The sequence below is a fragment of the Halichoerus grypus genome, chromosome X (assembly GCF_964656455.1).
Source record: "Halichoerus grypus chromosome X, mHalGry1.hap1.1, whole genome shotgun sequence".
In the NCBI taxonomy this organism is placed as follows: Eukaryota; Metazoa; Chordata; class Mammalia; order Carnivora; family Phocidae; genus Halichoerus; species Halichoerus grypus.
The window spans coordinates 35,898,547-35,970,635 of record NC_135727.1 but is presented as its reverse complement, the minus strand read 5'-3'; the positions used below and the strand labels follow the sequence as shown (position 1 = coordinate 35,970,635).

Genomic DNA, 72,089 nt, shown 5'->3' with positions numbered 1-72,089 from the left:
TTTTGTCTCTGTAGATTTGCATTTTCTGGACATTTCATATAAATGGAATCATACAATATGTGGTCTTTTGCATCTGGCTTTTTTCACTTAACATAATGTTTTTGATGTCCATCCATATTATATCATGTATGGGTATTTTGTTTCTTTTTTAAGGATGAAAAATATTCATTGTATGGCTATTCCACATTCAAAATTAAGACTTGACCTGCCACCCATGTAAGGCAAGACAGAATATATGGTCTAAACCTAATGGGGTGATTACCTGATAAAACAAACAAAAAAATCAACATTCTCCAAAAACCCCAGAAATTTCAGGACCTTGAGTCTAAACAACTTAATAGTAAAAATATCTAAGTGACTATGTATACTAGACATATTAAGAGCCTGGAAAATATGACCAATCCTCAAAGGAAAAGACAATCAGCAAATGCGAACCTTGAGAAAACCCAGATGTTGGAATTATCAGACCAAGTATTTAAAACATCAATTATACCTCTGATCCATGAAGTTAAGGAAAAAACACTTGAAACGAATGGATAGATATTCTCAGCAGAGAAATAAAAAGTATATAAAAAAGAACCATATGGAAAATTTAGAACTAAAAACTACAACATTTGAAATGAAAAAATTACCATCTGGGCTCAATAGTAGACTAGAGATGACAGAGGATAGAACCAGTAACTAGAAAATAGGTCAATAAAAGAAATACTGTATGATTTCATTTACTTTTTTTTTTAAAGATTTTATTTATGGGGCACCTGGGTGGCTCAGTCGGTTAAGTGTCTGCCTTCCGTGTAGGTCATGATCCCGGGGTCCCAGGGTAGAGCCTGGCATTGGGCTCCTGCTCAGCGGGGAGCCTTCTTCTCCCTCTGCCCCTCACCCCACTTGTGGTCTGTCTCTCTCGTTCTCTCTCTCTCAAATAAATAAATAAATAAAATTTAAGAAAAAATAAATTGGTAAAATATTAACTCTAACTAGATTGTGAAAGTTGTGTATATATATTCATAATTTCTACTGAAATTATGAAAAATATAATTCAAAGAAAAACAGCCAAAAAGCCAATATATTCATCGAAATAGAATAGTAAAAAAAATATCCAGCTAACCCAAAAGGAAGCAGGAAAAGGGTTAGAGAAGAGCAAAACCAGTGGGGACAAGCAGCAACAAATAATGTCATATCTTAATCAAATCATGCCAACAATTACATTGAATGTTAAAACTCTAAACACACAAATTGAAAGGCAGAAATTGAAATGAAATGATAAAAAACAAGACCCAATTACATGCCATTTGTAAGAAGTACACTTTAAATATAAAGGCATATGTGGGTTAAAAGTAAAATGATGGAGCCACCTCGCTGTGAGACAGCAGCAGCGGGGGGCCAAGTGATCGTGTGCTGGGGACCAGGCCCAGACCTGGCGATGGAGCCTTGCAGTAACCTGCGCCCTTTGCAGCTCTGCTTCTCACCCTATGCTTTCAATGGTAATCACTGGAGGAGATGTTTCAGTTGTTGCTTCTGACACTCAATTGAGGGGAGGGTTTTTAATTTGCCCCAAGTGTTACAAATTAACAGACAAAACAGCCATTGGATGCAGTGGTTTTCATGGAGACTGTCTTACCCTGACCGAGATTACTGAAGCAAGACTAAAGATGTTTAAGCATTCTAGTAACAAGACCATGAATGACTCCAGGGGCGATTGCTGCAATGCTCTCGACAATCCTCTGTTCAAGGCACTTCTTTCCATACTATGTTTACAACATCATCCAGGGGCTGGATGAAGAAGGGAAAGGAGCTGTGCGTACAACTTTGACCTGGTCGGGTTCTACTGCAGAGACTCTTTCAAGGCTGGAGGCTCAGCAGGGGCCATGTTACAGGTTGGTTTTAAGAACATGCAGAATATGGACCATGGCCCACTGTTCTTGGACAGAGTCATGCATCTTGTGAAAGATGTCTTCATTTCTGCAGTGGAGGGGGACAGTTTCACTGGGGATGCACTCAGATCTGCATCATGACCAAGGAGGGCATCAGGGAGGAGACTGTTCCCCTGAGGAAGGATCAGTTTGTGTGCTGTTATCATTAATCACTTCAAAACTGGTTAATTTTGTACCTTGGAACTATTGGACTCATTTCTTTTATTAAAAAGTAAAGCCTGGGGCGCCTGGGTGGCTCAGATGGTTAAGCGTCTGCCTTCAGCTCAGGTCATGATCCCAGGGTCCTGGGATCGAGCCCCGCATCGGGCTCCCTGCTAGGCGGGGAGCCTGCTTCTCCCTCTGCCTCTGCCTCTCTCTCTCTCTCTGACTCTCATGAATAAATAAATAAAACATTTAAAAAATAAATAATTAATTAATTAAAAAAGTAAAGCCTGAAGTAATAAAGAAAGTAAAATGATGGAAACAATATACAGTGCAGATAATAATTGAAAGAATGCTGTAGTGGCTATATTAATATCAAAGTAAACTTCAGAGCAATAAATATGACCAGGAATAAAGAAGGAACTAATTATGAAAGAATTAGTTCACCAAGAAGACATAACAATCCTAAATGCATATGCAGCTAACAACAGATCTTCAAACTATACCTGATAGAAAGTAATACAAATGAAAGAGGAAATAGACAAATCCACAAGGAAATAGACAAATCCACCACCATATGGTGACTTCAATACAGGTTTTCAGTAATTGATAGAAAAAGTAGAAAGGAGATGAATATGAATATAGAAAGCCTAAACAACACTGTCACCAGCTTGAATTAATCTTCTTATCAAGTACACATGGGACATATTCTGGTCCATAAACAAACCTTAAAGTTGTTAATGGAAGTCCTACAAAGCATGTTTGCTGACCATAATGATATTAAACTAGATAGTAATAACAGAGACATAAAATATCTGGAAAATCCTCCAATATTTGGAAAAAATTACTAAATAACCAGTGAATTAAAGGGAAGGCCCAATGGAAATTAGAACATATTTTGACTTAAATTAAATTTAAATTGTAACATTTGTGAGACTCATCTAATGTAGTTGTTCAAGGGAAGTGTGTAGCACTAAATGCATGTTTTAGAAAAGAAAAAGATTTCAAAGTGAGGGTCTAAGCATCCACCTTAAGAAACTAGTAAAGCAAATTAAATCCAAAGAAAACAGAAGGAAGGAAATGGTGAAGAGCAGAAATCAATGAACGTGAAAACAAAAACAATTGAGAAAATCAATGATACTAAAAGCTATCTCTTGGAAAACTTCAGTAAAATTGATGAATCTGTAGCAACACTAACAAAAAAATGAGTGAAGACGCAGATTGCCAACGTCAAGAATGAAAGAGAGGTTATCACTATAGAACATACAGGCATAAAAGAATCTGAAGAGAATACTAAAGACAATTATATGCATATAAATCTGAAAACTTAAATTGAACCAATTCCTAAAAGACACAAACTACTAAAGCTCGCGCAAGAGGAAATAAGTAACTAGATAGTCCTGTATCTATTAAAGAATTTGAATTCATAGTTAAATAAACTTCCAAAAAGAAGACTCGAGGTCCAGATGGCTCCACTGGAGGATCCTATCAATCATTTAAGAAAGGACTGGTACTAAATCTATACAAGATTTAGTACCAACATAACCCTGATATCAAAATCAGAAAAAAAAATCAAAGAAAATTAGAAGTCCAGTATCCACCATAAATAGAGTTGCAAAACCCTAAGCAAAATATTAGCAAATAAAAATCAATAATATATGAAAATGATAATACATCAGAACCAAATGAAATTTATCTCAGGAATGTAAAGATGATTTATCACTGAAAATCAATAAATTTAATTTATCATAACAGATTAAAGAAGAAAAAATATACAATCATATAAAAAAGGCAGGAAGAAAAGTTTGACAAAATTCAACATCAATTCATGATTTTAAGAATTATCCACAAACAAGAAATCAGAGGGGAACTTACTCAACCTGATGAGAATTTGTTAAAAAAAAAAAAAAGAAAAGACACTTAAAAACAAAACAAGAAATAATCCCTCAGGTAATAACATACTTAATGGTGAAAGACTGAATACATTTTACTTAAGATCGGGAAACAGGGAACGATGTCCACTTTAATCTCTTATTTAACTTCATGCTTGATGTCCTCTTGAGGGAAATGAGGCAAGAAAAAGAAATAAAATGTATACAAATTGGAAAAGAAGAAATAAATTTGCCTTTATCCATAGATGTCATGATTTTCTGAATAGAAAATACCAAGGAATCTACAAACAAGGTCAATATACAAAAATCAGTTATTTTTTCAAATGCTGACAGTGAACAATTGGAAGACAAAATTTAAAAGTCCATGCCATTTATAATAGTACACACAGCATGAAATACGTATGTATAAATTTAACAAAGTATACATATCTGTTTGCTGAAAATTACTGAACACGGATAAAAAGATTCAATATTGTTACATTTCAGTTCTCTCCAAACCGATCTATAGATTCAATTCAATCACAATAAAATCATAGCAGGATATTTGTAGATATAGAAAGCTGGCTCAAAAATATATGTAGAAATGCAAAGAAACTTAAATAGACAAAACAACTTGGAAAAAGAAGAAAAAGTTGGAGGACTCACATGAGCCGATTTCAAGACTTACTATAAAGCTATAGTAATCAAGACATGATGGTATTGGTGAAAGGATAAACACACAGATTATTGGTACAGAATCTAAAGTACAGAAATAGAGCCATAAAGATATAGACAATCAATTTTTTGTTACATCTACTTTATTTCTTTGTTAGTTCATGCATTTTTAAAAATATTTTTATCGTGGTAAAAATGTATAACATAAAATTTACCATCTTAACCAAGTCTAAGTATATAGTTCAGTAGTATTAGGTATATTCACATTGTTGTGCAACTAATCTCCAGTACTTTTTCATCTTACAAAACTGAAACTCTGTACCCATTAAACAACTGCTGATTTTCTTCTCACTCCAGCCCCTGGAAAACTGCTCTCCTACTTTCTGTTCCTATAAATCTGACTACTTTAGATACCTCATATAAGTGAAATCATATAGTATATGTCTTTTTGTGAACTGCCTTATTTTAAGTAGCATAATGTCAAGATTCTTCCATGTTGTTGCCTGTGTCAGGATTTCCTTCCTTTTGGCAAACTGAAGTTTGACAAGGTTCCAAAGGCAATTAAATGGAAAAAAATAGTCTTTTCAAAAATCATGGCTGAAAAATTGAACAGTGTGCAAAAAGAAAAAAATGAGTATATCCAGTGCCCACATCTTGGTTACTATTACCATTCTCCAATGAAAGGAACACCAGACTCTTGGAAAAATGACTAACTGTAGGGCCAGGGAAGAAATATACAATATGAGCCTGGAACATTTTGTACTGCTTCAAAGCAAGGAAGCAAGCAAGCAACATCAAGAAAAACCCCTTGGTGGGCGCCTGGGTGGCTCAGTCGTTGAGCGTCTGCCTTCGGCTCAGGTCATGATCCCAGAGTCCTGGGGTCGAGCCCCGCATCGGGCTCCCTGCTCAGCAGAGAGCCTGCTTCTCCCTCTCCCACTCTCCCTGCTTGTGTTGTCTCTCTCTCTCTGTCTCGAAAAATAAATAAAATCTTTAAAAAAAAGATTAAAAAAAAAGAAAAAAAAAGAAAAACCCCTTGGTGATGGGGAAATGTCAAAGAGGCACAGGACCTAACTGAGAGGTCCCAGTGGCCAAAGCTGGAATAATTTAAGCAACAAAATAAATGAAATAGTGTCAGATTATAACCCAAAGTATGGAATAAATATCCATGAGTCCATACTATCATAAATGATGAACAATAAAGAGCAACAACCTACTGAGTTTTGAAATTTTTGAGTACCGATACTCAAAACAACATTGGTGGATTCAAAATCATCGCAATGAGTAGAATAAGTCAGACATCAAAGAGTACGTACTTTATGATTCCATTTACATAAAATTCTAAAAAATGCAACCCAATCTATAGTGACCGAAAAAGTAGGTCAGTAGTTGACGGGCAATGGAGGTGGACAGAAGGATGGAATGCTGCATGAATTATCTTTTTAGGGGGCGCCTGGGAGGCTCAGTCGGTTAGGTATCTGCTTTCGGCTCAGGTCATGATCTCGGGGTCCTGGGTTCGAACTCGTGTCAGGCTCCCTGCTTAGCAGGGGGTTTGCTTCTCTCTCTCCCTCTGCCCTCTCCTGTTCCTGTGCTCTCTCTCCTTCTCTTAAATAAATAAGTAAAATATTAAAATTATCTTTTTAGGATGATTGAAATGTTTCTTGTCTTAATTGTGCTGTGTTTTCATAGCTGTGCACATATGTCAAAACTAATCAAATTTTACACTTCAGCTATGTGCATTTTATTTTATTTCAGTTATGCCTCAATAAAGTTTTAAAAATTGTCTGCTTGACTCTGTCTAGAGCTCTTTCATTACAGCACAGTTGCATCTCTGGGTTGGGGATGGAACCTTTGAGGATGGTGGACAGAGAGAAAGAATCATTATTTATCAAGTAATCTATTAGAGTCTCCCAGATCTTGAAACATAGTATTAGGTCAGACTTCAAATAATAGATTGGACTATATGAAATTGCTCTTTTTATAGGCCAAAGGTGGTTGAATATCAGAATTTCATATGGTTCGATCTATAGTAATTTGTGTTTTTCCAGTGGGGGGTGTGTACATGGAAAGAGCATAATATATGCATTGCATTTAGACTTAGATGCAAATTCATAGAGTGGTAAAATCTGTGAGTTGATTCAAGGAAGGATATTGGCTTCTCACTTTCAGTACAAGTCATGAAGTCTCAATAGAGCATAGGAATTTTTTTCTTAAAATGGAAATAGCTTCAGACAATGTAGAAAACTTAAAGAAGTAAAAATCACCCAAAGAAATCACTGTTAATTTGGTGCGAATTCTTTAGGATTTTTTTCTGTACACATGTAAACTCACATAGATTATAGCTTATTTTTTAAAGTGGTATTGTGCTATAGAACCAATTTGATATGAACGCAACACATGTATTTTTATTTTGTTTTTTTATCTTAGACAGCCTTTCAAGGAAATATATGAAAGAACATTATTTTGCTTTTGAGCTTTCACATTGTTTGGTCATCATGTGGAGGAATTCTAATTATTGTTTTTAAAATGCTGTGTTGTTAACATTTTGGCAGTTTATAGTTGCATTACTCTACAGAAGAGTCTAATGAATATTCTTGTAGCCACATCCTTGTACACATACGTGAATATTTCTGCAGGATAATTTGCTAAGGGATGGTCAATGGGTAAACATTCTTGAGACTTTGGATATATAGTTGGCAGTTTGGTAAATCCCCAGAGCCAAGGGGATGCTATTATTCTCTTGGTTTTCCTTTTAATTCATTGGCTTTTCTTTTTAACCCAATTTCCTTTTAATCATTGGTTAATCCATTAACCATCCTGTTTCCTTTGCTGGATCCTCTTCCTCTTCCTAGTATCCAAATGCTCAGTCCTTGGAGCTCTTCTTTATCAAGAATGGCTTTCTACATGAGCTCAGCTGGTCTCATGACTTCCAAATTTCTATCTCCAGCTTTGACCTTTCCCTGAATTCCAGACTATCCACTTGGATAGCTAATAGGCATTTAAAACTTAAATATTGTCTCAGATCAGTGTTTTTATTCCTACTCCACCCCTCAGTCTGCTCATTTATTATTCTCCCCACCCTCAGTAGCTTAAGCCAAAAAATGAGAAATATCCTTGATTCTTTTCTTTCTCCCTTCATCCAAGTCTAATCCATCAGCAAATTCATTCAGGTCTACCTTCAAAATATATCCCCAAATCTGACAACCTCTCACCATCTCTGCCTCAACCATCCTAGCCCAAAACATCATCATATGTCAGCTGAACTGGCTCCTAAGTACTGTCCCCTTTGCCCCTCTATGATGTACTCTATGCACCATAGAATGAGTGATCCTTTAACAATGCAAACAAGACTATGCCAGGGACTTTTTCAAAATCCTCCAATGGCTTCCCAGTACACTTATGAAATTCATAGTTTTCTGTTCCATACACACTGGGCTCCTTGCCATCCCTGAGTGCCCCCTTTGCTCTTCTGGTCACCTTTGTTTTCTTACTTATTTCATTTTTTTTCCATTTAAGTGTTACCTATTCAGGAAGGATCTCTCTCTGACCACCCGATCTAAGATATCACCTCTTGCTACTCTTTTCCCCCTAATCCTGCTCAGTCTTTTTGTCATAACATTTATCAGTACCAGACACAATATATATTCATTTGTTAATTTATTTATTTTGTCTCATAAGAATGTAAGCTCTACTGGGGGCAGGGCCTTTTTTATTTTCTTGCTATGTACATAGTGGACATTTACTGAATACATGAATTAATGAGGTCATTTTTCAGTAAGCTTGTAATAATTTCCATTTCTACCAGCGGTATCTGAGAGAGTCTGTTTTCCCATACCCTTGCCAACAATGGATATTATAGATGTCTTTCATCTTTGCTAATCCGTAGATTACAAAACAATATATCATGGTGAGAAACTATGAAAAGATAGTAAAATAGAGCTTTTTCCTTTCCCAGTGGTATATAAAATAATGTGCATCTTACAGTTGATGACATCTAAGACTTGATGAAGCATGGCATTTGGACTGCCTGTCAATTTGCCTTGCATTGTACATACAGAATAGAGAACATTGTTCCTGCCTTTGAAAAGCTGAGAAACTAAGTGGTAAGTAAAATGTGCATAAATATTTTGAACAATGTGGGTCTAAATCAGGTAGGGATCATTTTACAATCATTAGATTGGTTAGTAGTTTTCTGGTTCTGTTTGGTGGGCCTGCCCCAGGGGTCTTCAGACAGTGGGTGAGGAGTGGATAGCCAGCTGAGCTCATATTCTACCATAAATGGAGCAGCTCTACTTTGACATATATGACATTTTGGAATTCCTTGGTCTTCCCATAATTTCACTTGAAGAAAGAGTGCCATTGATTAGAAATAAACACAAATATTTGAAAACTATTGTTTCCAATGTTTAGAGGAGGGCCAAAAGGGTATGTGCTAGAATTGTAGAAGAAGGCTTGCATTGAATAGATAGGAGGGAATTAAAGAATATTTCTTTATACTTTTATAGTACTTTATACTCTTCCAAATGCTTTTGCAAATATTATCTCATTTAAGCTTTATCACATCCCCATGAGTTAGGCGACTCAGCTAGCACTATCGTCATTTTAATAAGTGGAAAACATGAGTCTGTGCGTTGTTCAAGATTATACAGCAGGGCCAGAATTCACAAATCAGAAATCTTGGTATTCTGATTCTAACAGAACAGCATTAGGAAAACGTAGACTCTTTCATAAGTAAGAGAACCCAATTTCTTTCTAGGACTTTGATTCTCTTATAACAGTTTTATTTAAAAGTTTTCCCCCGAACCATATTTATCTAAAGTTCAAATCTAATCCTCATATTACATTTTTTTCTACACAAAGGATTTCTAGCTCAGTTTCGTCCTCTCTAATGCTCTGAACAAGGGGGAATGCAGTCTCATTGTAATATATGTGATTGGGTTGATTTTTTTTTTCAAAATGTAATCATTTAGTAGATGCTTCTATGAGATTGTAAAAAAAAAAAAAATGGCTTTTCATGTTCTTGTATTCCAGAATCATAGGGTAACTGATGAGGAGACCGGATATAGGTGACTGAATCTGGCAGCTTAACCATAATTGGTGTGCCAGACGTAATTACTCTGTGCCAGACACATTACCCAAATCATTTCATTTGGTTCCTCACAACCTTATTTAATGAGGTGATTGATAGATCATGAGTTGATTCCCCTCAGCACCACCATCCCCCTCCTCCCTAAAGACATTCCACAGGAGATCAACCCTGAAGAAAAATCGTTTTTTTTTTGTTTGTTTGTTTGTTTGTTTTGTAACTGGATTTCAATTTTTGGGGGACATTTGTATTCTTTAATATTACATTTTAGCTTTTGACTATTATTTAACCTTTAAAGTTAGACTTGAACAGCCAAGATTTAGAGAGCCTTCATCCAACAAGTAAAATACTTCAAGAAATGATAAATTTACCTGTAGGGTACAGGTTTAATGGAGTGAAATAAGATTAATCTACTCCAAAAGGCAAGTTCTTAGGGATGAAAAGAAAACCTCAGACTTGTAGCTCAATCTTACTGGTGCAAGAGTGGACTCATTTAGAGTAGGTGTGAAAAGTCTGCGACTTTCAGGCCTCTCAGGAGGTTGCTTCCCTAGGACAACATGGAGTAAGACAGATTTCATATAGGATCTGCCCAGAGTTGTTCTTCCTCATTCACCAATCCCCACAGCTGAGACTACTTTAACTTGCCTTGAATTCTGAGACCAGGGGCACCTGGCTGGCTCCATCCATAGAGCATGTGACTCTTGATCTCAGGGTTGTGAGTGCAAGCCCCACATTGGGTGTGGAGCCTACTTAAAAAAACTTTTTTGAGGGGCACCTGTGTGGCTCAGTCGGTTGAGCACCTGACTCCTGATTTAAGCTCAGGTCATGATCTCGGGGTCTTGGGATTGGGGCCCGCGTCAGGCTTCCCACTCATAGGGCGAGTCTGCTTATCTCCCTTTCTCTCTGCCCCGCCCCCGCTCGGGCTCTCTCTCTCTCTCTCTCTCTCTCTCTAAAATAAATAAATCTTTAAAAAAAATTTCTGAGACCAATTCCGCTTTTATACCAGAGAAATGGAAGGAAAATAATGACATCTATTGAGAACTTCCTTTGTGCTAGACACATTATCTGAATCATTTCGTTCAGTTCTTCACAATGACTCTAATTATTGCCAACTCACAGCAGCTAAGACAATAAACTCAATAAATACTTGTTGACTGAACAAACAGGCAACATAGTTTATATTCCCATTTTATAATTGAAGAAATTGATACTCAGGTGGGTTAAATATAGAGCCCAAAGTTACACAGGTGGTAAATTTCTTCTTCCCTTCCTCCTTCCCTTCCTCTTTTTCTTTTTTCAGTTTTAAAATGTTTTCAAAAGTCAGCAAAAACTAATGATGTAATGTATGGTGATTAACATAACATAATAAAATAAAAAAAATGTTTTCAAAAGTTATACATGCTTGGCCTTAAAAACCTAAACATTATAAAAGCATAAAGAGTTAACATGAAAGCCTCTTTCTCCACCTCCTCCCTGCTTTACTCTCCAGAGATCCTACCGGTAAGTAATTTGGTGTATCCATGTCCTTTTCATCATATCAAGCAAATCTTACAATTGCTGCCATGACTCTGGGTTGAACCTTATAACTCCTAGATTCATATGGCTGGGCTTTGTCATGATCTTTGGTTGCAAGCTCTCATCTTGTACCCCTGATTTTGCAACTGAGTGTTTTTATTATTATATCCTCATACTTTTGTTTCTGCCATGGTCAGCAAGAGTATACTGGCATTGTTCACGTTGTTTATAATAAAGGTATATTACTCTAGCTGAGTTTACCAAAATTAAAGATTTTCTATTTAACTTGCCAGTAGACGCTTGGAGGATGTGACAGACAGTTAAAATGTACTCTACAGCAACTGTTTTATGACTGTGGTAGCAATTGAAAGAGTAAGCATGGCAGCAGTATGCACTAAAACTGATAAATGGATTGTAAAGAAAAGCAGTACACAAAGAACTGGTAACTGCTTGTCTCTGCTCTTTGGTTTGATGTGGTGCTGGTGATAGAGCCTCAGTCTTTCTGGAGGCAATCTGTGTTGTTGCAGAGAAAGGTAAAACTATCTTAATAGATCTTTAGTTTATCATCACATTTCTTCTTTCATTGTGTCTTGCAGTCGCTTATCTTTAGTAAGGGATCTTTAGCAATTCCATTTCCAGCAAATTGTTCCCCAACTTGTTCTTTATTTAAGCCCATCTCACTTCTTCAGTAAGTCCATTCTAAGGATCAGCTATCATTACTTTCTGACCACAATAATATTTCCTTCCTTATCCTTACGCCTTTATAACTTCTGACTTTTCTTCTTTTGCTCCCACCCCACAAATAACCTCCAGTCTCTTTAGGTCTTCCGATGAATTTTTCATTTAGTGTTTTGTTTTTTTTTATTTGCTTGCTTACCCATCCTGAGACCCATGATCAGCTACTTTAACATATCTCCTCATCAACTCAAATAATCCCCTTTTTCTTTGATCTTTTGTTACGTCTACAAAACCCAATCTCAACCCAGGAAAGAAACTTCTTGTTATTCTGTTCCTCTGATTTTACTCCTAGGCCGTAATATCTGAGGAAAGTCACAAAATCATGATGACAAAGTTCAAAATAAATCTGGGCTCCTGAACTTCAGCTGGATTTTGCACTTTAGTTGCCAGCTCTTTTGAGGCTGTTCTGACATTTTCTGATCATTCCCTATGGTAGATGACCAAATTTTAGACAAGCCCTAGAATCTCAGCTCTAAATATGGTTACTACTTAATTCCTTGGGTAAGATTGAGGCCATTTGATATGGCTCCCTGACCTTTCTTCATTTCCTTCTAAGTAGATTTTTATTGCCAAACCATCCTCTTCACCAATATCTAATCATCTAACATCTTGTCTTTGTCCTATAAGACACCTTTTTAAAAAAGATTTTATTTATTTATTTTAAAGAGGGAGCATGCACAAGCAGGGGGAGGGGCAGAGGGAGAGAGAGAGAGAGAGAGAGAGAGAGAGAGAGAATCTCAAGGAGATTCCCAGCTGAGCACGGAGCCCCTGAGCCGAAACCAAGAGTCGGATGCTCAACCCAAGAGACACCTTTACAAGGCAGGTACCTCTTGTTCTCATCCTTTCTACACTCCTCTGGCACCTTGTTGCATCAGTGATCCCCTCTCTACAATGTCAGTCTCTTTTCTCTTCCCACAAATAAGATCAGCTCCCCTCAGAATCCTCCACAGTCTTCCTTGAAATTGGATATCTCCTAAAACTGCCATTTCATTTCCCTCCCACACCCTTTACAGCCAATAATTTTAAAAGAATAGGCTGTACTTGCAGTTTTTCTTTCTTGCTTCGTCTTTGTACTCCTTGAAATCTGGTTTCTATTCTCACAACTGTACAGAAATTCTTTCCCCAAAGTTCTGATGTTCCGATTGAATAGTTTCATATAATGACTTTCCCAATTGTCATCCTCTTAGCCTTACTCCAAGACATATGACTTTTTCTAAGGCATATGTACTTAAGACATAAGTACATATGTTGACAACCATATCCTTCTTAAAATTCTTTTCCCTTTATATGGAGGAACTTCTCTGTCATGGATTTTCTCCTACCTATAGGTGTCCTCCACATTAACTTCTGTTATATATTATAAACTTTTGCATGGAAAATTGAAAGCATTTATCCCTACAAAGACCTGTACTTAATTGCTTACGGGGATTTATTCACAATTCTCAAAACCTCGATTCAACCCAGTAGATGAACGGATAAACAAATTGTGGTGCATTCATAAAATGGAAAACTACTCAGGCATAAAAAGAAACAAACTACTGATACACATAACATGGGTAATTCTCTTTTTTTTTTTTTTTGAAGATTTTATTTATTTGAGAGAGAGAGAGAGACAGAGATAGCAAAAAGAGATAGCAAGAGAGAGCACAAGTGGGGAGGAGAAGGAGAAGCAGGCTCCCCGCTGAGCAGGGAGTCCAATGTGGGGCTCGATCCCAGGACCCTGGGATCATGACCTGAGTCAAAGGCAGACTCTTAACCAACCAAAGGCAGACACTTAACCACCCAGGTACCCCAACATGGGTAATTCTCAAAAGTATTATGCTAAGGGAAAGAAGCCAGGCACTAAAGACTGCATACTGTAAAGTTCAATTTATATGATACTCAAGAAAAGGCAAAACTACAGTGACAGAAAGCAGATTAGTGGTTTCCAGCTTGGTCTGAGGTTAAAGGAGGATAGTGAGTACCAAAGGCCAAAAGGGAACACTCTGGAGTGATGGAAATGTTGTATATAATGATTGTGGCGGTGGTGGTTATCTTCCCAGGTACATTTGTTATTGACATTTTAGAATTTTATTGTATATAAATTATACCTCAATAAAATTGACAAAAAGTTAAAATATAAAACTCTAGAACTGGTGCAATGATTTTCCTATCCTCATATATTCCCCCCCAAAATCAATTGTTCTTTTTTAATGATCATTCTCTTTTTCAAAATATTTTATTATTTGCTTCAATAGATTGTAAACTTATTTTTGGATCTACCATTGAATCCAATACTGTTGGTTACACAGAATGTACTCTGCAAGTACTTGATTTGTTGATGCAGTTATTTTGAGGAGAAATTCACATTTGAGAAACAATGTAGTGTAATATTTAAAACATTTGTCATTAAGAGAAACTTGAGTTCAAATCATTGCTTTGCACCTTGGCTGTGTGGGTTTGGGCTAATTTCTTGTTTTATTTACGCTTTCTTTTTTTCTTCTGTAAAAGAGGGAAAAGACTAGTAATTATTTCATAAGCTTATTTTAAGAATTAAAAGTGACAATGCTTGTAAATAATTGGCATAGAGAAAATAGTAAAGGCAAAAAGCACTGGATAGAATAAAATTTATTTTATCCTTTTAAGAGAGCTTATTCAGTGTCTAATTTTTGCAAGTATAGTGGATTTGTTCCTCATTAAAAATATAATCACCATCCCCAATCAGGACTCCATAGTTATCTAGACAACCTTTGATGCTGGAAATAATTACTGATGTATTTTCTTTCTATCATATCCTACCCTATTACCTATTTTTCCTTCTTTACTTTCTTCATTCCTTTGCATTTATCCTCTGTGGTATTTATTATTACTTTTTAGATATGGGGTTTTAAGACAAGTCCTCAAGAAGCCATTTATTTTATTTCTATTACTTTGTTTGCGATTGAAGTGAATTGGTTGATGACATGTTTAATGGATAGATCACTTTCCAGGTGATTATTCTTTAAAGGTGATAAGTAATTCATAAAAATAACTAAGTAGACCATTAAGCACTGACAAGTATTATTAATAAATTTTAGAGTGATAACAGACTAAAATTTAAATAAACCACAGAATTTTATTTTTTTTAAAGATTTTATTTATTTATTTGTCAGAGAGAGAGAGAGCACAAGCAGGGGAAGAGGCAGGCAGAGGGAAAAGGAGAAGCAGGCACCCCACTGAGCAAGGAGCCTGATGCGGGGCTCGATCCCAGGACCCTGGGATCACAACCTGAGCCAAAGGCAGACACTTAACCAACTGAGCCACCCAGGCATCCCAATAAATCACAGAATTTTCTAACTATAAGGCATATAAGTAGCTATTCACTACAAGTCCCTCATTACTTGTTGAGGAAGCAGAGGCCAAAAGGGATGGAATGACTTGCCTAAGGACATGCAGCTAATTACGACAGAACTCCCAATTAAATCCATTCTTAATCCAGTGGCTTTCCATGGAAACCAGTTGGCATCTATATAAACATCATTATTTACTTTGGTAAACTTCACCGCTAGAAAGTTTTATTGAACATAGCTTTTATTTTGCCTCAGAATCAGTAGAATACATTTATCAACTCACATTGAATCTCATAAAGTAAGAGTCAGATGTAATATAATTTCCCTAGTAATGCGATGATTCCTCTGCACTCGCCTTTCTCATTGATTAATATCAAAATGTCCCTGCCTCTTCTTACATCAGGCTGCTTTACTCTTCATCTGTCAAGACAACTGAGAATGTTTGAGTTTGTACCTGATTGAAGACTCATTTCTGTTATTTGACCTATCTTGCAGCCTCCTACTGAAGCAACCTTTAGAGCTCTCAGTTCCTTTATCAGTTTGGTTCAGGGGTCAGCAAACTATGGCCTGTGGGTCAAATCTGGCTCATCACTTATTTTTGTAAATAAGGTCTCATTGGAACAAAGCCAAGCCAATTTGTTTATGAATTGTTCATGGTTGTTTTCACATTACAATGGCAGAGTTGTATACTTGTGACAGAGACCCTAAGACCCACAAAACGTAAAATATTTACTCTTTGGCCCTTTAGAGAAAAAGTTTGTAGAGTTCCCTGGTCTAGATTATGATCAACTTTTGGAGATGATCATGAGCTTTGGAAAGGAATGTGTATCCTCTTTTTAGAATATTTTTATTAGATATATACCTAATAATTCAAACACATAAAATATATTTTTAAATTTTCTCTAGTATCATGTGTTTCTTTCTACTTTATCAAAGATCGAGTGATATGATACATCAATCTCTCACTGCAGTTATGTTTTCTCAACTTCTCCTTGAATTTATAACAGATTTTGCTTATATGTATATGTAGTGGTAGAGATACTATGCTATTTTGTAATGGTTTGTTATTGTTGCATCCTCTTTGTAAATTGTACATTTTAATAAAAACAAATTATCTTCTGTATCAGATAATGCTCCTTTTCTTTGACTTCTACTTTGGTATTAATTAGTATTGATTCTCCTGATTTTTTCTATTTTTATCTACATAATTGTTCATTCTTTTATCAGATGTTTTTATATCCTTTTATATCCTTGGGAAGGAGACATATGAGCTGGTAATCCAGTACCTCTAATATGTGTGATTCCCCTATATTTATCTTTTCCTCAATGAAAAGAGATGGCCTGGGACTTGCAGCATTGGACAAGACAGAGGAAGCCCACTACAGCCAATTTTCCCCATTAATGACAACTAAAATTGTGGACAAAACATAAAATGTGACTAATCAACATCTCTGAAAAGTAAGCAATAGCAGGTAGATTGGGGAAAGAAGTAAAAACTTGAAGAATGACCAGGAAAGCTATGAGTTTACTATATTTTTGTTTTTGCTTTGTTTGCCTTTAACTCAAGGTTGGTGAATGTTTTCCATAACTGTGCAATGAGTGTGGACAGCAAAAATTGAGTAACCCCCTTTCTAGGCAGAGGACTGAGAAAATGGTCTGGAGAATGTAAGGAAAATCCTTATCTTCTTTCTTTTTTCTCTCCAGGCCTTGCCTGAGATCATTACTAGTCACAAAGTTGCAATGCTGTAATGATAATGGTACTCGCTTGAAACCCCCGAGGCAAAAATAATCCCCATGTTTCTGTAGAGGAATCAAGGAAAGTGGCCTTGTGTGTGTTGGGATTCCTGATTTTTTTTTCTCTTTTTTTCTTTAATTTTAATCTTTTTCTCTCTTTTTTACTCTAATTTTGGCATCAGTTGCATGGAACTCCACAACAGGCCTAAAACTGTAAGAGGAACCCCTATATTCTAGACAGAGGGACTGGGAAAATAGGTGTCTTGGAGTTGAGACTGTGAGGAAGTCCCAGATAGTAAATGATGGAAGAAGGGGGTTCTCTAATTCTGGGTTTAAACTGACACAAGTTCTGGGCTTACATCCACGCTGTGCATGCAGGGCACAAACACAAAGAAGCATAGCAAAGGCTTTTTTTGAAAACTGAAATACTATATAAACTATTGGCCAAGACCCAGAGTAAGTCTTGAGAGGTGCATATGTGGGGTAGATCCACACAGCAGAGCAATGGTGGAAAACTGAACTGATATTAAAATTGTTGCTCACAGCAGGCAAGGAAGAACTTGCAATCTGAACCTAAATGAATTGATTGCTTGCTAACTAAACCAGCCAACCAACCAACCAACCAACCAAACAAACAAACTCATCATTCACCAGAGAACTTTAACAGGATCTGAGTAAAAATATAGTACTCAGAATGTCTAGAATAAATTGTTAAGAGACAATAAACATGAGATAATGTTTATGAGATGCTAAGAGATGCTAAACCTGAGACAATGTTTATGAGATGCTAAGAGATGCTAAACCTGAGATAATCTAGATATTGGAATTATCAAAGATTTTATTTTATTTTATTTTATTTTTTTTTTTAAAGATTTTATTTATTTTTATTTGAGAGAGAGAGAATGAGAGAGAGCGAGTACATGAGAGGGGGGAGGGTCAGAGGGAGAAGCAGACTCCCCGCCGAGCAGGGAGCCCGATGCGGGACTCGATCCAGGGACTCCAGGATCATGACCTGAGCCGAAGGCAGTCGCTTAACCAACTGAGCCACCCAGGCGCCCGGAATTATCAAAGATTTTAAACAGCTATTTTATCCATTCTTCATGTGGGACCCTCTTGAAATGGAAGGAAAGATAAAAGTTTTCAGCCAAGAAATACAAGCTATAAAAAAAGAACTAACTTAGAATGTAGTAAAGAAAAATATGTCAATTAAAATAAAAAATTCCTTAAAAAGGCTCAATAGCAAAAATTGAGATGACAGAAAGAGGAGAAAGAGATTGGCTGAAATCTTCCCAAATTTGGTGAAAGATAAATTTATAGATTCAAAAGCTCAGCAAACTCCAAACAGAATGAACATAAATTATGGTCATATACATCATAATCAAAATACTTAAAACCAGAAAAGCAAAACTCTTAAAAATAAAAGAAAGAATATATTACATCCGGGGAAAACAGTGATTTGAATGATTGTGTATTTGTCATCACAAACCATGGAAGACAAAAGATCTCGGAATGATAAGCTTAATGTGCTGAAAGAAAATAAGTGTCAACTCGGAAAACTCTATGCATTTTTTGGGGTGATGAAACTATTGATATCTTGATTGTAGTGGTGGTTATAGAACATCTATGTTTGTCAGAACTTATAGATATGTACAGCAAAAAAAGTGAATTTTACTATATGTAGATTACAAATAAATTTAAAAAGGAAATGACCTATAAATTCAAAATACATATGATAAATTGTGAATACATGAAGAAAAGGGAATATCTTTTCCTTCTCTAAAATAAGAGATAATTCTATCCCTTCTCAACCCTAGAGACAGGCCCTTTGAAACTAGTACATGATCTTTTCATTTTAAACATAAGTATCTTCTTAGCTGCCATTTGCAAATTAAAAATAAAATCACTTTGATATATATAAATGTGCTTTTGATAAATATTTCAGTGTTAGAAAAAAATAGCTTGCACTCTAATATTATTTAAAAATTTTAGGCATAATTAAGATTTTTTTCATAATTATGATTTTAAAAACAGAGCTTAAAGGGATGTATTTTCTACATATAGCTATTAACTGTGGAAGCATAGAAAAATGTCTTGAAACATATGTACCTGTCTCTGAACTGTACTTAACTATGAGGTTAAGATTTATATTGTTGGAATTGAGGGTGAAAAGAAGTTTCTCTACGCACTTTCCATAATTTCTGTAACTTGTTTAAACATTATAATAGCTTTTTAAAAATAATTGTGTTGTCTTTTGTATTTTAAAATAAAAATTCTAAGTAAAATAAGTCAATTGGAGAAAGACAATTATCATATCATTTCACTCATATGTGGAATATAAGAAACAGGGCAGAGGACCATTAAGGGAAGGGAGGGAAAACGGAATGGAAAGTCATGAGAGAGGGAGACAAACCATGAGAGACTCTTAACTATAGGAAACAAACTGAGGGTTGCTGAAGGGGAGGTCGGGGGGGGATGCGGTAACTGGATGATGGGCATTAAGGAGGGCACATGATGTGATGAGCCCTGGATGTTATATGCAACTGATGAATTATTGAACACTACATCTGAAACTGATGATGTTGGCTAATTGAATTTAAGTTTAAAAAATGAACAAGAGGGCGCCTGGGTGGCTCAGTTGGTTAAGCATCTGCCTTCGACTCAGGTCACGATCCCAGGGTCCTGGGATCGAGTCCCACATCAGGCTCCCTGCTCAGCAGGGAATCTGCTTCTCCCTCTGTCCCTCCCCCTGCTCGTGCTCACTCTCTCTCTCTCTCTTGCAAAAATAAAATCTTTGTAAAAAATTTAAAAAGAAAATTAAAAAAGAACAAGAAACATGTTTATTACATTTTTTTCAGACTTTTAAATACCTATTTCAGCAAAATATATGCAATAGATGCTAAATAAAAACTTGCTGAAGAAATTAATCAGAAAGGATGTGATCACAGGTACCAGAGAAGCTGGGCTAAGAAAGTACATCTGCAGTTACGATACAATGAAAAAGCAACAGACCAGGGTTGCCAACTTTGGAAATTGTCCTACTAACTTGAACTGAGAGAGAGTTTGTAAATATTTTGCTGATGACAAGGTACAGGATCTGTGTACCAAATTTCTACTTGCTTTCACACACATGATTAATCCCTCTGCCCAATTAACTTTCCTAGCCTGGTACTGGTCCCTACCCCTACACATTCCATATCAAAGCTTGAAAATCGGGTATATACTGCATTCATGGACTTGTGAACATTTGGACGACATTTCCCAAAGTGTCTTAGATTAGTAGTTCTGAGAGATGTAATAGGTGTACCTTAAAAACATGCCGCATAATCAAATAAGTTTGGGAGGCACTTCTGACTATCACCAGCTTAAAGATTTCAAATGAATATTTACTCATATATCAAAATGTTCTAAAATACCCTACAGTAATCTGTTTGGACATTGTGGACATTGCTGCTATGAACACTGGGGTGCAGGTACCCCTTCGGATCACTACCTTTATATCTTCGGGGTAAATACCTGGTAGTACAATTGCTGGGTTGTAGGGTAGCTCTACTTTTAAATTCTTAAGGGACCTCCATACTGTTTTCTAGAGTTGCTGTACCAGCTTGCATTCCCACCAACAGTGTAAGGGGGTTCCTCTTTCTCTGCATCCTTGCCAACATTTGTTGTTTCCTGTCTTTAGCCATTCTGACTGGTGTGAGGTGATATTTTATTGTGGTTTTGATTTGTATTTCCCTGATGCCAAGGGATGTGGAGCATTTTTTCATGTGTCTATTGGTCATTTGTATATCTTCTTTGGAGAAATGTCTATTCGTGTCTTCTGCCCATTTCTTGACTGGATTATTTGTTTTGTGGGTATTGAGTTTGATAAGTTCTTTAGAAATCATGGATACTAGCCCTTTATCTGATATGTCATTTGCAAATACCTTCTCCCATTCTGTAGGTTGCCTTTTAGTTTTGTTGACTAATGTCCTTTGCTGTGCAGAAGCTTTTTATCTTGATGAAGTCCCAATAATTCATTTTTGCTATTGTTTCCCTTGCCTTTGGAGACGTGTCTAGCAAGAAGTTACTGCGCCTGAGGTTGAAGAGGTTGCTGCCTGTGTTCTCTTCTAGGATTTTAATGGACTCCTGTCTCACATTTAGGTCTTTCATACCTTTTGAGTTTATCTTTGTGTGTAGTGTAAGAAAATGGCCCAGTTTCATTCTTTTGCATGTGGCTGTCCAATCCTTCCAGCACCATTTATTGAAGAGACTGTCCTTTTTCCATTGGACATTCTTTCCTGCTTTGTCGAAGATTAGTTGACCATAGAGTTGAGGGTCTATTTCTGGGTTCTCCATTCTGTTTCATTGATCTATGTGACTGTTTTTGTGCCAGTATCATACTGTCTTGATGATGACAGCTTTGTAATATTGTTTGAAGTCCAGCATTGTGATGCCACCAGCTTTGGTTTTCTTTTTCAACATTCCTGTGGCTATTCAGGGTCTTTCTTGGTTCCATACAAAGTTTAAAATTATTTGTTCCAGCTCTGTGAAAAATGTCGATGATATTTTGGTGGGGATTGCTTTGAATGTGTAGATTGCTCTGGGTAGCATAGATATTTTAATAATATTTATTCTTCCAATCCATGAGTATGGAATGTTTTTCCATTTCTTTGTGTCTTCCTCAATTTCTTTCATAAATATTCTGTAGTTTTTAGAGTACAGATCCTTTACCTCTTTGGTTAGGTTTATTCCTAGGTATCTTATGGTTTTTGGTGCAATTGTAAATGGGATTGATTCCTCAATTTCTCTTTCTTCTGTCTCATTGCGCTGTATAGAAATGCAACTGATTTCTGTGCATTGATTTTGTATCTTGCCACATTGCTGAATTCTTGTATGAGTTCTAGCAATTTTGGGGTGGAATCCTTTGGGTTTTCCACCTAAAGTATCATGTCATCTGCAAAGAGTGAGAGTTTGACTTCTTTGCCAATTTGAATGCCTTTTATTTCTTTTTGTTGTCTGATTGCTGAGGCTAGGACTTACAGTACTATGTTGAACAACAGTGGTGAGAGTGGGCATCTGTGTTGTGTTCCTGACCTTAGGGGAAAAGCTCTCAGTTTTCCCCCATTGAGAATGATATTTGCTGTGGCTTTTCTTAGATGACTTTTATGGTATTGAGGTATGTTCCCTCTATCCCTACACTGTGGAGAGTTTTAATCAAGAAAGGATGTTGTATTTTGTCAAATGCTTTTTCTGCATCAGTTGAGAGGATCATATGGCTCTTGTGCTTTCTTTTATTAATGTGATGTATCATGTTGATTGATTTGCAAATGTTGAACCACCCTTGCAGCCCAGGAATAAACCCCAACATGGTCGTGGTGAATAATCCTTTTAATGTACTGTTGGATCCTATTGACTAGTATCTTGGTGAGAATTTTGGCATCCATGTTCATCAGGGATATTGGTCTGTAATTCTCCTTTTTGGTGGGGTCTTTGGTTTTGGGATCAAGGCAATGCTGGCCTCATAGAACAAGTTTGGAAGTTTTCTTCCCTTTCTATTTTTTGAAACAGCTTCAGAAGAATAGGTATTAGTTCTTCTTTAAATTTTTCCTAGAATTCCCCTGGTAAGCCATCTGGCCCTGGATTCGTGTTTGTTGGGAGATTTTTGATTACTGCTTCAATTTCCTTTGTGGTTATGGGTCTGTTCAGGTTTTCTATTTCTTCCTGTTTCAGTTTTGGTAGTTTATATGTTTCTAGGAATGCATCCATTTCTTCCAGATTGCCTAATTTGTTGGCATATGGTTGCTCATAATATGTTCTTAAAATTGTGTTTCCTTGGTGTTGGTCGTGATCTCTCCTCTTTCACTCATGATTTTATTAATTTGGGTCCTTTCTCTTTTCTTTTTGATTAGTCTGGCTAGGGATTTATCGATCTTATTAATTCTTTCAAAGAACCATTTTCTAGTTTCATTGATCTGTTCTACTGTTCTTTTGGTTTCTATTTCATTGATTTCTGCTCTAATCTTAATTATTTCTCTTCTCCAGCTTGGTTTAGGCTTTATTTGCCATTCTTTCTCCAGCTCCTTTAGGTGTAAAGTTAGTTTGTGTATTTGAGACTTTTCTAATTTTTGAGAGAGACTTATATTGCTATGCACTTTCCTCTTAGATCGCTTTTGCGGTCCCAAAGGTTTTGAAGAGTTGTATTTTTATTTTCATTAGTTTTCATGAATTTTTTAATTCTTTAATTTCCTGGTTGACACATTCATTCTTTAGTAGGATGCTCTTTAACCTCCAAGTGTTTGAGTTCCTTCCAAATATCCTCTTGTGATTTAGTTCAAGTTTGAAAGCATTGTCGTCTGAAAATATGCAGGGAATATTCCTAATTTTGGTATCAGTTGAGACCTGATTTGTGACCCAGTATGTGATCTATTCTGGAGAATGTTCCATGTGCACTTGAGAAGAATGTGTATTCTGTTGCTTTAGGATGGAATGTTCTGGATATATCTGTGAAGTCCATGTGGTCCAGTGTGTCATTCAAAGCCCTTGTTTCCTTATTGATCTTCTGCTTAGATGATCTGTCCATTGCTGTGAGTGGGGTGTTGAAGTCCCCTACTATTATTGTATTATTATCAATGTGTTTCTTTAATTTGGTTAGTAATTGGTTTATATAATTGGCTGCTCCCAATTTAGGAGCATATTTATAATTGTTAGATCTTCATGTTGGATAGACCCTTTAAGTATGATATAGTGTCCCTTTTCATCCCTTACTACAGTCTTTGGTTTAAAATCTAATTTGTCTGATATGAGGATTGCTAACCCAGCTTTCTTTTGAGGTCCATTGGCATGATAAATGGTTCTCCACCCCCTCACTTTCAATCTAAGTCTAAGATAAGTCTCTTGTAGACAGCATATGAATGGGTCTTGCTTTTTTTATACAATCTGATACTTTGTGTCTTTTATTGGAGCATTTAGCCCATTTACATTTAGAGTAACTATTGACAGATATGAATTTAGTACCATTGTATTACCTGTAAAGTCCCTGTTTCTGTAGATTCTCTGTTTCTTTCTGGTCTGTGTTACTTTTGGGCTCTCTTTTCTCTTACAGGATCCCCTTTAATATTTCTTACAGTGCTGGTTTAGTGATCACAAATTTTTTAGTTTCTGTTTGTCCTGGAAGCTCTTTATCTCTCCTTCCATTCTGAATGACAGCCTTGCTGGATAAAGTGTTCTTGGCTGCATGTTTTTCTCATTTATTACCCTGAATATATCATGCCAGCCCTTTCTGGCCTGCCAGGTCTCTGTGGATTGGTCTGATGCCAGTCTAATGTTTCTACCATTGTAGGTTAAGAAGCTCTTGCCTCAAACTACTTTCAGGATTTTCTCTTTATCTCTGAAATTTGCAAGCTTCACAATTATATGTTGGGGTGTTGATCTATTTTTATTGATTTTGGGGGGTGTTCTCTCTACCTTTTGGTCTTGAATGCCTGTTTCCTTCCCCAGATTAGGGAAGTTCTCAGGTATGATTTGCTCAAATATACCTTCTGTCTCTCTCTTCTTTTTGGACCCCAATAATTCTAATATTGTTTTGCTTTATGGTATCACTGATTTCTTGAAGCCTCCCCTCATGGTCCATTAGCTATTTTTCTCTCTTTTTCTCAGCTTCCTTCCTTTCCATCATCTTGACTTCTATATCACTGACTCTCTCTTCTGCCTTATTTACCCTAGCTGTTAGTGCATCCAATTTAGACTGCATTTCAGAGAATTTTTTAATTTCGGCCTGATTAGATTTTGTATCTGCACTAAGTAATTCTCTAATGTCTTTTATGCTTTTTTCAAGCCCAGCTAGTAACTTTATAATCATTATACTGAATTCCAGCTCTGACATTTTACTTATAGCCATATGGGTTAGATCTGTGGCAGAGAGTATTACCTCTGGTTCTTTCTTTTGTTGTGAATTCCTCTTTCTAGTCATTTTGCTCAGAGGAGAATGGATGAACGAGAGAACAAAATCAAAAATGTCAACCACAACCCAAGCAAAATACACACTAGACAAGTCTGAAGAGGTTGGAAACCAAAAAGAGCAGAAAAAGTAAAAAAAAAAGGAAAAAATAGAGAATATAATCTTTCAGGTGGACAAAACAGGGTGTTCCACTTGGTCCTGGGTGTATTTTGGTCTGTTTGTTAGAAGACACTAATGTCCAAAATTGTAAAGAAAGCAAAATTTATTACTATTCAATAATAAAATTGAATACAGTGAAAGGAAGCTAAAAATGAAGAATATATCTATAAAATGTAAATGTAAAAATGAAAGTTAAAAAAAGACTTAAAAACAAAGAGTTGATAAAATAAGAAACTAGTTGAAAAGGAAAAAAAGATAAAAAGGAAAGGAAAATTTAACACTGAAAGATAAAAGAATCATGAGAAAAAAACCTTGATTTCTATATACTATTTTCCCCTAGAGCTGGAGTTTTGCATTTCTGTGTACTTGGTAAACTTGGTATTCCCCCGATGTTTCAGTTGATCTTCTGGGAGAAGGGCCTGCTGTGCTGATTTTCAGGTGTCTTTGCCTCAGGGAGCTGCACCATCCCTTGCCAAGGGGCCGGGCTCAGTGTAAGCTCCTCCGGGTTCTTCTATGTGGCTTTTGTTCCCTGAAGGCTTTCTGCACCTCTTTAGAGGATGAAAATGAAAATGACCACCTCCTGATCTCCAGCCCTGGAGTTGAAAGATCGTGGCCCTCTCTCTTCTGTAAACTCTCAGGGAAAAGCAATTTTCACTTTTGTGTTCGTGAGATTCTGCAGACTCCTGCAATGCACGCCTGCACTGATCCTCCTGGGAGAAGGAGGAGGGTCGCTGTGTCTCTGCCCTTTGCAGGGGTTCCGCATGGAGAGCAGTTGCCTGATTTTGCTGTGGTTCGTGGTTTACGGCAAACCGAGCTGAGAGCCCACTCCCTGGCTCGCTGAATGTAGCTGGTTTCCCTGCTCCAACATTCGGGAACTCTGCCTGCTCAGGCATCCCTGTTCTTTTGTGACCCTGGGGATCCTGAGACCTCACTGTCCCACCTAGGATTCTGCCCCACTTCGCCACCTGAACACTTTTTAGGCAGGGATGTATCTCAATGGAGCAGACTTCTAAAAGTTCTGATTTGGGACTCCAGTGCTCTATCACTTTCTGGTAGCCAGCTTACAGAGGCTCCCTCCCCCTGCCGTTTATCTTCCCATATATCACCTCAGATTCACTTCTCTGCATCTCCTACCTTGCAAAAAGTGGTCACTTTTCTATTTGTAGAATTCCAGCAATTCTTTTCTTACATCTCAGGTTGAATTCATAGGTGTTCAGAATGATTTGATAGTTATCTAGCTAAATTCAAGGGAGCAGATGAAACGAGGTCCCTTACTCTTTTGCCATCTTGCCTCCCTCCCACATGTTTCTTGTTCTTGAGGAGCAAACTATCCCGTGTGTGAGACAAAACCTATTATTCATGCAGCCTTCTAGCTCACGGTGGACAATATAACCGTTAGAGCCATGTCAGGCTCATTGTTCTTCTCCTCCCCATTCGAATACATTCCATGCCAATTTTGTCCTCAGCCCTTTTGCTTGTGCTGTTCTCTTGCTTTAGGATGATCCCTTACTCCTTTGTCCCTATCAGTGATTGGCCTTCTTGTAAGGTTCAGCTGATGTTCCCATCTTTGCTCTGCAGCCTTTCCTCTGCTCTCCTGTTACCCTTTCTTTTATACTTAGGTTTATTGCTTATATGTATTATCTTGCCTTTTCAAATAGTTTCAAGTTCTTTAACTGGGAAATGTTTTACCTGTGTATTGTTCACAGTACCTAGCATGATCCTGGCCCCAGAGTAGGGTTGATGTACAAAATATGCTTCTGCATTTTCATAGTATCTTATAGATGGGGTTAGGGTATGGGCTGGGAGGGAAAACAACAGTTTAAGCAGAACAATAGATGTTTAAAAACTACTAAGCTATAGTGATGTGACCTTAATATTTGAATGTTTTAATTTAGTGACTAATTATATTTCCAGACAAACTAACACATTTGAAAAGGTATTTTGTCATAGTTCAAATGGCTACAGTTACACGAAAACATCGTGGATCACCACATCAAAAACTAATGATGTATTGTATGGTGATTAACATAACATAACATAATAAAATTAAAAAAAAATGGCTACAGTTAAAACCTCAGGAAGGATGTACTTATCCTCTTCTTCCACATTCAAAAATATTCCTAGGACATACCTTAAGCAATTAGTATATATCCTCAATCTGATGCCTGCCAAAATATTTTATGTTAGCACCAAGAACCAGTTTTCTCAGAACTACCACAGAAATTAAAACTAAACCTTTGGGCAAGATCAAAAAGACTGCCTTGTCACCTTTTTGTTCATTATGCTAGTTTTCCACTTGAAATCGGCTAACTTTGTGATATAAAAAAGAACATACCAATATGAAATAAGTAAAATGAAAAATTAGTGTATGTGCAAAATAGAGTTCATGCAAGCCAATTTTAAGCAATAAGTGAAGTGAGCTGCATTGTCTACTGTGATAGAAGAATGTAGGATACATTCTTTTCATTACCAGCTGCTCTTGTAAACAACACAGTTTAGTTCAATTAGTGTGACTCATTCAAACCGGTCATTAAATCAATATTACAGGCGAACTGAACTGATTAATCAAAAAACCCTCTCATGCCTGAAAGTCACCAGATTATGTAAATTCTGTTAGAGTAAAACCTTGATTGACCTGAATCTAACTAACCTGAACATTCAATTAATAGGATTTTTTTTAAACCTCCACTTGAATTTTAAAAGAACAAGGTAAATGACAAAACAATTTCATATCAAGTATAGTGTCAATGTAGTTGATAATCATAGGCTGTTCCAATGAGTAGTCCTATTCCTTGTGTTTTGAGGAACCCTGGGAAGGATTCTAGTCCCAGAAATAGTCCTGTTAATAATGCCTGAACTTCTATTTAACTTCGCTATTTATCTTTGATTGAAAAAATGGTGAAATACAGTTGTACTTGATAAGAAATCACATAATCTAATTAGTGAGTTTCATCTTTCCATAGACTTTCTTAGCTATTTCCCACCAGGAAAGTTCACTAAGAGGCCCATAACAGGTCAGTTTAGATGGGGTAAGGGTAGGTTGAAGACCAAGGACAGGATAGTGTCCAAGGAGGGCACACTTCACATGGCTCCCACATGAGGGACCCTGGTTATCCAGCAGGGAATTATGGGAAGAAGTATTCTTGGGGATAGGCAGTTAAGGGGAGGCTGGAAGATACCAAATCAAACCTTCCAGTTTTTCCGAGGTCAGCCTTACATTCTCTCCCAGCATTCCAAAATGGTCCCACTACTGTGCTTTCTGTAATTTCTTTAAAAAATTGCTGCATTTCACTATAAGAATCCATGGTGAAGGGCATCTGGGAAGTAAATTTTAAATCCACATTTTCTTTTCCTAGTGAGCTCTTATGCACAGTAACTATAAGGAACTTCTCCCTAGAGAAAACATGCGCTCTTAGAGAGAACACACCCATAGAGCCAAGCTGCAGCCTAGCCATCAATTCTAAAAGTTTCTTCAGACATCAGCCTCCCTTCGAAGAGAATAAAATACCAAATAACATCAGTCATAGTGAAGTCAGAGAGGCCATCCATTCCAGCCAGCTCCACTTAATTTAGAAACAATTTCTCCATCTATGAGACTCTTATATTGGCCTTTAATTTACATTACACCGATCTTATTACTTATTATTATTATTATTACTTAATACTTATTATTACACTCCCTTGGGCATGGGGTGGGGCCTATAACTAAGTAAAATTTCGTCAGACTGGAGACGCTAACTCTGCTTTTAACACACTAGTACCTCAGATTCAAGGTAAAAGTTTTCATAGAATCCAAGTATTTTTTTTCTTTTTTTTAATGAGGTATGAGTTCAAATGGGAAAAGTAAAAGAAGATGTATTTATAGAATAAGCTGTAATTATAATCAGAAAAAAATTCAGGGGAAAGACGAGTTATACAGGACCTGCTTTGAATAACTCTGTTAATTAATTAATAATCAAATACTTACGGAGCATCCATGATGTACCAGCAACTATGGTAAATTGGTGATTTGTCTATGATCTTTTCTTGTACTTCTTCTTTGTTAGATATTCCCAGAATAAAAGGCCTTAGGTTCTAAAGTATTTAAGGTTGAGTCTGAGGGCAGTGGGTTTTAGGCATGGGAATGGCATCATGAGATGCACACATTAGAACAGATTTCTCTTATGCAGGAAAAGAAATATTTTCAGATGGTAGAAATGATAACACGCAGGGTTATGGGTATGGAGGGAGGAGGAAAGAGAGGGCAATCGGGGATGATGTCCAAGTTTCCGGTTTGGAGAATGAGGTTCATGTTGATAAATATTGGCCCTCATGCTGCCTTTTCAAGTGTCCATTGTGTGCCATGCAGCCTGCTAGGCACTGCTATGGTCTAGAGAGGATTCTGTGTTTCAGTGGAAAACTAGGCCTTGTTCTAGTTTTATCTAAATATCTAATCCTGCTTGGATGGCAGCTATCTTGCAACCCTGTAGATTGAGGATAGCTGATATAAATGCAAAATAATCCTTGTTTATAGGCAATAATGCCTGTCTATAAACAAGCCAATCTATTTCTCTCAGGACGTCTCCTCCCCTGCGGAAAAACCAGTTTTGCCTCCCATTTATATGTTCTGAAATGTCAGCGTTCTTGATCTATAAATGTGTCTGTTCTTCGGATTCTGCTTTTGACTGGTTGTAACACTTTACAGGTTTCTTCATTACTGAGTTAAATAAAATCTTTAACACGTATTTATTTCTGTGTTTGTGTGAGTGTTGTGATTTTGCCCTTTTTCAGAACGTTTTAATGGTGAATTTGACAGGCTGACCTTTGTCCTCATGGAACTTAAATCCTAGTGGGGCAAACAGATAACAAGCCAAACCAATAAGTACATATGTACAGTGAAGTAGGCATTGATAAGTGCCGGGGAGGAAAATGGAGCAGGGAGATGGTATAGGGTGTGGGGGTGAGTGGGATGAAGTAAGGCTGTAATTAAATAAGAGGATCCGAGGAAGGCCTTCATGAGAAAGTCCTCTAGGACCAACTTAAAACAACATATCCTTGACTTTGGACTATACCAGGGGCACACAAAGTTATGCACCTGTGTATATACCACATTTCTAATCCTGTAAATTTTCCTGGTACATGATATTGTCTCTTCAAGGAGGGAAGGAAGGGTTTATTGCCCCACCTGTCTTTTTGTTTTCCTTTTCCCTATTATCTTGCAGGGGGACCTACTCCAACCTTATCCTCTCCTTTCTCGTCAGTATCTTATCTTCATCTAATGGAAACTGGTGGTTAACACTCAACGCACCTCTTAGGAGGCAGGGCCCAGGCAGTTCAGAGACAGCTTTCTGAAACAGAGCTTGAAGTTAGGAAAATTGCAGTTTATACCAGAAATTTTTCCAAAAGGTTGGGATTTCTCCCAGAACAACGAACTGATGGGAAAATATTTGTTGAATTTCCTCTATGTGAACGACATTATACTTGGCACTGTAAGGCCTACAAAAAGAGAAAAGTACTTTGGAAAGAAATATTTAACCTAAATTTGACAGAAATTCAAATAATTTGAAAACAGACCATTCAAATGATTTTACCGCCATTTGCACATTTAGGAGGATGTATGCAGCTGTTTCTTCTATGCCTGTATTTGGAGGGATAAAGAAAAACATAACAGATAGTTCTTTTTAAGTGTCCCTTTCCCAACACGCTCCAATCCCTTTGGGCCATGGTTGAGAACCACTGCTGTAAGTAGTGCTTTTAAGTATCTTTTTTTTTGGAAAATTCAGTTACTAAATCATGGTCTCAGAGCTTCAACCTAAAGAAATTGTTTTGTGTAATTGCTAAACTTACCATCTGGATATTAGACACAGAATTAATTAAAACGCCATCAATTCTATTTCCAATGTGTTCACAGGAAAATGATGGAAGGTAGTTTTCAGGAGGTATTCATCATTGATTCATCCATGTGTTCCCGGGAGCCCGCACCCTCACCACTGGAATGATCCAGCACACACTGAGATGGATGGACGTACATGCTGTGGTTATGGGCTTGTTTTCCCAGTGTACTTGTGACCCTGTCACTGTTTCATTTACCCTCCACCGTTTAGTTCCTGCACCATATACTCTGAGGATTCTGCTTCTGGGCCTTTCCATCAGCCCTCCTACCTCTGCTAGATAGTGTCGGACCACTGGAGTCAGCTGGTGTTTCAGATCATCAAATCCAGCAAGGCCGTCATATTTGGTGATGTTGTTTGACTTTTCATAGGTGTTAACTTTGTCTGCCCAGCTATGTTCTAAGCTTCTGCAGGTTAGGGAGTAGTACCAGGCTAACAGGCATCGCTCCATTAATGTTTGCAAACAGATGCCACATCTCTTATGCCCATTAGTCCTTTATCTTGTGGAGTCAAAATGTTCTCCCTGCTGTTGGAGAGGCTGTAAAAATACCCTACTGGAATTTATGGGTTCACAAGTGGAAGAAGGGGAAGAAATAAATAGCTTAGAAGGAAAGACAGGCCTAAGGTTTTGAAAACCCCATCACAATGCAAATGTGTGATCTGGTAGGAGTAATGCTTTACATCATTACTAGCCATCAAGATCTTTGCTATATAAATTCACCAGATGAGTTTAATTAGAGCTCCTAAATGAGAGCAAGTCACAGGAAAGAGCAATTTTTCACTTGGGTAGGGAGGATGCTATGGGATGTAAAATATGTGAAGGGGGTAGCAGAGAGGAGACAGCCCCACACTAGGAGGCTTGGACAAGCACTCAAAAAATATTATTAGCTCTGGGACTACTTAGGGTGGAGGAGTAGAATTAGGGGAGGAGAGGTGAGGACAGAGGGAGAGAAAGAGAAAACACTCAGATATCCTTCCCAATTTTGTCAAAGCCTAGCCCTTTGGACATCCAAAGGTTATTTTTTTTTTCTGCAAACATCTTATCTCCTCTTTGTTAGTTTGTTTTAGGCTATACTGGAAATTCCCTTATCTGCTTGTTCCTTATCTATTCTCGATTCCTTTGCTTGCTCATTGACAGCAGGGCTGAGGGCAGCTTGCGAGATCCCCGGCTTCCTGGAAACTTCTTTTCTGCAGTCACAGAAGACATTTATTTGCTCTACCCTGGATGCTACTTGGCTGGGCCCTGGGGATTTACATAAAGAGATATTTGAAGCAAAAACTGAGGTGCTCTCGTGTTTTGGTGTTGCGTACAGACTGAGTTGATGAGGGGGTTAACTTCTTTTCCTGCCAAGGTCTTCGGGAAGAAAGCTGTCCCTGGAGACATGCTAACATTAACCTGAGAACTGAGGATTACGGATGCACAGGGACCTTTGAGCTATAAGGCTTTCACAGTCAAACTGCACTAAACCAGAAAAATTTAAAGAGCAAGGCCACTTGAAGGGAAAAGCTCAAATTATACATTCTTTCAGAAGAAATTCAACTTTGTTCCTTGAGGACCTTGTCTGATTGTAGCAAGCCAGGGTTCTGAAAGTTAGTGCAGTTATCGGAAAGGCCCCACACAGGCTTTGGTGCAGAAAGACTTGTGTTTGAAACCTAGTTGCACGACTAAGAGCTGTGTGGACTTGATCAAAGACACATAGCTGCTATTGCCTCATTTTTTTTTAATCTTTAAAATAGAGATACCGATGTCTGTCTCCCAGGGTTTTAAGAATTAGAAATAACATAGGAAAAGTACTAGGGCAGTGGTTTCATAAACTAGGTGCCTAGCCAATGGTAGGCAATATTAATGCAATCTTATTGATGTGGAAAGAGAATCCAGGTTCTTTCCTCTGCCTGGGACATGGGCTAGTGGATTGAAGACTGAGGAAGAGGCTGCCCTAGCTCCGCAATGGTCAGACAATTTTCAGAGAGGTAAGACATACTCCATCAGGCCAGAGAAACCATAAAACAAAAATGTTTCAGATAAATGAGAAAAGCACGCAGGATAAACAAAGTTATATTACATAATGAGAGACCCTAAGTACTCCTATTTATGGGAAATTCAACTTTGGGGGCAATCGGTCATAATTAGTAACATTCATTTCTATGTAGACCATAAATATGCTAAAGAACTGTTAAATTGCTGTTCTCTTAAGTTGATTAATTCTGTCTCTTGTTTACATCGATGAGAGGAAATTCTTTGATAGCCACTTTAATGTCAACATTGGCCTAGCCTGGGACGAATTAGCACAAGTTCTGAACTAATGGGTTTGTGATACAGCCAGGTAAAGTTCTGTTTGTTTTTCCTTTATTCGAAATTTCCTGCTTGGTGCCATATTGTCCTTTAAATTGAGATAATTTTTATTTAGGCTTTCACTATCAGCAAGTGGCCTATGGGCACTTTTTTTTTTTTTTTTTGCTGCTACTCAGATACATTTTATTTCAAAAACATACACTGTAAAATCACTGATAGATCCTTAGGAAAACATATTCACGTGTAACTTCCAATCACACTGAACCATATTTAAAAGATTTTTCAAGGTCAACTTTGGCATAAGCTAACATTATACCATTTACTCAGGAATTATTTTAGTCTTTGATTAATGGGCATATGTTTGGTATGTAATATAATTTTGTGAATGCTAAATCAAACTGTAACTTAATTAGGTTGATTTAGTGGTTTGAGAGAAAGCTTTAATATATTTTTTGTTCCTCATTTGTTGCTAATTTTTTTTCAAAATTTTAAGTCCAGTAGAGTTAACATACAGTGTTATATTAGTTTCAGGTATACATTATAGCGATTCAACAATTCTGTACATTATTCAGTGCTCATCACAATGTGGATTCAATCCCCATCATCTATTTCCCCCATCCTCCCACCCACCTCCCCTCTGGTAACCATCAGTCTGTTCTCTATAGTTAAGAGTCTGTTTCTTGGTTTGTCTCTTTTTTCTTTGTTCATTTGTTTCTTAAATTCCATATATGAGTGAAATCATATGGTATTTTTCATTCTCTGACTGACTTACTTCACTTAGCATCATACTCTCTAGCTCCATCCATGTCGTTGCAAATGGCAAGATTTCATTCTTTTTGATGGCTGAATAATATTCATATATATATATGTATATATACATATATATATATCACTTCCTCCTTGTCCATTCATCTGTTGATGGACACTTGGGCTGCTTTCATAGTTTGGCTATTGTATATAATGCTGCAATAGACCTAGGGGTGCATGTATCCCTTTGAATTAGTGTTTTTGTATTTTGGGAGGTAAATACCCAGTAGTGCAATTACTGGATCATAGAGTAGTTCAATTTTTAACTTTCTGAGGAAGCTCCATACTGTCTTCCACAGTGGCTGCACCAGTTTGCATTCCCAACCAACAGTGAGAGAGGGTTCCTTTTTCTCCACATCCTCGCCAACCCTTTTTGTTTCTTGTGTTTTCAATTTTAACCATTCTGACAGGGGAGAGGTGATATCTCATTGTAGTTTGATTTGCATTTCCCTGATGATGAGTGATGTTGAGCATCTTTTCATTCGTCTATTGGCCATCTGGATGTCTTCTTTGGAAAAATGTCAGTCAGAGCCTCTGAACATGTATGTACAAATATCTCTTTGAGTCCTTGCTTTCCTTTTTCTTGGGTATGTACCTAGGAATGGAATTGCCCGATCATATGGTAATTCTATGTTTAACTTTTTGAGGAACAACCGAACTACTTTCTGCAGTGGTTGTACTCCTTTACATTCCCACCAGCGATGCACGCGAGTTCCCATTTCTCTATATCCTTGCCAAGGCTTATTTTCCACATTTTTATTAGAGCCATCCTAATGGATGTGAAGTGGTATCTCATTGTGGTTTTAATTTGCATTTCTCTAGTGACTAATGATGTTGAGCATCTTTTCATTTGATTATTGGCCATTTGGGTATTCTCTGTAGAGAAATATCTATTCAAGTCCTTTGCCTATATTTGAATTGGGTTGTTTGGGTACATTTTTAATTGCTATTTTTGCTAAGCTCCAGTCTGCTCCAGCAATGGAACAGAGTAAATTCTTCTCAATAAGAAAAATAAAACTAATTTAGAAAATCAGGGACAAAAATGTGAAGAGAAGCCTACCACTAATTGTGGAGGATAAATCATGTTCCGTAAGTGAAGAGGAAGAAAGGGAGAGCAAATAGAACAAGAAAGCTGCAGGAAGATGGAGAGACTGCAAGAAACACCGTTCCTTCAATTAGCTGGGACAGCTAGGCAGGGTGGCTCCATCATGCCTGACTAGGTCAAGGGGAGGGTGCAAAACAACGAGATATTGAAGATAATAAAAATCAGGAAGAGTAGTTAAGTGCAAGTGATAATGGATATGAAGATTAGCATTCTAATCAAACACTGGTACACGGGTTGGAGGTTGGAGTAAGGTAGGCTGTGTGATAACTTTTGAGAAACAATGAATAAAATTGCATTCTGGAATTCAGTTGTTTGACATTTGCTCTAAAGTATTATTTTAGGATTTAGTTATTATTTAAGTTTATAATATGCTTCCTTTTCTTTTTTTAAATTTAAATTCAATTAGCCAACTGATAGTACTTCATTAGCTTCAGATGTAGTGTTCAGTAATTTATCAGTTGCGTATAACTGGGTGATGGGCATTAAGGAGGGCACATGATGTGATGAGCACTGGGTATGATATATGATATGCTTTTGATATGAACACGGTGCAAAGGAACGTTTGTCTTTTACCTCAAACCAGTCTCAGTTTATACCTTAGAGCTCAAACCTTGGCGGCTGTGGCATACAACTTCCATCTGGTGTTGGCATGTTCTCATTGCAGGGTTATGTATTTAGTACATAAAAAAAAACTACTTGGGGACAGATTATGCAAACCAAAATTGATGAAGTGATAGTAAGTTCCCCAGCGGTCTAAATTAATAAGGTGTTATTGTTTTCAAAAAAGAGGTTAGGAAACAACCTTTGAGAATACTTCCTTATGGAATTCAGAGTGATGCAGAAACTGTTCCTATTTCTTATTGGCAGAGGGGGATTTTTTTTTTTTTACATGGCTGTGGACAGTCTATGAATTGTGAATGAACTCATTGTCTCAGTGATCTGGTTTACACTTGAATATGCTGTAAATGTACACGGCTGAGAAAGTGATCAAATAAAAAGAAGTGCATTTGAGAGGAGACGTTTTGTAAGTTCTAAATCTCTCATTTTAAAGGTTACGGTCCCTTCAAAAAAATCAAGCATTCTTTTTTCTATTATTGTGTAGCTCAGTCTTTTTCTGCATCCCGTGAAAGGGCTTAATGCTTCCAGAATTCATTTTACTCAAAGAAATCAGTTTGATTCATCAGGCCCCATGATGCTTTCAGAGTTAAAAGACCTTTGGTTGAAAGTAGGTATCCTGGTAGCACAGATGTAAGGGATTTACTCCAGTCACGTGTAGTCAAGAAGGTTGGCAGGGACAGCACACCCAATCCCTTGTTGTCTTCTCTTAGGAGTCTAGATGCAGAAAGCTTGTCTTTTTTGAGCTGCCTTTCAATTAGCTGATGAGAAACAGCAATGGAAGTAGCCCGAGGGAAACCTCCGAGCTACCCAGTTGAACATTACAAGACTGGCTCTATCATCTAAGAAAAGCTAGAGTATTGCTCAATTTTAAAGTGGAAAAATAACACTGGGGATGATTGGAGTTAGGAAGGAATGAGAATCTTAAATGCATTCCTTACTGCTCTGGGTTTGGAGAAAGTTTGCTTAAGAAATTGTAACTTTATAAAGAATGCCACTTCCCGGAGGAAAACGGTCTATTTTGTTGAGTAACAGTGAAAGTTGTAAATGACTTTTAGATTTTCTTATAATTCCCTTTGTGAGCAATTAGCTGCCCTTACTTCTTTGGTTCACAGCTGGGGGTTACAGGCGAGGAAGCTGAGAGTGGCAAGAGAAAAATATATTCAGTCATCTGCAGGAAACTGCTTTGGGTATCTTCCCGATCCTTCACTCCATCTTGAGCAATCAGGTCTTACTAAACCTCAACTGGTACTTTACACATCTATCCAGTTCCTCATTAAGCCTCTGACATCTTTAGTGTTAGCAATGAGTAATGTGAGTAAATAGGCAACAGTCTTTGAAACCCAAGACTGATGTCTCCTTTTGTCCTCCACCTTTCTTTCCATCTCTTCTCCTCTGTGTTTCTACCCACCTGAGGTGAGAAGTTTGAAGATGGGGCTCCCTGATAATTAGTAGGTAGGAGTCAAATGGACACCTTGCTATTTCTAACTTTAGTGCCTCTTCACAGGAGCGTCTGGATGTCCTTTATTTTCTTTTTTTTTTTAAGATTTACAGATCTATTTATTTATTTGAAGGAGAGGGAGAGCGTATCTCCAGCAGACTCCCTGTTGAGCACAGAGCCCGATGCGGGGCTCGATCCCAAGACCCTGAGATCATGACCTGAGCCGAAATCAAGAGTCGGACACTTAACCTTCGGAGCCACCCAGTCGCCCCTATTTTCCGTTTTTATAGCCACCACATAAGTGTAGGTCTTCTTGCAAAAATTGCAACAACTATGTGGTTTTTCTACCTTCTATTTCTGTCCCATCAAAGTCAATTTTCTCAATTATTTTCTCTCACTCAAGTGTTTCGAATGTTTACAATTCATGTAATAGAGCAAATCCAAATTCATTGGCATGACCTTCAAAGCTGTTCTCCATATTGTTCTCACTAACAATTTCCATTGTGTATTCTCTTATTAGTTGCCAATGTGGGCTCTGCTGCAAACAAGCAAAACATGTTACATCGGCTTATATTGTTGAGTTTTCATAATGACCTTATAATGCAGGTACTTTTATTCATACTCCCACTTTACAGCTGAGGAAACTGAGGTTTATAAACACGGCTTACTTTGTCCATGGGTAATGCAATTAGTGACGAACCTGGGATTACAATCAGTGCTGATTCCGGAGTCAGTGCTGAATACCCAGTAGGCAGACTTTAGTGCCTTCAGCCCGTGTTTGAATCAGAGACATATATTTTTTTTTAATTTGGTTTGCTATTAAGAGGGGGACATTATGGAAAATAACTAGAACTTTCTTAATCTTTATTATATTACTTCGTTTTCACTTTCCTTATCTGATGCTATTGGGAATTAGTTGGTTTCTTAGAAAAACTTGGTGAGAAAAATGATACATTATCTTTTTAAAACTTTGTGTTATGGAGAATTTAGAATGTATACAAAGTAGATAGAATAGTATAATGAATCCCTATGTACCCAATACCCAGGCCTAATAATAAATCAATCTGTCAGGGGCACCTGGGTGGCTCAGTCGGTTAAGCGTCTGCCTTCGGCTCAGGTCATGATCTCAGGGTCCTAGGATCGAGCCCAGCTTCCAGCTCCCTGCTCAGTGGGGAGTCTGCTTCTCCCTCTCCTTCTGACCCTTCCCCCATTCGTGCTGATGTGCGCTCTCTCTCGTGCACTCTCTCTCTCTCTCCCCCTCAAATAAATAAAATCTTAAAAAAATAATCAGCCCATCATGCTTCATCCATACCTCCATCCACTATCCCCTCCCATAGTATATTTAAGCAAATCTCAGTCATCACATCATCTGTAAATATTTCGGTATGTATCTCGAAAAGAACCAGCTTCTTTTTTAACATGATGACAATTATTTCATCTCTAATATTAATAATAATTATCCTAATAACATCAAATAACCTGCCATTGTACACATTTCCAATTCTCATATTAAATACACACTGTATATGAATTAGGATCCAAATAAGATCTACACCTTGTGATTGGTTGCTCTATATTTTAAATCTCTTTTAATCTATTAGTTACCCCTCCATCTCTCTCTTTGCAACGTGTTGAAGAAACCCAATCAGGGGTGCCTGGGTAGCCCAGTCAGTTAAGTGTCTGCCTTTGCTTCTCTCTCTCAATTAAATAAATAAAATCTTTTTTTATTTATCTTTTTTTAAAAAGATTTTATTTATTTATTTGACAGAGAGAGAGAGAGAGAGAGAGAGAGACAGCGAGAGAGGGAACACAATCAGGGTGAGTGTGAGAGGGAGAAGCAGGCTCCCCGCTGAGCAGGGTGCCCAACACGGGGCTCAATCCCAGGACCCCGGGATCATGACCCGAGCCAAAGGCAGATGCCCAATGACTGAGCCACCCAGGCGCCCCAATAAAATCTTTAGAAAAAAAAGAAACTAGGTCGTTTGTCTTGTAGCGTTTCCCACAGTATGGATTTTGCTGATTGCATTCCCATGGTGTAGTTTAACAAGTTCCTCTGTCCTCTGTATTTCCTATAAAATGATAATTGTGGCTGGAGATTAGCCACAATTGTATCTAGAGACTTGATTGGATCAAGAGGTTTGATTTTTTTTCAAGACTTAATATGTGGTGTTGTCTTCTTCCATTAGGAAGCATACAGTGTCTGATTATCTCTCTAAATATATTTATATTAACTTAGAATATCATATGTGTTTATCCATAATTTGATAAATGGTTCTATTTATTGGAGTTCAGCTTCATTTTTCTTTCATAAATTGCATCCATTATTGTCTAACACTTTTCAGTTTCAGGCTCTTTAAAGTGAAGTACTTAAAGACTCTTGAAGTTAGCTGAGCATAGAGTTCTAGATGTTTTTCCTTCTAATCTCTTATAATTCTCTATCCTATGACTAATTATGCAGCAAATAAATTTTAACTTGTCTTTATTAATTCTTAATAATGCATTCAACTTAATTTGCCTAGAAGAATTTTCTCATCTGTATTTTATGTTGCTAAATTAAACTAAGTTATGTAATTACAATATAAGTAAACTGGAATACACAGGTTTGGGAACAAACAACTGGTTTTTTACAAGCAGTTAAACTGGGGGGTGAAAAAAATGTGTGGTTACCCATGAATTTCAGTATGTCTTGGGTATCAATTGATAAGTTTTGCAATGGGAATACAGAGTTAATGAGGCAAGTTAGTTAAATGGAAGTCTGTTAAAAGACCTTCTAGCACACTGTTGTCCAGGAGAACTTTCTGTGATGGGGATGTTTTATGTCTGTGTTGTCCAATATGGTAGCCACTAGCCACGTGTGGCTATTGAACACTTGAGATATGGCCACTGTGATTGAGGTGAAGCTAGAGAACTGAATGTTCAATTTAACTAATTCAATTAATTAACTTAAATTTAATAACCTTGGACAATTTAGTTCCAGGATACAAAATCTGCACTGGAGAATAACTGGCTCCAAAGTCTAGCTCTAGAGCCTATACTCTTAACCATAACACTATACAGTTTTGTGGCTTGGTGTTTCTTAGGACTTTTTTTTCAACGCACCAAATGCGCACACACACACACACACACACACACACACACACACACACACACATATATGGCAAATGACAAAGACCTAGTTTACCAGCTTTACTTTTTTAAGCCTAAGTTTAACATTATATTTAAACAATTGTCAAAACTTACTAAGTTGCCAGGATTCATGCAGTTAGAAAGCATCCTCAATTTATATTAAACCATAAATGTATTACCATTACACATTAATATCTTTCACTACTAAATACTAAAAAAATGAAATTATTGTTGTGGAAGATTCATCCAGGCAATATGAACTGCACAGCAGATTAACACTACTTGTCTCACATTGCAAACACATTGAGAAAATAGATCCATGCTGGTATTAATGCATGAAAGAGTCATGGCCACCTTGGATTACATTTCATAGAAAAAGCAAGATGCACACAAAGATTTACAATTTTAAAGACAAAAAAAAATAGCCCTAGGAGGCTCCAAAAATAAACTCAGAAGTCTGACAAATAGGGGCTACCATGAGTTGTGGTTATGAATACTTAAGATTAGGTACAGTTACACTGAAAGTCAAGTTCATTTGAAATCTTCAAAAAAAAAATTCCTGCTAATCCTCAAATGGTGCTCGTTATAGTTAACTTTTGTATTAATTGGTTGCATTGAATTACTTGTTATCCAAGCATAGCAGCTGCTCCTTACCATTTATTGTTAAGGACTTTAACTGGCTGTCTTCAACTTCGACTCTTTCTTGACCATTTTCAACCATTCTCTTTGTAATGATTTTCCTGCCACTAACAATTTTAGTTAAAGCTGATACAGTTTTGAAGCTGTCTGCCCAACTATCCTCAAATGACATGGAAGACAATGAAGTGAGGCTTCCATGACCTAGTGAACCTGAGGACGTAAATCCTGTATCAGAAGGAGCAAATTCCCTTCAAATTATGGAAATCCACTGAAGGAAGTGAAAAACATTTCTCTGCCTCGGCTTCTGTGGGGGGACCCCCCCTGTGGGGGACCCCTCAGCTTCTGTGGGGGACCCCGGGTTGAGTCCCCAAGAAAGTCCACAAGTGGGTTTTCAAAGAAGTTGAATAAAAACCAGTCTCTTCCACCAAATTAAAAAAAAAAAATTCCGTGAAGACATCGTCTGAATTATGGAAGGTGAAGCCAAACTCAAATGGACTGTCAAAACGACTTCCACCTCCACCGTTTAATCCTTCACCGTATTCATCATAGAGGTATCATTTTTTAGCATCTCATAATACCTCGTATACCTCAGCTACTTGTTTGAATTCTCTCTCTGCTGCTCGTTTATTCTCATGATTTTTACCTGGATGCCACTTCAGTGCCAGTTTCTGATAGTGCCTTTTTAATATTTTTGGCTAAGGCATGTCCGTGCATGCCCAGAATTTCAGAGTAGTTCACATGTTTTAACAGGCTGTTGGAACGAGGCCTCATTTCTGGTTTTAAGGTCATCTACGTGGGGCCCAGGACTCGGGAGCCGGCAGCCAAGTGCAGCCCGGGTCTCCCCTCTGTTCCCTTTCGCATGCTGTGCTGGTAACGGTGGCGGCCTGATGCTTCTCAGGATTTATTCTTAGATGTGTCATTGCCTTTGTGCATGATATTCCTTCTAGCGGAAAACTGTACCCTCGGAATCTCCAAACCTCTTAGCCTGCTGTGGTAACCAGTCTCCATGATAGTCTCGAATAAACCACGCCTCTGTGGTATTTACACACTGATGTGTTCCCTCCCACACCGACTCATGTGTAACCAATAAATTGTGTTGGCTGTGATATTGCCTGGCTTCTAAGGCTGTCGTTGTAAGAAGCCTTGGAGCCTCCACCTTGATCTCTCGGGGCAGCAGTTCTTGGAGCCCTGAGCCACCTTCTAAGAACCCACTTACCCTGCCAGAGGGATCTTATGGAGAAGCCCTGAGACTTCATGGAAAGAAGGAAGGTTCTAGCAGAGAGACACGAGTCTTTAAAGCCATCTCCTTCAAGGTACCAGGCATGTGAGTGAAACGTCTTGCATCCAACCAAACAGCCCAGCTGCTAAGTAAGTACCCAAGTTCTGAGATATGATATTTATTGTTTCAAGTTTTTAAAGATACTTTGTTACATTGCAATAGAGAGCTGGAACACCTGGCTAATTTTTATTCTTCCCTCAAGGGTTAGTTTAGGCATCACCTCTAAGAAACGTCTGATTTCTGTTTTTAATTCCCCTTTCCAGTTTGAGTTAGGTGTAGATCTTCTTTGCCCCAATGCCATATTACACGTCATTCTACATTTCTGGGTTTGGGCTATTTGCCCTCTAGACTGCAGGCTCCTTGAACGTATGACTTATTCTCCTTTGTGAGAGGACCTTATCCCAGTACTTGGTGCACAATGGCTATTCAAAATAAATGGACTAAATCACCGAATCTCAGGGTTGGGGGAACTTTAGATGCCATTTAAAACAACCCAGTTTGATCTACAAAGTGTTTGTCCATCCAGCCTGTGTGGGAAGCCCCTCACATGATGAGCATTTACTACTTCCTGAGGCAGCTTACCCCATCTTTAAACAGCTCAGACTGTTAGCACGTGCTTGTCAGCTTAACTCTTGTTTCTGATCACTTTTTCATTTCAGCTCCTCTCAGGAGTCCTGTGCTTGCTAATATGTTCATTTGTGCTTACTTGTGCACTGTAAACTCTTTTTTAAGCCTTTTTAACATTTGTGTTGTATGTACCTAACTGTATTATAAGTTTGGAAATAAAACTGCTCTCTTAGGTGTGTTTTATTGTCCTTCACTGGATGTGTTGCCTCCAGTTACCATTGGAGAGCATACTCAATGTATGCTCTTAGCTGACAGACCAGTAGAATGTACTGGTTAAGAGTGTGGGCTCTGTAGGCAGAAGTCTTGGGTTCAAATTCTGACACTAGCACATATTAGGGATTATGTGAAATTAGACAAGTCACTTGATCTAAATAAGTGTTTTCCTATCTGAAGAAAGATAACTTCCTCGTACATTGGTTGTGAAAATTACATGACATTGTGCACATAAGTAGTGCTTAACCAGAAGCTTGCATATCAGATGCTTAGTAAGTAGTAGTGACTCAAAACTATTATAGAAACACAGTGCCAGTGGACCAAATTAAGCATTCTTTCTCATATTGAGCATTAGATAATCACCTGGCTTTATTTTGTCTTCCTTATCTGTTTGTTTCACTTTTACCTGGCTGCTTTCTCTGTAAAACTTTACAATAGTGGCATTCAGTTTTTTGAGCCTTACCTGCTTTTATGGTAGAAGATTCAAATTAATAAATAACCGTATCTACACACAAGATGATAGATGCTTTTGTCAAAACCTTAGATAGTCACAAAACCATTTGGAATCAAAGCCTGTGTCTCACTTGCCAGAGGAAAAAAAATGTAAACAAGTCCATGATCTAATTGCATTGGTAACAGTGTCCATAAAGAATTGAGCTACTATTCTTTTGATTTCAACTTAGCTGTGTGACTCTTCTAGAACTCAGCTGCCTCTTCTGTAAAACAGGCAAAACATTTCTATTTACCCCTCAGGGTTTCTGTGAATATCAATGAGATGAGGTCCTTGAGGGCAGGTGTTGGGGTAGGGGAATGCTTTCTCTCCACTCCTGATATTTTTTTCCAGACAGAAGGCCATCCATTAGTGTAAGACACCTGGCCTCTATTCCTTACTCATTCTTTACTGGGGATGGGAGAGGAGGAAATTTTTTTGCTGATTTTGGATGCAGAAATTAAGTGTCCATAGTGAAGCAGCTGCCTACAGGGAGCATGTAGACTGCCCTGTTCTCCAGGGATGCTTTTTCCGGGTCCTAACCTGCTAAATGGTTAAGTCTATAATTCTGGAATTCAGATTATGAAATCTCCTTGGCTTTAGAAGCACCAGATTCTTGAATATCTGTTTTATGAGGAATGAAGTTAGTATTTTGGTATCTACCTAACTTACTACTACGTCCTACATAGGACAACAGAGTTGGCTCAGAATTTGAGCAGGAAAGAGGTATTTATGGGGCTGCCTCAAAGACCCCAAAGGCAAGGGACTAGGTTTTAGTCCTTTTTAAATCATTTTTATGGCTCTAGCACTTAGCACAGTGTCTGGCACACAGCAGATACTTAATGCCTTATGTTTGAACTCTTTTGAATAATATAAAGTCCTATGCAAATAAATGGTAATATTTATTATTAAGAAAAACAGCTGTCCTACCAGATTTGTATATTTCAACTCCAGGAGAAGCTATTACCACGACATCGTTAATGCCCCAGGAAATTTATATAACCATTGTCTTAGCCATTTTGGGCTATTCTAACAAAATACCACAGACCAGCTTTTAGACAGCATATTTTTTTTCCCTCACAATTCTGGAAGCTGAAGTCTGAGATCAGAAAGCCAGCGTGGTTGGATGAGGAACTTCTTCTGGGTTGCAGATTTCTTGTATCTTCACATGGGAAGGGGTGAGCTAGCTTTCTGGGGCCTCTCTTTTTTTAAGATTTTATTTATTTGTTTGAGAGAGCAAGAGCAAGCTGGGGAGGGGCAGAGGGAGAGGGAGAAGCAGATGCCCCACTGAGCAGGGAGTCTGATGCAGGGCTCGATCCCAGGACCCCAAGATCATGACCTGAGCTAAAGGCAGATGCTTAACTGACTGAGCCACCCAGGCACCCCCCGGGGCCTCTTTTATAAGGGAATCAATCCCCTTCATGGAGGCTTGGCCCACATGATTTAATCACCTCCCAAAGATCTCTCCTCCTAATATCATCACCTTGGGCATTAAGTTAACAACATATGAATGTTTGGAATGGGGGGCATAAACATTCAGACCACAGCAATCATGCACTATGCTCCAAAGATTCTGTAAAGTAGAATGAAGAGCCCAGTCTTCCTGCATACACTACAGATTAGAAAATTTAGGTACAAAGCAGTGAAACAATTTACTTATGCTCTCATAGCAAGTTTATAGTCATGTTTGGAGTAGAATAACAACTTTAGACCTTTATTAGCTAGTCTGGGTTCTTATTTTGAAATTTTATAGAATACACTGAGACCATATCTGTAAGCTTCCAAATCACTAAATGTAGATGCCAGACTTGTTTACAAGTCCATTTGTGAGATCTGAAATAGTTGGATATGTTTTGGAATCTTTGGATCACAAAGTCATTGAGGCAGTTTGGATGGAGGAAGTAAGAGACTATCACAATAAAAAGGAGGTGTGAAGTTTTTGATTGTTATCAGAAGAGTAATTACCAGCAAATTGCCACGTTTATAGAGATAGCAACAGATGTGTGACAGCTGGGTTAATTGAATGTCTGGTGGGCCTTTTTCTATATAAGATAATTCCATGTGCATATTATGGAAAAGAAAGCAGGTGTGACCAGTCAATTGTCAAATGAGGAGCATAAGTATCACCTGGAGAGTGTACTGATCTACTAAACTTAATGGTTTGTATTTCTTAGCTTACAAGATAATCTAGCAATCGATTTTTGATGGTGTGGTGATAAATTTTACACCCAGAGAGCACATATTAATATAAAAGTATATGGCAAAGAGTTTCCTATTTCTAGCTCTTATGTGAAGGCTTTGCAAAATGTACATTGATGTGAATTTCTGAAGCTGTACACCCATCTCAGCACCACTATGTATATGGCACTGAAGTTAGCAAGTTTGGTGCTTCCACAGACGGGGACTGCCAGAATATTCACTAATTCTTGACACATGTAAGAAAGTACAGGACTGATGGGAGAGAAATCTAGTCACTGGCCATGTCACTCCACAGTTTAGGGACTTGGAACATATTAGTCATTGATCTCTCTGGGCTTCAGTCAATTCCATGTCACCAGAATGAAATGATGGAATTCAATGATCTTTAAGTCCCTTCTGTGGTTCTATCTCATTACAGGAAAAACAAACAAACAAAAAAAACAAAACGGTGTTTTAGCAATTTTTTTCTTTAATTGTCAGAGACTTAAGACAACAAATTATCAATGCTATTATCTTGTGATAGCAAATATGTCAGAAGCATTCAGTATTTGTTGATGGGATGACTGATTATCTCATGTAAACAATTGAGGATGAAAAGTAGAAGAAAACGCCTAACTCCAGTCGTGAGAGTCCTTTTTGTGCTTCCAAATATGTATCATCTGTTCCGATGTAGGACATTAGTTTGTGTAATTTCTACTAGCTGCTGAATGGAAGGTGGCTACAAGGATTTGTTCAAATGTAGATAATCACCACATACACATTTCCAGTAGAGTGGACCAAGTAGTTCTTAAACTTCACCACAATCACCTAGAGAGTTTGCAAGAGATGCAAATTCTTATTGGTAAGACAGGTACCTCACTTAGAGAAAAGTACCATAGATTTTGAAGTTCCTGAATCCAGAGTTAGAATTCTGTCACTTATTAGCTCCACACTTAGCCCCCCAGCCCTCTAAGATGTCGTTGCCAACTATTTGATCTAGCTTCTCCGTGTTCCTCGTCCCCCATCACAGGCTCCAGACCCACTGAGCAAGGCAGTTGTCTGTTTTGTTCTCCCCTTGGGTAAAGAAAGGCCCCTAAGTGAATGTTAACTATCCAATTCCCTTACTGCACAGTTGAAGTTCTCCATTCTGTCTCCTTCTCTCCTCCAGTCCCCTTTCCTGTCCAGGCAGGTCTACCATACCTCTGCCCCCAATACAGTTATTTGACCAAGAGACTCAGGGTTAAGTACTGTTTGAATTTACTTTCTTTACAACTCTTATAGTTTCACATGCATGAGAAAGAAGTCAGATGTATAACTTCCGTGTGCAAAACTCAGAGCCAATCCTATAGTTCCATTACAGTTGTCCCAGCTGCCCCATCCCAAAACACCCACTATTTCTCTATTCCATCTATTGTGTGTGATAGTCAAGAAATCAAGGGGGACTGCTTGGAGGAAGCTGTATTTGGCTGGACTTTGCAGATATCCTGTCCCTTTCTTCAAAGATGGAGAGAAAGGGCATCTAGAAAAAAGCAATAGTGTAAGCAAATGCATAAGAGAGCAGAGCATTGGTTCTCAAATTTTAGTGTGCATTAAGAAGCGCATGGGAGGTGGGGCCCAGGTGGCTCAGTCAGTTGAGCATCCAACTCTTGATGATCTCAGGGTTATGATCTCAGGGTCATGAGATCAAGCCCTACATCAGGCTTGGCACTCAGCGTGGAGTCTGATTGTCCCACTCCCTCTGTTCCTCACCCCACTTGTGTTCTATCTCTAAAATAAATAAATAAATAAAAATCTTTTAAAAAAACACACATGGGGATTTTATTTAAAATGCAGATTCCTGGGCCACACCAAAAGAGATCCTGATTAGATTAACCTGGAATGGAACCCAGGAATCAGCATTTTAAACAATCTCTTCGGGTGATTTTTTTTTTTAATATAGTGATTCATGAGCAAGACCTAGAAAAAACTAATGGAAATGTAGTCTACCCTTACATATATTAGGATGTATCATAGGTTCCTATACCCTAAAATGTCCATTTGACTTATTTCAATTGATCAAGTATTTATCAAGCCTCTATTATGAGCTGTTACTGTATATAGAATAGTGATTCTCAATGTGATCTCTGTACCAGCAGCATCAGCATCACCTGAGAATTGGTCAGAAATGAAAATTATGGGGCTCCAACTCAGACCTACTGAATCAAAAAGTCTGGAGTTGGGGCCCAGCGATCTGGGTTTGGGCAAGCCTTCCAGTTGATTCTGATGCCTGATGAGTTTGAGAACCCCTGCTCTAGACTAGTATTGGCTTTGTGTAATGTAGTTGGCCTTCACATTTGCTGTTAGATCCTCTCTGTTCAAATCAGTATTTTAAAAATGAGTGGAAAGACACCGGGTGTTATACACAAACAGTGAATCATGGAACACTACATCAAAAACTAATGATGTAATGTATGGTGATTAACATAACAAAAAAAATAAATAAAAATGAGTGGAAAGAGATTTAATTCATAATTTAGCAAAATAAAAATATAAGAGCTGATATGTTATAGAGCTGATTATTTCTTCATACTGGTAAAAATCATAAAGAATCTTTAGCAAAATTAGCAAATATTAACCTAATTTAGTTATTTAAACCAATGGATATGATGGCATGATTTTATTTTCCTGTGAGTATGTAAATTACACGTTTGTTACTATTTTCTCAACATAATTATAATTAATCTGTGGAAATGCAGTTTTATTTTAGCCTAGAGCAGTGGTTTTCACCTTTTGCACATTAGAATCACCTGGGAAGCTTTTAAAAAGTAGATGCCTAGATGTGCCCCCTCTCCCCATTCTGATTTAATTGGTTCCGTTAGGGCACAAGCATTGGATATCTTTTAAGAGCTCCTGAGAGGATTGTTATGTGCAGCCAACTTTGAGAACCACTGGCCTAGAGTTTTCTACATGGCTGTTATTTTGCTTAAACTTCTAACCTCTGTTTAACAGCAGATGTTCCTTAAAAAATGTAACAATAAGAGTTCAGACAAAAAGGATTCTACAAAAGCAGCAGTGGTTATCAGGTTAAGAAGTTATAATTCAAACCTCTTCCATTGGACAGTGAGTGGATTATTTAATGTTCTTTGGTGGTAGAGATCTGGACAGTAAAGTCCTTGAAATCAGGGACTGTGTCTTGTCACTTTTATGTCCTCACTGCCCAGCACAGAGTAGAGACAAAAGTATTTGTTGAATAAATGGAAAGGAAGTAAGGGAGGAGTGAGCCAATTAACCAGCAAGTTTCTGTGTTCCTATCTACTGTTTTCAAATATCATTCTAAGATTGTGTTCTTATCTACTATTTTCACATATTGGTCTAGGATTGTGAACAAAGAAGCAAAGAAATAACAAATATGGTTCCTATACTCTGACAATTTACAATGTTGAAATAAGATATGTATATATTAAAAATAATATAAAACTTAAGAGATTGGATTTTGTAAGAGGAAGAGTTTATAATGGGTTGGAGTAATCAGGATGGACTTCACAGAGAAAATAGAACTTGAGCTTTTGGATGAAACAAGGAGAATAATCCAATAAGGAAGAACATTATAAGCAAAGATGCAGAAGAATTTTGGAAGCTAAAATTGAAAAGATAGGTTTGGGCTAGATTTTGGAGAGTCTTGGATGCCAACTGAAGTGTTTGAACTTTTGGATTTTATCTTACAGAGGAAAGAGAGGCATTGGTATGTTTTGTTGGTTTTTAACAGGAGAGAGACCTGACAAAAATAGCATTTTAGACCGATTATTCTGGTGATAGGATAGCTATCAACAGGTAGATGGAGTTTGGCATTGATGATAGCTGAGACAAGTATGAGGGTGTTCAAGGTATGTCATTGAAAGTCATGCATGGAATTATGCCATGACAGCGGGAACAGACAGGAAAGGACAGATGGAGAATTTTTGAATAACTGCAATAGCAATAAACACACATACTGAATAGCAATATACATATTGAATGCTTAATATGTGCCAGGCAATGCGATAGGCATTGAGAGTCATCCATGGGCTCATATGTATGATTTTTAAACAATTGGTACAACACAGGCATCCTAGGATTCCACCAATCCAAACTCATGAAGTCCAGTACGTTGTACCAGTGTTTACTGACTGAATATCAGTCCAGACTAAGCAGTGAATAAAACAGTCTGTGTGTTTATGGAACTTACATATGTAAAAAAGGATATGTTTGGTGCCAGAATATTTCCCACTTAGGGAAAAGGCAGCCCACATAAAGTTGTGATTCTAAAAATGGTCCCCTGGACAACCAATATGTAGAATTAGAGTTGACTTGAATCTTGAATAACAAGGGTGTTAGGGATACCAACCCCCCATGTAAATGAAAATCCACATATAATTTTTGACTTCCCCAAAACTTTACTAATAGCCTACTGTTGATCAGAAGCCTTACCAATGTCAATTAAAACATATTTTGCCTGTTTATATGTATTATATATTCTTTTTTTAAAGATTTATTTATTCACTTAGAGAGAATGAGTGGGGGGAGGGGGAGAGGGAGAGGGAATCCTCAAGCAGACTCCCTGCTGAGCATGGAGCCTGATGCATGGCTCAATCCCAGGACCCCGAGATCATGACCCATGCCAAAATCAAGAGTTGGCTACTTAACTGACTGAGCCACCTAGGCGCCACATATATATTGTATTCTTAAAGTAAGCTAGAGAAAAGAAAATATTAACAAAATCATAAGAGAAAATACATTTATAGTACTATATTTATCAAAAAGATTTTGCATATAAGTGGGCCCACACATTTCAAACCCAGGTTTTCCAAGGGTCAGCTGCAGTTGGACCACTTCTTAATTATGTTGAAATTCTTATCTTTTTCCTTTCATTTTGCACTAAACTACCACTTTTGACACCTCCTCCATGGCTCCTGGGGCTTTTTGTAAATCCCATTCTCTGCATAGATTGGACCTGTTTACTTCTTACTACTTTGTTATGAGCTTTTCACTCTCTAGTTGTGCCACATGTGACAGATCCACCAAGGCTTAGTCATAGTTGAGGCCATGTCATGTCAATCATTATAGCAAGATTTTGAGCTTGAGGGGGAGAGAGAGAGAAGGAAAGACACGCAAATTTGGTCCAAGTTTACTGTTTGCTAGAGAAGGGAGTTATTTTAGGTCCAGTTGTTTTTTTTCAGACCTCTTAATGATTGCACTTTTGCATAATCAATGGGATCACCTTTGTAGTAAATCCTTTCTGCTTGTTAAAATGTCTGAAAACACCAGACTGACCATTTTTCAGACTGTTTCTTAATCACCTTTAATCAGGTATAATTTTTCAAATCATTCATTAAAAGTGTTATCTTTTACACAAAGGACATTCTTAATCATTAAACACTGGCAAAATGAAATGTGTTGTTGAAACACTGGGGAAGGTCAATTTTTCAGAGTACCAACATTTAAGACCATTTTATTGTCTAAGACTTCTGTTTAAAAACAGAAAAATAACCTTTTTTATCTTATAAAAATAAGAGTTCATTGTAAAAAGTACTTTGAAGATAGAGAAAATTCAAAATTAACTAAAAGCGCTCATATTTATACAAAAATGCACAACAAAATGTCAAGTAATTATTTCATCTCAATACTTTTTTTCTAGCATAGAATGATGCATTGTCTATAATTTTGTATCCCAATATTTTATTTAATATTATACCTAAAGCATTTTCAAAGGTCCCAAAATATTTTTCTAAAATGTAGTTGTAATTGCTAGATAATGTTATAACCTATGGATATACCATTCTTTATTTTACTATTTCTGTACTACAGGATATTTAGATTGTTTTTATACATGGCCGTAAACCATACTGCCATAAATCTTACTTTCCTGAATTTCTGATCCTTTCGCTAGGTCATAAACCTATATTTGCAATTATTGTGACCAAATATGTGAATATTTATAAGGCTCATTATACATCTTATTCAGGAAGATTATACCAAAATAATATAGGTGAGTGTCTGTCTCACTGTATTCTTACCAGAATTGAGTATTACCGCATGGAAAAAATGCCATCATTTTTGTTTCTTTAAACTGGCAGACTAGGTGCCCAGACTGACTCTCTCACAGAAAACAAAAATACTTTATAAATCTTGAATACATCCATAAGGTAGGTGGAAAAAAAATAAGTTATCATCTAGTGACCAAATGAAGGGAGAGATGTAAAAGAGTTAAGCAGTTCTCCAAAGCCAAAGTTTACCTTAAGAGCATTTGTTGAACCTAATGAAGTAGTTTTTCACAGCCTTCTGGAGGTCAAGGAATAGGAGACAAAGCCCACCTAAGATGGAGAATCTAACAGGACATCCTCCCACAGAGCTTGGGCCCTAAAGGGCCATACCCACAGTTTAAGGGTTGACTAGAAATAAATTTGTTCCAAACTATACTACCTGCTTTGAACATTGGTAGGGATGTGAGGTAATCCTCTCTTGAGATTTTATAAAGTAGTCCTCACATAGGTTTACAGCCCAAATAAACAACACATCTGTGGCCTGGAAAACCTAAAGCTGAGTATTTACTTTAAAGCCAATCTAGACTGACGGTTCCTCCAAGGGCCTGATAGATCCAAACTCAAATCCTTTCTTGAGGGAACTCACCTTTATTCCAAGCCCAAGATAATTTCCACAGAAAGAGGTTGAAGGAAAATAAGGGGAAAAAATCATTGAATAATCCAGAAAAAGTCACCATGACTGAGAGCCAGTAGAAACAAAAGACAATAGAATAAGATCCCCAAAACTTCATTTGTGTAACTATCAAACTCAGGAGAAAATAATTGTTTTCTCTATTTCAATAAATTAAAGAGAATTAAAAATGTGAGTAAAGAGCAAGTGGATATAAAAATAAACCATACAGAACTCATAAAAATGGAATATATTGGGGCACCTGGGTGGCTAAGTTGAACATCCAACTCTTGGTTTCAGCTCAGGTCATGATCTCAGGGTCGTGAGATCAAGGCCCACCTCGGGCTCTGTGCTCAGCAGGGAATCTCCTTGAGATTCTCTCTCCCTCTCCCTTTACCCCTCTCCCCACTCTCTTGATCTCTCTCTTTCTCTAAAAATAAATAATCTTTAAAAAAAATGGAATATATTATAATGAAAATTAAAAATGCAGTGAATGGCTTTAACAAAGGGTTACACAAAACTAAGTAAACATTTAGTGAACTATACCAAATAACTGAAGAAAACCCACAGCCCAAAGAGAAGAAATGAGAAATGAGAGAGGTGTTAATAGACTTGTAGGATAGACTGAGAAGATCTAATATACATGTAATCAGAGATCCAAAAAGAGAAGAAAAAGTAAAACAGAGGAAATATTTGAAGATATAATGGTTGAACTTTTTGTAAAAATGTTAAAAGACATCAATACATAGATTCAAGAAGCTTAACTAATCCCAAGCAAGATTTTAAAAAGAAATCACCTAAAAAAATCACCTAGAAACATTATGTTGAAATTCTAGGATACTGAAGAAATCCGAAAACAACTGGCAAACTAGAACTCTCTACCCAACAAAAATATCTTTCAGGCAGAACAAGTATAATCCAAAATGGAAGGTTTGAAAAGCATGAAGGAATATTGAAGAAATAAGTATTTAAGTAAACATAAACATACACAGAATATTTAAACAATAATGATGCTTTTGGAACAAAAAACTGAATAGTAGATAATAAAAGCATATAAATCAAGAGAAGTTTTGATCAAATTAGATCAGGCTTAGAGTATCAGAAGATTCTTATATTATTCAGTTGGAGGGTAACTATACTCATGAATTTTAGGATTTCAAATGATTGTTATTGTACAGACAACAGTCTGATCACAGTGGGATTATGTTAAAAATCAATAGGTAACTGGGGTGCCTTGGTGGTGCAGTCAGTTAAGAAACCGACTCTTGGTTTTGGCTCAGGTCATGCTCTCACAGTCCTAAGATGCAGCCCCGAGCCCAGCTCCCCACTCAGCGCAGATTCTGCTTAAGATTCTCTCTCTCTCTCCCTCTGCGCCTCTCCTCCAAACTCTCTCTTTCTCAAATATATAAATCTTTTTAAAAAAATGAATACATGACCATAAAAACCCCATATGCTTGGAAAAGAAGATACTTTTTTTTTTTTTAAGATTTTTTTTTTTCTTTTAAGTAATCACTATGCCCAACATGGGCTTGAACTCATGACCAGGAGATGAAGAGTTGCATGCTCTACTGACTGGGCCAGCCAGGCACCCCAAAGATATACTTTTCTTTTCTTTTTTCTTTTTTTTCTTTTTTTTAAAATTTATTTGACACAGAGAGAGAGACAGCAAGAGAGGGAACACAAGCGGGGGGAGTGGGAGAGGGAGAAGCAGGCCTCCTGCCGAGCATGGAGCCTGGCGGAGCCCGATGCGGGGCTCAATCCCAGGACCCTGGGATCACGACCTGAGCCTAAGGTAGCCGCCCAACTGACTGAGCCACCCAGGCGCCCCTTCTTTTCTTTTTTCTTTTGTTTGTGTGTGTGTGTTTTTTTTTTTTGTGGTAAGATCAAAGGAGAAATAAACAAATTGAAGCTCTGAAATACTCGGAAATTAAAAAATAATAAAAATCCAGCATAACAAAGCTTAGGTCTAGCTAAAGCAATAATTAGAAGTTACAATAATCCTAAATGCTTATTTTAAAAGAAAGAAAGGCTGGAAGTTAATGACAATCATACGTTTCAAGAGTTTAGAAAAAATAGAAAAATAAATACAAAAAAATAAGTAAAAGAACAAAAAGTAGAGCTTAGTGAAATAAAAAAAACCTATATATAATAGAAAGGACCAACACAGACAAGAGTTAGTTATTTAGGAAGAAAAATAAAGTTGACTGGTAAAATCACTGGTAAAAGTGAGAAAATAATAAAATAAAATATATGGCACAGATGCACAATATTAGGGATGCTAAAGCACATATAATAAAAAAAATGCAGCTGCTGTTAAAAAGATAAGATATAAGAACAATTTTATGGCAGTACATTGGATACCTTACATAATATGGAAAGATCCCTAGAAAATGATATAAAGTGTCTCAAGAAGAAATATAAAATCTGAATAATAGTATAATTACTAGGGATAGTAATTGATTTAAATCTTTCTACAAATAAAATTCTATGCTCATATAATTTTTAATAGTGAATTCTACCAAATATCTAAGGAATGAATTATTTTCATCTTCTGCATACTATTCCAAAGTATATAAAAAGAAGGGATACTTCCTATTTCATTTTATGAGGCTGTCATAACTTTGATACCAAGTCCTGACAAAAATATCTGAGAGGAAAATTATAGAACAATATCACTCTGAATACAGATGAAATTCCCAAACAAAATATTAATCAGCAGGATTCAGCAATGGTTATAAAAGGTAATACAGAATCTATATCACCCTGAGTTTATTCCAGAAATTCCAGGCTGTATTAACATTAGAAAAGGAATTAATGTAATTCACAAAATTAATTTCAGTGCAAATCAATGTAAATAGAAAAATTGATAAAATTCTTTATCCATTCATGATAGACATTTTTAGCAAACTAAGAGTAGAAGGGAATTCCTCTAATAATACCAAAATTAAAATTTATGGTATACTTTATTTGACTTTAAGACAACTCTTCTTATAATTATAGAGAATGGTCATCTTTTATAAACATGATTGTCTCTGTAGAAAATTCAAATAATTTAGATGCATATTTTATTAGGAATTACAGAGAGTGCAGTATTTCTGAATTCAAAATAAGATACTAAAATGCCTTTCTATACTCCACTAAAAACCCAGAAAATGAAATGAAAAGGAAATATAGCTTTTGATGCTATTTAAAAATATAGTGCCAAAGAACAATTTTAACAAAATCATGTAATCTTTATGGAAAAAAATGTAAAAATGTATTAAATGTATTAGGACTTTAAATGACTTTAAATGGTACCTTGAATTCATATTAAGAAATTAAGAGAAGCAGAAATGGTCACTAAGATTAATATAACACATTTTATAAATATATACTTTGTCTCCTTTCTCCTTTCAGGTTTTTAAATGACCTACCTTATAAAGTAATAATTATAAAAATGCACTTTTGAACTTGTTACATACATAGATGAAATATGTACAGCAATAGCACAGAAAAGGAAATAAGAGGGACTAGGTATAATGTTTTTATATCCCACAGAAAATAGGATAGTATAAATATGAAATGGATTCTGGTAAGTTCAAATGTATATTTTAAGCCATAGAACAACCAGTAAAAGAAAAGATGTTTACAAAATATTTAAGGGAATGAATATATCACACTAGGAAATATTCAATGAAAAACAGAAAAAGCAGTAAAGGAGGACAGAGGAAGAAAAAAGCCATGAGACCTATAGAAAACAAGTAAAATGGCGGATGTAAATCGAACATATCAATAATATCTTTAAATGTGAATAGATTAGAAAATCCATTGACAGATGAATGGATGAAGAAGATATGATACACACACACACACACACACACACACACTGGAATATTACTCAGCCATAAAAAAGAGTGAAATCTTGCCATTTGCAACAACATGGATGGAGCTAGAGAATATAATGCTAAACAAAATTAGCTGGTCAGAACAAATATCATATGATTTCACTCATATGTGGAAATTAAGAAACAAAAGTAATGAACAAAGGAAAAAAAGAAAGACCAAAAAATAGACTCTTAACTATAGAGAACAAACAGATGGTTGCCAGAGGGGAGGTGGGTCAGGGGGGGATGGGTGAAACAGATGAAGGGGATTAAGAGTACACTTATCTTGATGAGCACTGAGTAATATATGGAATTGTTGAATCACTATATTGTACACCTGAAATTAATATAACACTGTATGTAACTACACTAGAATTAAAAAAAAGTCCAGTCAAAAGGTAGGGATTACTAGCCTAAATTAAAAAAAAAATCCAAATATACACAGTTCATAGGAGGCACGCTTTAAAGATACAAACATGTGAATAACAAAACAGTGAAAAAGATATCATGCAACCATAAAATAGTTGGAGTGGCTATACTAATAAACAAAATAGAATTTAAAGCAAAATATGTTACTAGAAATAGAGACATTTTATAATGACAAAAGACAATACATTAGGAATGAATAATAATTTTAAATATATTGTTATGTACTGAATTATGTCCCCCCTCCAGAATATATTAAAGCCTTAACCCTGATTATGACTGGATTTGGAGATCTGGCCTTTAAAGAAATAATTAATTTCACTGAGTTATAAGGATAAGGTCCTAATCCAATGTGACTAGAAGTGAAACAGATACCAGGGATGCTCAAGAACAGAGAAAAGGCCACATGAAGACACAGAAAGACGGTGGCCATCTACAAGCCAAGGAGAGAGGCCTCCAGAGAAATCAATCCTGCCAGTACCCTGATCTTGGACCTGCAGCCTCTAGAACTGTGAAATAATAAATTTCTATTGCTTCAGCCACCTAGTCTGTGGTATTATTTTGTGGTAGCTCTAGCTGACTAAAACAAGTTTTGGTACTATGAAGTGGGGTGCTGCTATAACAAGTACCTAAAAATGTGGACGTGGCTTTGGAAGTGGGTAATGGGTGGAGGCCTGAAGCATTTTGAAGTGAATGTTAGGAAGAAACTAGATTGCCTTGAAGAGACTATTGGTAGAAATATGGACATTAGTGGTGATTCTGGTGAAATCTTAAATGGAAATGAGGCACATGTTATTGGAAACTGGAAGAAAGGCAATCCATGTTATAAAGTGACAAAGAACTTGGCCAATCTATGTTCTAGTGTGTTTTGTGGAGGCAAAAACCAATAGAACAGCAAGAACAAATCAATGTCTCCAACTACAATAGTGGATTCATCAATACCGGTCCACCAGTAATTGACAGATTCAGCCAGTAAGGACAGTAAGGACATAGTTGAATTGAACAACACCATCAGTCAACTGGATGTAATTGATGTTTATGGAATACTTCATCCAACTGCAGCAGAATAAATGTTCTTTTCAAGCTCACAGAGCATTCACCAAGATAAACCATGGTCTGGGCCATAAAACACAACAAATTTAAAAGATTATTAATCACACAAAATATGTTCTCTGACCACAAAGGAATTAAAAAAATCAATAACAGAAAGATAGTTGGAAAACACCAAATCTGGAGGTTAAACAAAACACTTCTAAAAACATGTGGGTCAAGGAAGTCTCAAGAGAAATTTAAAAATAGTTTGAGCTAAATGAAAATACAACTTATCAGATTTGTGGGATGCAGTGCAAGCAAAGCTTAGAGGGAAATTTGTAGCATTGAATGCATATTTTAGAAAAGGAAATATCTAAAATCAGTAAGTTTCTACCTTAGGAAACTGTAAAAAGAGCAAATTAAATCTAAGCAGAAGAAAAGAAATAATAAATCTTAGAGAAGAAGTATCTACTAGAAGGTGACAGAGGGAATACTTTCTAATTCATTCTATGAGATCAGTAATCCCAAAATCAGACAAAGTCATTACAAGAAAGGAAAATTGGACACCAATATCATTTATGAACATAGATGCAAAAATATTAGGAGATGAAATCCAACAACATGTTAAAAAATTCACACCATGAATAAGTGGAATTTATTACAAATATGCAGCCTGGTTCAGCATTTGAAAACGAATTAATGCACTCCATCACATCAGACTAAAGAAGAAAACTCATGTGATATCAATAGATATAGAAAAAGCACTGACAAAATTCAACAACTATTCATGATAAAAACTCAGCTAGAAATAGAGGGGATCTTCCTTAACTTGATAGAGAACATCTACAAAAAGCTTTCAGCTGATATCATATTTAATGATGAGAAACTAGATACCTTCCTTCTAATATTAGGACCAAGACAATGTTGTCAGTTCTCACCACTGTCAGTCAACATTGTCCTGGAAATCCTTGCTAATGCAATAAAACAAGAAAAGGAAATAGAAGGTTTATAGATTGAGAAGGAAGAAACAAAACTATTTTTGTTTGCAGATGAAATGATTGTCATGTAGAATATCCCAAAGAATTAACAAAACTCCTGGAAATAATAAGCAGTTATAGCAAGGTTGTAGTATAAAAGGTTATTATACAATAACAAATTGCTTTCCTATATTGCAGCAATGAAAATTAGAGTTTGGAATTAAAAACTCAACACAATTTATGTATTGCATGATTTGCTTTGCTCATATTTTGTTGAGACTTTTGTGTCTATATTTATAAGAGATATTGGTCAGTTAATTTTCTTGGCATTATTTTGTCTAGTTTTGGTATCAGAGTCTTATAGAATGATGTGGGAAGTGTTCTAGTTTTGAAAGATCTTGAGGAGAATTGTTACTAATTTTTAAAATATTTGATAGAACTCAGAGCAGCCATTGAGCCTGGACTCTTCTTTGTCTGAAGGTTTTTTATTTAAGAATTTCATGTCTTTATTATAGGTCTATTCAGAATGTCTATGTCTTACTGAGTCAGTTTCAGAAGTTTGTGGGATTTTTAAAATATTAATATGCTTAATGTTTTAGAACAGTTTTAGGTTTACAGAAAAATTGGATAGTACAGTTCCATAAAGCTCCATACTCTCCTCCTTCACAGTTTCTCTTATCATCAACATCTTGCATTAATGTAGTATATTTGTTACAATGATGAGCCAATTTTGATAAATTATTATTAACTAAAGACCACAGTTTACATTAGGGTGCACTGTTGTGCATTCTATGAGTTTTGACAACTGTATAGTGATGTGTATCTATGATTATAGTATCATACAGAATATTTTTACGGCCCTAAAAATCCTCTGGACTCCACATATTCAGCTCTCCCACTCTCCTATCCCTGGCAATACCACTGATCTTTTTACTATCCCAATAGATTTGCCTTTTTCAGAATGTCCTATTGGATTCTTTAACTTAGGAATATACATTTAAAATTCCTCCATGTCTTTTTTTGTGGCTTGATAGCTAATTTCTTTTTATCATTGAATATTATTCCTTTGAATGGATGTATAACAGTTCATCTATTCACCTATACAAAAGACATCTTGGTTGTCTCCAAGTTCTGGCAATTATGAATAAAGCTGCTATCAACATTCATGTGCAAATTTTATGTGGACATGTTTTCAATTCATTTGAATAAATATCAAGGAACAGAGTTGCTGGATCATACAAGACTATGTTTAGATTTGTAAGAAACTACCAACTGTCTTCCAGAGTGGCTATAACATTTTTGCATTCCCATCGGTTATGAATGAGAGTCCCTGTTGCTCCACATCCTCACTAGCATTTGGTGTTGTCAGTTTTTTGGATCTTAGCCATTCTAATAGGTGTGTAGTAATGTTTAACTTTCTTTTTTAACACATCTTTGTTATTCATTTACATTTATTGTTAGACAAATCATCTAGACAGAACCTAAGATTTCATAAGAGACACAAATAAAATCTAGATGCTCAACATTAAGTAAAATTCCGTAAGGTTTCATTTTGTTTACAAAAACAGATGAATATGGCAGGGTTTTTTTTATTCTGGACAGAATTCCTGCTTGGGTGAAAAACATGATCTGCACAGAATATTTGCAATTAAGGGAAACTCATTTCACCAACAAAAATACCAGTCAAATTTTCAGAAAATCATGGGCATTTATTTAAATAAGTTTTATTTGAGTAATTCCTCTGGCATTTTGTCTTTTAGCAAGAAGACATACAACTATAAACTATATGACTTTAAGATCTCAAGTTTCTTTCATCCTTTTTGTATGAATACAGGAATCTGGTTTATGTCTAACCCTAACTGTGTTATATTGTCCCCAAACAATAGATTTGACTAACATTCAGTCACATATAACAGAGATTTTTGGCTTTCATTACAAAATTTTATTAACTTCGTTATCATCCCCTGGACCAAAAAAATTGCAATGCATTTACTCTGGGTAGGAGTCAAAATAGTCACTCCACACTTGACGTCTTCTCATTATGAGCAATTACCAGGAATATACTCCTCAGTATTTACATTAATTCTCTTCTTTCTCTGCACACCACTCCCCAATCTTTCATTTGCTTCTAACACTGAACCTCCCCTTTTTTTGTTAAATGTGTGGTAAGCCTCATGAACATTTCCATGCACAAAGAGATCTATAAAAGTGAACTACAGTCTTAATTTGCACCTCTGTAAAAACCATTGGTTTGCATAAAAGATAGTAAAAGTTCCTGAAAGCTGAAAATGATCTGTAGACAATCTAGCCTACACCTCCCTGCAGGATTACCTTTGAATAATTCTCCCACCAGCAGCCCTAAATCATTATCTATCATGTTTTATAGATTTCTAGAGAAGGCTTTTAAGACAACCTTGCAGTGTTAATGTTTAATGTTCCATAAACTATTGTCAGGATAAAATCCTCTTTTCTAACCTGTGGTTTTATCTTATTTCCATTTAAATTCTCTCTGAAGGTGGCTACTGTTCATCAAGTTCATTTACATTCTGACAACTGTTATTAATAATGGGCATGAGGCTTATGATTTCAACTCCAATGCCAATTTTCAGCTGTCATTTACCTGACCTCTCAGCAGCATTGGCACAGATGATCACTCCTTCAAAGTTGATATTGCTTATTCACTTGGCTTCCAGTAAACTACATTATTCTACTTTTTTTATTTTTCTGTTGCCTTACTAGATGTTCCATCTCGCTTATTTTCTGGATTCTTCTCTACTCCCACCTTTTAAAATGTTAGAGTGCCCCAGGACTCAATCCTTAGTCCTCTTTTCTTCTCTATCTACATTTGTTCCATCTGTGATGTCATTCCTTGGCCTTAAATATCATCTACACACTAACGGCTCCCAAATTTATATCTTCATCATAGACCCATCCCATGAGATCCAGAATAATATATCCCGCTGATGACTTGGCATCTTAAACTTAACATGCTCAAAATTGAGCTCCTCATTCTACCCTCTTCCACCCAAACCCTTTTCCCAGTATTTCCCATTAAAATAAATGAAATCACTGTTCCCTTATTGTCCAGGCCAGAATCTTTGGAGTCATCCTTGATTATTTTCTCTCCATAACCCACATACAGCTTATTATCAAGTCCTATGAGCTCTATCTTCAGGTGTATATAAAATGTCAACACCTTTCACCACTAACAACACTTCTACCCATGTCAAAGCCACTATCATCTCTCACTTATATTATTGCAGTAGATTTCTGGCTAGTTCTCTTGTTTCTACTCTTGTCCCCTGATAGTGTGTTTTTCATACAACATTCAGACTAAGCTTTCAGCTATTAACTGAATTGTGTCCCCCTAAAATTCATGTTGAAGTCCTAACCCCCAATGTGATAGTATTTGCAGATAAGGAATTTGGGAGATAATTAGGCTTAGAAGAAATCACGAGGATGGGTCCCATATGATGGGATTAGTGCCCTTATAAGAAGAGACACAAGAGAAGTTGCTTCCTCTCACTGTTTCCATATGTATGGAGGAAAGACCATGTGAAGACACAGCAAGAAGGTGGCTCTCTGAAATCTAAGGAGAGAGCTTTCAGTAGACATCTATCCTGCTGGCACCTTGATCTTGGATTTTCAGTCTACAGAACTGTGAGAAATAGGGGTGCCTGGGCGGCTCAGTTGTTAAGTGTCTGCCTTCGGCTCAGGTCATGATCCCGGGGTCCTGGGATCGAGGCCCGCATCGGGCTCCCTGTCCGCGGGAAGCCTGCTTCTCCCTCTCCCGCTCCCCTTGCTTGTGTTTCTCTCTCGCTGTGTCTCTCTCTGTCAAATAAATAAATAAAATCTTTAAAAAAAAATAACTGTGAGAAATAAATTTGTGTTGTTCAAGCCACCTAATCTGTGGTATTTTGTTATGGCAGCCTGAGCTAAGATACCTTCTAAAAATATATAAATTATATCATGTAATTTCCCTGCTCAAAACTTTCAAATAACTTTCTATCATTCCTAGAACAAAGTCCAAAGACCTTGCTATCACCTTCAAGATTCTATATGATCTAGATTCCTGCTACTTCTCTGACTTCATCTCTTAACTAGGATCCTCCTGGCTCATAGTATTTCAGCTTCTCTGGCTTCTTTCCTGTTGCTAGGTTATCTCAAGTTTTTCCTCTGTCCTGGAATTTTGCACTTGTTGCCCCTGCCCCTCTTTCTCCTAATAGTGTCATTATTCACTCTCTACCTTTAGATTTTTTTTCAAATATCATCTCAAAAATGCCTATTTAAAATAGCCATGTCTTTATCCATTACTTTTTATCCTCTCATCCTGATGAATTTTTCTCTATAAATGTATCATTAGATGATATTATCTATCTATTTCTATTTTCTTTTCTCCCACTATATGGTAAGTTTCATGAGGGCAGGGAGGGGTTATGTCTGTTTTGTTCACTGTTGTATATTTGTGCGTGGTAGATATTTGATAAATATTTAATGAAAAAAGTGATTGAGTCCGATCTCACAATCACTGCTCTCCATCTGGCTTTTTTGTTTAACTGTGAAAGTTAGGGTAAGGAAAGGATGACCTGGAGGGACTTTAGAAACAAAACATGAGACATATATTTAGGAACTCATTTTCAGTATAAGAGAATACCAAATTTTTTATTTTGATGTTTCCACACACAGCTAACTGCTCTGTTCTTTTACCCTGATAAAATACATGTTTGTGGTTGGGTAGTCTTCATGGTTTAAGATGAAGGAACCATCTGATACCTGTAGAAGTGAATTCAGATCCTATTAAATTTTCTATTTAGGCTAATCCTGTGATTTATTCATTCAGCAAATATTGAATATTTGGAGGAAAATAGGCTAGGAAATAAAGATGAATGAAGTCTAGTCCATGCCATGGAAGAACTCAGTCTTCTGGGGGACAGGCACACAATAAAATAATTTCAATAATGACATACTAGGGTAGGATTCAAGATATAGTGTGGGAACCTAGGGAAAAAGAATACCTAGGGGAAAAGTCAGAGAATGCTTCATAGAGGAGGTAACATTTTTTTTTTAAAGATTTTATTTATTTATTCATGAGAGACAGAGAGAGAGACAGAGAGAGAGAGAGAGAGAGGCAGAGGGAGAAGCAGGCTCCCAAGGAGCAGGGAGCCTGATGCGGGACTCGATCCCAGGACCCTGAGATCATGACCTGAGCCGAAGGCAGACGCTTAACCATCTGAGCCACCCAGGCGCCCGAGGAGGTAACATTTTAACTGATAAAGGATGAATGAGGCAAGTTGCCAGGTGACATACGCAGAGACTGTTTCTTGAAGGATGTGGTGCATGAGCTGGGCCATGACAAAAAGGTATGATGGTATAAAAGGGAATCTATGAAGGAGTAAATAAGTAGCATGGACAAAGCCACAGAGTCACATGACTTAAAAACAATTCATGATTTGAATGATTGCAAATAATGTGAGTGTACTGGGAGATATGGAAGATAAGACTAATATAGCCAATCCAAACTGATTCTGAGATTTCCAGAGTGGCTAATTAGCAGAACACACTATTGCAAATTCCATTCCCTCAGTGCACAGCTAGTTACAGTTAAGAGGTAAATTTGAAAAACTAGTCTAAACTATAGTGTAATGACTCATTTGTTATTGTTCTCAGGGACACTTAAATTTTATAGGAGGATGCCCAGAGAGAACAATGCATTATCTAGTAGAATTTTGGCATGGGCAAGTAGATCAGACTTAAGCTGAGGAATTTCCAGTAAGTTTTCCTGCCCTTAAAAATCATACCGTCATGATCTCTGTCTGCCATGCCAACTCATTGCCCTAGCAGATTTTATTTTTTAAAGATTTTATTTATTTATTTGACAGAGAGAAACACAGCGAGAGAGGGAACACAAGCAGGGGGAGTGGGAGAGGGAGAAGCAAGCTCTCAGCTGAGCAGGGAGCCCAATGCGGGGCTCGATCCCAGGACCCTGGGATCATGACCTGAGCTGGGGGCAGATGCTTAACGACTGAGCCACCCAGGCGCCCCTGCCCTAGCAGATTTTAAATTTCCCTGCAGTACTCTGTCTAAAAGGGACAAGAAAACGAATGAATTTAGTTTTAAGAATGTCAAAGAATTATCCCCCCTGATTAGAATTCCAAATACCCAGAAGAGATAAAAAGAAATAGTGTGACTTAGAAAATACTTGGTTAAGGGATGCCCAGGTGGCTTAGTTTGTTAAGCGTTTGCCTTCGGCTCAGGTCATGATTCCAGGGTCCTGGGATCAAGTCCCACATCGGGCTCAGCAGGGAGCCTGCTTCTCCCTCTGCCTACCTCTTTCTCTCTGACAAATAAAAATAAAAATCTTTAAAAAAAAGAAAGAAAATACTTGGTTAAAAAAAAGGAATTGAAGCAGCTGTGCTTTACCTAAGTAAAGAATAATACATAAAGGGGAAAAAATCCATCTGTTTTGAGTCATGAAATCATCCTCCAGGCTCCAAGGAGAGCTTATATCCGAGTGGGAGAGAAAGTGATTCTCTCTGTGAAACTCAATTCTAAAGAACAGCATCTTTTCCTTGAGGCCTCCTGGTGGGACAGATCTTCCTCTTTCATCAGTCTAGGTTACTGAACTGCAGATATGTGTAAAGGTTAAATTGCAATACCTCAGTTGGAACATTTAAGACCTGATGGTTGTTCATACCCTCAGTGGAGCACTAAAAACTGGAGCTCTGAAAATAGAACATAAAGAACATGTTCTTTTTTAAAAAGAAAGTAAAATGAAAATGAGTTCAATTTAGAAAAATGAAGCAAGTAAAGGTATCTAAGCATCTAAAAATGCCATATAACTATGTAGAGGAAAGAAAGTTCTAACAAATATACAGTTTCATGCCAAGTGAACCCTAAATTGAATTTAAAACAAGCTTTTATTTATTGATTATTAATATGAAGATACATATGTATTTTGGGTACTGTGTTAAGTGATGTCGATGATGACAAAAAGATCCTTTGTCGTTTGCTTAGAATCTAATTGTGGAAGCCAGTCATATATTGAGGACATTAAAGTACGTGGAAGTATTTGGTACAGACATACATATTCATGTGGTAGGCATTTCAAGTAAGGAAATGGTCACTGAAGGATGGTTTTAGATAGGGCAGCTCTTATGGAAAAGATGAATCTTGAACTTAGAGCTTTGAAAGAAGGAAATTTGGGGTTTTGAATGCTGAAGAGAGAGGAAAGAAAGCATTTTAGATTTAAGGAAGTAGAACAAGTGAAGGTAGAGAGGCAAGAATGTGGTATGTGATTTTAAGGGGGCCAGTTTGACAGAACTGGGGCCAGCGATCATGTTGGGGATTAGTGGGGGGTTAGGATGAATAGATAGGGTGGAGTCAGTTGATGGAAGGCTTGGAATGCCAGGTTGATTAGTTTTGACTTTATCCTATGGGCAAATGGATGCCCTTGTAGGGGAGTGACATGCTGAAAGCAGTGCCTTAAGATTAACAGAGCAGTGGTTTTCAGAAGGATTTGCTTGTCTGTGTGTGGTAAGCGATTGATAGGTGTGGGATCAGTGAAAAAGTTAACTCTGTTATTGCATTAAGGCTTATCAGAAGCAAATCTTTAAATTCTTCTCTAAGTGATTGGAATAGGGAACAAAGCCATGCTTTTTTTTTTTTCCTTCCAGTTCATTTGTTGACATTATTATATTTATTTTAGCTCTCCCTTTTTCTAATTTAGCATGCTGCTTGGGGGAGTTGGAAAGGAGGCAATGTTCAGGGTGTGTGAACCTCTCCCCCTATCTTCTTGCCCATCCCCCCCCCCCATCCATGCTCAGTGGCCTTGTGATTCATTCTTCCATTCCCTGGGGAAGATGTGAGTCATTCAGCCTGTAATTGTCAAAAGCCCCTAAGTCTGGGCTTGGTGCCTTGCTTTAGTCCTCAGCATGAGTATAAACTGGGTTACTTTCCATTTTCTTCAAAATCACCTCTTCCCAGTGTGACTTCATTATTTGAAAGTATGCAAAGTCCAAATAACCCACACAGATCCCTATTGAAATGGAAGTACAAACACCCACCAAAATGCCAGATAGGGATGAGCTGGAGATTATCGATGTTATTGCCCCCCCAATTCAATTCAGGTCAGCCCAATGATTATTTATTGAACACACCCATCAGGGATTTATGGACTACATAGGGACAAAGCATTATCCATATAACATAGACATATAAGAACAAAAAAATGAACAAACCACAATGAACAGTTAAATAGCAACATGCAATGCATATGATTAGTGCACAGACAACTGTATGAACTGACCACAATAATTATTTGACATTAAAAAGAAAACTCAAAGCCTTGTAGTAGTATACATGTTATAGACATTAAATCAATTTTATGTATCTCATCTCTGAGTTTCTCAAGTCTGGTATGGGCAGAAATGAGAACTGACAGTTAATTGACTCAGTATCAAACATCATTTCCAAATGGACTTTTTCTTCTTGTTTTTGAGTTTTGCCTTCTCAACATTCTTTCCAACTAGCTGAGTTATCCTATCATTGAGTACCGTTTTCTCTCTTATAATTAAGGGGATTAGCTTCTCACTGAGAAATATTATCTGAGTGTGTCTATGCAAAGATCTTACTTTGAAGAGTAGACTGTAGGGTTATGCAGGAAGTTAATATGTTCACTCCATCTGTAGATTGATGAGGCAGAATTGGAATCTCTCAGTGGTGCTGCAGTCATATTTGGAGATGAGTTTTGCTTTTTGTGCCAATAAATATGTGCCTCTGCTCATAGAAATATTTTGAGGATGCTGAGTTTTTGTTGGCAGGTTTGAGAAGGGGTGGGATTAATTAGAGTAACTCTCTAAAGGAAAATTGTACTTTGCAATCATTCTAACAAGGAAGGGATGTGCTGGGATTCCAAGAGGAGCTGGTTCTTGAATAGTGCTAAAATGCATTGGGTTGCCTGGCCTATCAACCCATAAGTACTCCTTAAGATTGGCTCCGTGTGTTCTGTGTATGCTGCCTGATTGAGAACAAGGGCCTGAGGGGAGAAGATCTAGGGGATGATGGGATTTATGAAGGGAAAGCAAAGAAGAGAAAAAGAGAGTAGGAGGGAGGGGGAGAGAAAGAGGAAAGAGAGGGAGGGAGGGAGGGAGGGAACGAGAGAGGGAAAGAGGGCGGGAGGGATGGAGAGGGCGAGAAAGGAGGAGGGAAGGACAATACTAATAAATGAGAAACAGAATGGGAGAGAGAGTTGCACATACTTGGGTTTGGACCATTGACAAGGCAATAGAGCAACATATTCCTAGTGTTTCGGGAGAACGATTGTTCAAAACACAGAGAGTATGAGTAGAGGACATGGATGACAAAAAATGGCTCATTTAGACATCTAAAATATTGCTTGATTCTCCAAAGACTTTATTTCTTTTCCATGTCTAGCGTATATAGCCCATTGAAATCACATGAAGGGAGAATGTTCCATGGTTAGTTTTACTCTTGTTATTGCAAGGTTGAGGTATTTGGAGCTACTTAAGGTATCGAAACAATGTAATTCAAAAACAATTGAGTATTTTTTTTTTAAAGATTTTATTTATTTATTTGACAGAGAGAGAGAGAGCACAAGCAGGCAGAGCAGCAGGCAGAGGGGGAGGGAGAAGCAGGCTTTCTGCTGAGCAGGGATCCCGATGCGGGGCTCGATCCCAGGACCCTGGGATCATGACCTGAGCCGAAGGCAGCCACTTAACCGACTGAGCCACCCAGGTGCCCCACAATTGAGTATTTTTGAAAACTTTTTGCTCAGTAACTTTTTATATACGATGTAGGCAATCCCTATACTTTCTCTATAGCAAGATACTTTTAAAGGTAATTAGGCAATTATGCATAATGTGTATAAGTACACATTTATATAGAACCTAGTTATTGAGTAATAATATTTTGAGAGTATTCTATTTTTAAATAATCATGAATCCTCTTCTTCGAAACTCTCATTTTCTGCTATTCCAAAGCAAGGCCCCTAATTAGCTCTTTTTCTGCTTCTCCAACCAAGCTTTGTATACCAAGCAGACATAGAGAGGCAGGTAAGGTGGAAGGAGTGGGGAAGATGGGGCAACAAAACCCAGTATGATATTTTGCAGCCTTGGCTCCTAGGGAGGGTCTTACTGAAGAGATCCTAGTTAATGTGTATGGATTTCTAGAAACTCAACATAAGAGCCAAGATATAATAGTATTTTCTTATTTGGTATAAACAACTAATTATTTTACTGTCACATTGCCCCAAACTAGTGCTAAGATATGACTATGAGTCAACTTCGAAAAGCCGGCTCCATATCATTAGACTGCCATCTTGGTCTACCTGATAGCATTTCTAGCTGTGGCATCATCCCGGAGTGGTTATTTGAAATTCCCAAATTAAAAACCCTTAGACTCACATCAACAGAAATGAGACCTAAAAGATCATGCAAGGCATTTGACAAATATGCAAAGGTAGGCTATTAGCACTGAAAGACTTTCACTTAGGGGTATCTGGGTGGCTCAGTCGGTTAAGTGTCCAATTCTTGATTTCGGCTCAGGTCTTGATTTCAGGGTTGTAAGATCAAGCCTCTTATCAGGCTCCGTGCTCAGTGGGGAGTCTGCTTCTCTCCTTCTGCTTCTCCCTCTCCCTCTGCCCCTCCCCCTGCACACTCTCTCTCTCTCTCTCAAAATAAATAAATAAATAAATAAATGTGAAAAAAGGCTCTAAATTGGATGAATGTGGCAAATCTAAGTAATTTTCTGAGTCAGCATTAAAAAAAAATGCTTGTTTCTCAGTTTAAACCCTGGACAAGAGATTTCTGCATCTTCTTGTTTGTTTTTTTTTCTTAATAATTGTGGTTGGATTGGGGCACCTGGGTGGCATGGCTGGTTAAATGCCCGACTTTTGGTTTCAGCTTAGGTGGTGATCTCAGGGTCTTGAGATTGAGCCTCACTGCAGGTTCCACACTCAGTGTGGAGTCTGCTTGAGTTTGTTTCTCCCTCCCCCTCTGCCCCTCCCTGTCCCCCGTGCTCATGCTCTCTCTCTCTCAAATAAATAAATCTTTTTTTAAATAAATCCTTAAAAAAATAATTGTAGTAGGATTGCCAGGATTCACACAGAACTCTGGAGCCTACAGGAACTCTGGAGGCAACGTGGCTATGTATTTCTCTGCTTTCATAAGAAATCTTCTACACAGAGCTGAATGGAATGATTTTTATTACTTCTAAGATGATTTTTTTCCAAGGGTTTAATGACACATATGGGAGAAATAACTTTTTTCAGAGTAGCTGAGGTAAGGGGCTATTCCTATATAACTGTCTCAACAAAATTCAAAATGAAAGAAAAGTTCTGATTTAACTCCAGTAGGAGAAATAACTCTCATCTCTTGTTGATCAGATTTCATCAACTATAATTTTACCTTCTTTACTTTTCACAGTCAAAGAATTGTTTGTTAAGGAAGTGTAATAGGTGTTTCTTTTGTAGCCATTGAGCAAATGTACTGTTATAAAGAGAGCTCCAGTGTTCCCAGAATTTCAAAGGAATAAGTTCATCTCAGGAGCTCCAGGAAAGGTTTCATTCATTTACCAAGGAAACTCTACAGTAAAGGTTATAAAAATGTATAAAAGTACTATGTGTTAACACTCTACCTACCATAGTGAATAATCTCTCAAAAATGCTCACTTGGTGGAATAATCTTGAACCAGATTTACTATTAATGAGAATATTCTTTGAAGAATTAAAAAACCTAGAAGAGTATAAAACCTCTTTATAATTCACTGTCCATCCTAGAACCCAGTAGGAAACTGATTTAACTCCTTCTTTTCAAGATACCAGGGTATGCTGGTATGATGTTCTCCTGAATAACAGCTCAGTGACCTGGAAGTGTCCATACAGTTTAAAGTCCGTTCTCTTCACTCACAAAGGTGAGGCTGGCAAAGCTCATCTTTGGAGTTCCATTACCTTCTCTTCCAGTGCTTTTGTCCCCATTGCGATACCCTTCTGTTTAAAGTATGACTAATATGCGTGCAATATTTTTACAATCAATTTTAAGTGCACATTTTAATGAATTTTGGTAATTGCATGCAACTGTGTAAACACCACCACAATCAATATATAGAATGTTCCATCACCCTAAAAAGTTTCCTCATGTCCCATTAACTTGATTCCTTCTTATCCCTGACCCCAGGCAATCATTTATATGTTTTATGTCACTGTAGTTCTGTCTTTTCTAGAATTTCATATAAATGGAATCATACACAATGTAATATTTTGTGTTTGATGTTTTTCACTTGGTGCAAGGTTTCTCAACTTGACACTAATTGACATTTGGGCTGTATTGTTCTTTGTTGTGGCGATCTGTCCTGTACTTTTTAGGATGTTGAGCAGCATTGTTGACCTCTACCTATGAGATGCCAGTAGCACTCCCCAGTTGTGATAATCAAAAATGCCTCCAGATATTCCCAATTATTCCCAGGGGGACAAAATCATTCCTGGTCAAGAACTATAGATTTACCATATGTTTTTGAGATGTATCCATGCTGTATGTATGAACAGTTCACTCTTTTATTGATGAATAGTATTCTGATTTATGGATATAACACAGTTTATTTTTTCAGTTGTGTGTGGATGGGCATTGGGTTATTTCCAGTTTGGGAATATTACAACTAAAGCTACTATGAACTTCCACATAGCTATTTTTGTGTGGATATATGTTTCCCTTTCTCTTGGGCAATTACCGATGAGAGGAATTGCTAGGTTATATGGTAACTCTGTGCTTAGCCTTGGAAATGCCAGACTGTTTTCTAAAGTGGATGTACCACTTTACATTCCCACCTTACTCCACTTCTTCAACAACATTTGTTATCTTTCATCACTTTGAGTATAGCCATCCTCGTGGATAAATAGTGGTATCTCATTGCAGTTACGATTTGTATTTCCCTAATCACTAATAATGCTGAGCATTTTTCATGTACTTATGGGCCATCTGTGTATCTTTGGAGAAATGGTTATTGAAATACTTTGCTCATGTTTAAAATGGGTTGTCTTTTTGTGGTTGAGTTGCAAGAGTTCTTTATGTATTATTGATGCAAGAGCCCTTTGTCAGATAGATGTTTTGTAAATACTCCCAGGCTGTGGCTAATATTTTGTTCTTTTCTTAATTATGTTTTTTTCTTAATTATGTTTTTCAAACAGAAAACTTTCTTAATCTTGGTGGAGTCCATTTCATCAGTTTTTTATACTTTGTGTTTTTAGTGTCCTGTTTAAGAAATTTTACTTAACCTAATGTCACAAAAATTTTCTTCTATGTTTTCTTCTAGAAGTTTAACAGTTTTAACTCTTACA

General features: G+C 37.1%; 2 pseudogenes; one reads left to right on the top strand and one right to left on the bottom strand.

Annotated features, from left to right (window-relative positions):
- The first annotated feature begins 1,339 nt into the window (after nucleotides 1-1,339).
- On the top strand, nucleotides 1,340-2,096 carry LOC118551493 (proteasome subunit beta type-1 pseudogene; annotated as a pseudogene).
- Nucleotides 2,097-40,967: 38,871 nt separating this feature from the next.
- On the bottom strand, nucleotides 40,968-41,776 carry LOC118535629 (dnaJ homolog subfamily B member 6 pseudogene; annotated as a pseudogene).
- Nucleotides 41,777-72,089: the final 30,313 nt, after the last annotated feature.